Source organism: Erpetoichthys calabaricus, chromosome 1 (assembly GCF_900747795.2).
Source record: "Erpetoichthys calabaricus chromosome 1, fErpCal1.3, whole genome shotgun sequence".
Lineage (NCBI taxonomy): Eukaryota > Metazoa > Chordata > Cladistia > Polypteriformes > Polypteridae > Erpetoichthys > Erpetoichthys calabaricus.
Genome location: NC_041394.2, coordinates 321,988,665 through 322,060,753, shown reverse-complemented (window position 1 = coordinate 322,060,753; position 72,089 = coordinate 321,988,665).

Here is a 72,089-nt window from a genome sequence, read left to right as displayed (position 1 = left end):
ACTTACTGGTATACCTGCAGGAACACGTGCAGCGAGCGAGAGAGAGCGAGCAACACACACACGCATACAGGCGCGGGAGAGAGAGAGCGCTGGACGCATAAGAATAATAATACTTCGTTACATTGATATACCGGTGTTTTCAGTATTCAAAGCGCTATCCACACAGGGAGAAACTGGGAAGCAAACCCAAAATCTTCCACAGTCTCCTTACTGCAAAACAGCAACACTACCACTGCGCTACAAGGCAGTTAAAGAATGCACCGGCCTCGATTTTGTTTTCACTTCTGTTTACAGCAATCGGATCGTAGCGTGCATTGTTGCAATGTTACTTTTCTTGGTGGCTTATTACATTACGGATGTTTCACATGTTAATTTTTTTCCCTGTGCTTAAAAGACATTAAAAAAGTGTTTCTCAACTGTGACTCCGGAACAACTCAGTACGCAAGCTATATTAAGCGTCAACAACGAAGACTCGCTACACCTTAATGAACAAGTGCTGAAACTTATCCCTACCGACGAAGTAACTTTCACCAGCGTGACCTCCATCGTCACAGACGATCCCACTTTCAGTCACGAACAATTGTATGTTGCTCTCTCCAGAGGTCCATCTTTTCATTCACTCACAGTAGTATCCACAAACCCACCCCATTTGGACAACTGTATCGTTCAGCAAGTGTTCACCCATCAATACATAATTATGCTGCGTATGTTACGCTGCGGGTTGGCTAGTATATTATATTAACTGCTAAACTATATATATCATAGTTGTTGCATTGAATCAGTGTTAAATTACTCCAACAACAATTATTACCAACTGAGTCCATGGACAGAGGAAAGGAAAGCATCTGCATAGGTTGGGATTGGGGCTGACAGACATCACTGCAGGTCTCCCTATTTACAGCACTAGTGGCAGTATTCAATAATGTGATAAAGACGACTCAAAGTTGAGTTGTTCAGTTTTGATTTAAAATTGCTACAAATCAAGATACAATATTGACAAATTAACCTAAAATTATTAATGCCTCACCATAAAATGTACTGGAATAAATTGTCTAACATCAAGGAACAGGAAAAGCTATTAACACCATTCTTAGTCATTCTCTTTCTATCATATTCTGAACAGCAATAAAAACTTGAATTTCATTCTGCTTCATCGTAGCTTCTTTCGATTGTAATTAGTAGCCAAATGCAGGTATTCAACAGTGTTGGCTTTTTCAAGCATGAAAGGTTTTGCTTTTGACAAACAAATGTTGTGTTATCAGTTCTTTCTGAGTCATTATCACGTCTGAGGAAATTTGTATGTACACACTTGACCATAACACACCACTGTCCTTGTCTGGATGCACAAACTTCTTGCTGTAGGTTATGTAAGTTGTAACACCACAAAATAATAGGTAGTGATGAGTGAAACAGTCTCCTTTCACAAACAGTTTTCTGAAATTGACTCTAAACTTAAATTGGCATATGATATTGCAACTGCAAAACCCACTGAGAATGGCATTTTGAAGTAAAAAAAATTGGGGAGAGTTAGAAAGAAAGGAATTTTGCTCCTTAAGGGTTTGTCAATGTCATGCACTTCTCTGGACTTGTATGCCTCTCAGAAAAAGGACCAGATGAAAATAAATGCCGAAAAATTGCCTTTTTGAAAATTTAATTATCTGAACACAACCCACGATGAGATGAAGATGTATTCTTATACAAAAGCCGTAATTCAGATAGGCAATAAAATTGTTATCTAACTTATTTGGGAACACAATTCTGCACCTGCAGCCTGATGATATCCCACATTGGCTGGAACAAAATTTTGGGCACACTGATAAATGTGTCCTATAAACAGCACTCTCCTGCTGCCTGATTGGAACTGTAGTGCCAGCATTGGCACTGGTTTTGAGTTTGCTCCTCGCATTACATCCCCTATCCCCAATATTCTATATAGCCTGTATTTTAAGTTGGACCAATAGCAACATACTTGCAAAATTTCATGAAAAATAACCTCCTTCTGGCATGATTGTCAAACAAACAAACAAATAGACAGATAGATTATGATTTAATTTATATAGACTACCTATTTTATTAAGAATTCATTTATTAATACTTATTTTTTGTAAACTAAGGCCTCTGTTTGTTTGTTCATATGTTTTAAAAGCCATATTGCTTAGTATACGTCGCATAGTTGTTTATTTGCTTTATTCATGATCACTGCTTTTAATTGTTTCATCTTTATTAAAACAATTGAAAAAGCATTACCTTTTATTTCTTTGTTGGTCTATAGTAATGGAGTTACTTTTTCCTTAAGGAATTAGTGAAGTAATCCCATTACAATATGAGAGAAGTAATGATTAATTCCTTAAGTGAGCTCTATACATGCCTATAGGCGGAGTGAAATGATATGTCATAATCTGTTATGAATATTCCCCTAACAAATTCTAAAACGGGGAGACAAAACATCAAATAAAGAATTAACGCAACTAAATAAAGCAGTTATAAAGAATAAACAAAAATGAATTAAGCCGAAAAGTGAAAAAAAAAATATTAAACAATCAAAACAAATCAAAGAATAGAAAGATCAAAAACAAAAAAGATGAATGATTCTACTGAATAAAAGGGAAGTAAATAAAAACTAAAGAAAAGCACAAAATAAAATAAAGAGATTAGACAGTAAAGACAAAATCTAAATCATAATTACAAAACCAAAGTCAAAAATACAAAATCTAACCAAACTGAAAGTTTAAAAGACTGCAATGGTAATCTTAAAAGAAAGTTAGGAAAAAATAACAGATAAACCCAACTAATTCCACTGCAAAGATGCAGGGTTAAAAGAACCTTAAATAGACCCTAACTGCTACAGAACAATGGTTCTCAATGTTCAGTTGTCAGGGCCCCTGCAGGTTTTGTCCGAACCCATTTCTAGTCTTAACCTCCTTAGCATTACATTTCTAAATTACTTCTCAAACAAAAAAAAATGTAAAAAGTGTTGCATTTTTGGGCTTGAAAAATGACATTTTTATTAAATCTCATCCTTCTACTGTAAAACATAAAAACACTTAAGGTACAAAGTCAGAAGTGTTAAAAGTATAATAATAATATACATAATAATAATACCGTATATACTGTCAATGTACACCTTTTGTGTGGTATGTCTTTGAATGGGAAAACTCCTTTGGTGTACAGTCATTTACCTGACACTGTTTAGTATAGCAGTTCATCTCAACAATAATTCTTTGGATAACATCATCATCAAAAAATAACTTCAGGTAAGTAAGTGAATCTTGGCTGTCAACGTTCACTTTTGTTCCTGGCTGCCCTACAAAATCAAAACAAGGTGCTGCTGGTTTATGTGAACCAGGGTCAATAGAAACCCAAACGCAATTCATCAGAATCACTTTCGATTTCACTGTCTGTTTCAATTTCACTGCCTGAAGACAGAGTCCCTTCATCATCACTGTCAAGAGCATGCAACACCTGGACTGCTGTAAACCGTTTCTTACGAGATGCCATTTGGAGGTTAGATAGATAGATAGATAGATAGATAGATAGATAGATAGATAGATAGATAGATAGATAGATAGATAGATAGATAGATAGATAGATAGATAGATACTTTATTAATCCCAGGGGGAAATTCACATACTCCAGCAGCAGCATACTGATCCAAAAAACATCCATCCATCCATTGTCCAACCCGCTGAATCCGAACACAGGGTCACGGGGGTCTGCTGGAGCCAATCCCAGCCAACACAGGGCACAAGGCAGGAATCAATCCCGGGCAGGGTGCCAACCCACCGCAGGACACACAAAAACACACCCACACACCAAGCACACACTAGGGCCAATGTAGAATCGCCAATCCACCTAATCAGCATGTCTTTGGATTGTGGGAGGAAACCGGAGCGCCCGGAGGAAACCCACGCAGACACGGGGAGAACATGCAAACTCCACGCAGGGAGGACCCGGGAAGTGAACCCAGGTCCCCAGGTGTCCCAACTGCAAGGCAGCAGCGCTACCCACTGCGCCACCGTGCCGCCCGATCCAAAAAACAATATTAAATTAAAGATTGATAACAATGCAGGTAAAAACAGACAATAACTTTGTATAATATTAATGTTTACCCTCCCGGGTGGAACTGAAGAGTCGTATAATTTGAGGGAGGAACGATCTTCTCAGTCTGTCAGTGGAGCAGGACAGTGACAGCAGTCTGTCGCTGAAGCTGCTCTTCTGTGTGGAGATGACACTGTTTAGTGGATATAGTGGATTCTCCATAATTGATAGGAGCCTGCTGAGAGCCCATCGCTCTGCCACAGATGTCAAGCTGTCCAGCTCCATGCCAACAATAGAGCCTGCCTTCCTCACCAGTTTGTCCAGGTGTGAGGCGTCCTTCTTCTTAATGCTGCCTCCCCAGCACACCACCACGTAGAAGAGGGCCCTCGCCACAACCGTCTGATAGAACATCTGCAGCATCTTATTGCAGATGTTGAAGGACGCCAGCCTTCTCAGGAAGTATAACCGGCTCTGTCCTTTCTTACAAAGAGCATCAGTATTGGCAGTCCAGTCTAATTTATCATCCAGCTGCACTCCCAGGTATTTATAGGTCTGCACCATCTGCACACAGTCACCTCTGATGATCACGGGGTCCATGAGGGGTCTGGGCCTCCTAAAATCCACCACCAGCTCCTTGGTTTTGCTGGTGTTCAGGTGTAGGTGGTTTGAGTCGCACCATTTAACAAAGTCTTTGATTAGGTCCCTATACTCCTCCTCCTGCCCACTCCTGATGCAGCCCACGATAGCAGTGTATTTATAGGTCTGCACCATCTGCACACAGTCACCTCTGATGATCACGGGGTCCATGAGGGGTCTGGGCCTCCTAAAATCCACCACCAGCTCCTTGGTTTTGCTGGTGTTCAGGTGTAGGTGGTTTGAGTCGCACCATTTAACAAAGTCCTTGATTAGGTCCCTATACTCCTCGCCCTGCCCACTCCTGATGCAGCCCACGATAGCAGTGTCGTCAGCGAACTTTTGCACGTGGCAGGACTCCGAGTTGTATTGGAAGTCCGATGTATATAGGCTGAATAGGAACGGAGAAAGTACAGTCCCCTGTGGCACTCCTGTGTTGCTGGCCACAATGTCGGACGTGCAGTTCCCAAGACGCACATACTGAGGTCTGTCTGTAAGATAGTCCATGATCCATGCCACTAGGTATGAATTTACTCCCATTTCTGTCAGCTTGTCCCTAAGGAGCAGAGGTTGGATTGTGTTGAAGGTGCTAGAGAAGTCTAGAAACATAATTCTTACGGCACCACTGCCTCTGTCCAAGTGGGAGAGGGATCGGTGTAGCATATAGATGATGGCATCCTCCGCTCCCACCTACTCCTGATATGTAAACTGCAGAGGGTCGAGGGCGTGTTGAACCTGTGGCCTCAGGTGGTGAAGCAGCAGCCTCTCCATGGTCTTCATCACATGTGATGTCAGAGCAACAGGCCGGAAGTCATTCAGCTTACTAGGACGTGATACCTTCAGGACTGGGGCGATGCAAGATGTTTTCCAACGCCTCAGGACTCTCCCCTGTTCCAGGCTCAGGTTGAAGATGCGCTGTAGAGGACCCCCCAGCTCTGATGCGCAGACCCTCAGCAGTCATGGTGATACTCCATCTGGACCCGCTGCTTTGCTGGCACAAAGTCTCCTCAGCTCTCTGCTCACGTGCGCTGTTGTAATTGTGGGTGGGGATGTCTCTTCTATGCTGGTATCAGCAGAAGGATGGGTGGAGGGTGCAGTACTCCGAGGTGAGAGTGAGAGTGGGTTAGGGTGGTCAAACCTGTTAAAGAATTTGTTCATTTGGTTTGCTCTCTTCACGTCTCTCTCGATGGTGGCACCCCGCTTCAAGCTGCAGCCAGTGATGATCTTCATCCCATCCCACACTTCCTTCATGCTGTTATTCTGCAACTTGTGCTCCAGCTTTCTCCTGTACTGCTCCTTCGCCGCCCTGAGCTGGACTTTAAGTTCCTTCTGCACGCGCTTGAGCTCATGCTGATCACCGCCTTTAAAAGCCCTTTTCTTCTGGTTCAAAAGGCCCTTGATGACACTTGTAATCCATGGCTTGTTGTTAGCATAGCAGCGTACAGTTCTTACTGGAACTACAATGTCCATACAGAAGTTGATGTAGTCAGTAGTGCAGTCAACAACCACCTCAATGTTCTCACTATGTGATCCCTGCAAGATATGCCAGTCTGTAGTTCCAAAACATTCTCTCAGAGCCTTCTCTGCCTCAGGGGACCACTTCCTGAATGAGCTTGTGGTTGTAGGTAGGACCCTCACTCTTGGTTTGTAGTGAGGCTGAAGCAGAACCAGGTTATGATCTGCTTTCCCAAGCGCAGGCAGTGGGGTGGCGCAGGCACGGACAAGAAGCCACGTCTAGACAGTTGCCCGGGAAACACTCAGGCCTGATGCTTATGTAAGAAACACCTATACTGTTGCCCAGGTAACGCTCGGGACTAATGCTGTTAACATTTTTTCAGCCCTAGTAATCCTCAGGTCTAAAGCTAGGGAGGTTAATTGGACTCTTACATTAATAAAGCAATTATTTCCCAGTTTCTATAGTTTTTACAACCGTCCATTTAAACAGAATGCAACAGAAATTTATATGTGTTATATGGGTAAGAATTAATTCTGTTTTCCTTTAAAATAGTTTTTCTATTTTTATTTTTTAATGCTCTGGTGATTTAGACAATTATTTACTAATAAGCACACAAGTGGATAATACCAAAGAAGTTGCTCCTTCCAGAGTCATTTGTGCTGGTGTCTGCTTGCTCAACATTAATTGTGAGTTTTCAGATAAAATTAAGAAAGCAGACTCCACAGAAAAAAATTAAAAAGTAAATATTTAAAGATTAAAAATAAAAAATGTCTTAATTTCCTAATAGTGTAAATCTGACACTACTGCCCTTTTTAAAATGCAAAATAAAGGAAAAAAGGGGTCAGCTAATGAAACAATGAGATCAGTTAAAGGCAAGAATGACTTAATGATTGAAAAACTTGTTGGAACAAAAACCTACAGCCAGAAGTGGCCCTGAGGGCTGAATGCTTAAAACCACAGAGGAACTAAAAAAGCACAAGGAGCTTGAAATACAAACAGGAGTCTCACCTCACCACTGTTAAAACAGTAGTAATATAAGGATAATAATTTACACAACACATATATGAATTAATTATTAAAACAAAAATGAAGTATAAGAATTATCAAGTACAGAAAATTAATTGAAACCAACCTAAAGCAGAATATTTTAAAACAAAAAAATATCAAAATACAAAAACACCATTAAACAAACAGGATGAAACCCACAGCAGACCATGACATAATGAAACAACTCCAAGGGAGCCTCAGCCAAAAAGCACCTTCTCATGGTATTGTGTACTATAGGGGGGTTATTAGAATTTACTAAAGGATGGGTGTGAGCATGTGGGTCCCCTTTGATGAAACAGGACAACATCTTCCTTCAGCCCTGAGCTAAGTAATCAGATTAGTAAATGGGTAAATGGACGCTTATCCTAAAACAGTTTCCACTGGCACTATCTAACTATATAAGACATAAGCATTACAATAATATGGGCACACACAGAGAATATGACTAACACAATGTGCAAGGTGGAGAATGTGAATCTGGTCATGGCAGTCAGAAAGTCTCATATAAAAGCAACAGAACAAAAAGAGAAAGACGCTGATCCTAACTGAAAATCTTTTCTTCACAATTTACTAGGCCATATAATTGCTAATCGTTGATTTTTACCTATTATGTGATTCCTATTGCTAATCAATGCTGTTAACTCACCTCCGCTACAAACAAATTGATTATACTGTATATAGCATGTAAAGTGAGGCTTTGCAAAACTAATGGCTTTTCAGAGTGATTCATCTGATAGTCAACTTCTATTAAAAAACTGATTTAATTTCTTTAGGTGAAACTATACCCTGTTCAAATAAAGTAGACATTTTGGAGCTGGTGACAAAAAATGCACATAATTAATATTGAAATGTAAAATCCAATTATCCTTACTGCTGCCTTGCCACAGTAGAATTTTGAGAGAGTCATTACAGAGGCAAACTAATTTGCTAAAATATATTTATAAATTCATATTCACAATGCTACAATTCATATTTGAAATGTTATATACTTTATTTTTTTTTTATAACTGCCAATAAAAATTATTTTTTTCATTTAGAATTTCAAACTTACCTCTTCATTAAAGCTACAGTACTAATTTGGCATGCTATGACAACAGTTTACTATAACAGTGCCAGTGGTCGTTCACCCAGGACTTTTGTGAATGTGTTTAACACTTTGAATGCGAGGTATGAGTTAAGTTGGAATTCACTTAGTCAGTCAAGGCATGATGTACAAAATAACTCATATGTCAATCTACAACAGGGATCTTATACTTCAGTCCTGGGGCCTAGTGCATAATGCTGTGCGTAGAATTCACACTAAAACATGGCGTACGTACAAAAGTGGAAATGTGTGTACGCACAAAAAAAATCCAGATGCATAAATCTGTGCGAACGTCAACTTCCATGTTCTTCCACTCCTTAAATTCCGGTAAGCGTGAAAAGTAACGCACATACATGCGCCTGCTGCCCCATCCTCTTTGAGTATGCAAATCAATATAAATAGCCCTTAAGCTCAGTGTTCTGTGAAAAGGCAATGACACAAGCATGGGGAAAAATAGAAGAATTTCAGCAAATACCAAGTGGAGGCAAGGAAAAACTTACTATTTGTTGGTTTTAACAGTGGTATAAACAACAAAAGGAAGTTGATCGAGTGACATAGAGTGTTGGAGAAACTCAAAAGCTCAAGTTCACAAAGTTGCACAGTGCCCGAAATAAAAAAGAAGTTGTCAGATATCAAAGTCGCTGTGAAAAGGCGAGTCATAGCCCACTGTCTGAGTGTCATATGAAAGCTTATTAGGATACAGAGAAAAGAAAAAAAATAGGGACACAGTGAGAAAAAACATCAAAATGTTAATTTTAATCTTGAAATGTCCACTTTAGTCACATAGTTTATGTTGTCATTAAAGTAAAACATCATAAACTTCATCTTTACATCCTTTAATTTACTGGTTTTTCAAATACCATCGTAACTAAAGTAGCACGTTAAATGCTTTGTATTGCATTTGTTCTATGTGCTCTATGTATGTGAATCCCTATGTGCTTCTTAAACGAGCTTTCTCTTCCTCCGACAGGACACAGAATCCATTACATTTGTGATATTACAGCTCTCTGAATAATTAAAATACTGAGATGTATACTTAATATCATTTTCATGATGATAGGAGTTAAAGCATGTTATTAAACATGGGAATACAGTGGCACAGTGATAGTGACGAGCCGGCGCCCTGTCCAGAGATTGTTCCTTTCTCCCGCAAGATGCTTGCTGTGCCATGCGCGACCTTCGATGAAATAATTTATTGCAGCAGTACTGTCTCTTTCAAACGTACTAACCTCCAATTCCTGCCCTTCCTTTTCTTTCTCCAAGTAACCAATCGCCACACAATCAGCTCTGTAATAGATGTTAACCCATCTGTCAGCTTAGAATGCCGATTCTTCATAACTTTTAAGGAACATTGAAATATCTTCGTAGTACATATTTAATTATTATAACCATCTATCCTTCCCATGTTGCGCCAGCCCCAGCAAGAATACTGCGTCAGGCAGCAACAATCTCTGAACGGGGCACCAGCTCCTTGCTAGCACTGCGACACAGTGTCCTCACATGTTTAATTATTAACAATATAGATTATTTAAATGATGTTAACATTTTATCTGTATAATGTAATAAACATATTTTGCTGCATTTCATCTTAGAAATGATATCGTCATTATATGTAAATACGCGCTTTATAAAGTGGCTCAGGTTGTTCAATATTATAACTGTAGTGCAAGTTTACAGTGAGGTAATTGTACTAATAAGTGCAAACAATTCTACAAGGAGCACTTGATGGACTGATTGAGTGCGTTTATGAACTGCGATGTCCCTACAGGAAAGGCTCTGAAGCTTTTGTCGTATGGGAGCAGTTCAATAGACAGTGCACATGGCTGATGCAGCGTGTGCTTGATGCAGTATACCAATAATTCTCTTTCCGATCAGCTGCTGTAGAGCTGTGATTCCACACTCAGATACAGTGAGATAAATACTCTGAGTGGTGCATTGAGAGGAACAACACTAAAGCAGCTATGGTATTTGGAATAGTTTGGCTATTCCGTGGACCATTATATTGTTACAGGTTAATTATAATCAGATGCCTTAAACTAATAAACAATATGCGGTTAATTTCAGTGTATTTGATAAAGCTGCGTCAGGTATGTGGATCTAAAAAAGAAAGGGAAACTACACTTGAACAAAAGAACTGTTTTGACACTGGGAGAACTTGCGTATGCCAAGCATTTAGCTGGCGTCAAAATGTGCATGACTTTATGCCAAGTTTAGGTTTTGATACATCACGATTTGAGTGTGGAAACGGGAGTACGCAACATTTTTGAGCGTACGTACTGTTTATACATGAGGCCCCTGGAGAGCCACAGTGGTTGCAAATTTTCATTCTAACCCTTTTCTTAATTAGTGACCTGTTAGTGCTGGTAATTAACTCCTTTTGAATTAATTTTAATTGACTTTCTCTTGAAGACTCAGACCCAATAATTGTTTCTTTTTCCTTAATTACCAGCTAAATAATAATGAGATACAAGATGAAACAAAACATGACCAGCAAACTGTGTCCATCATATAATATCTGAAAATAAAAAGGTGGAGGTCTCAGCAATGTTGATTTGCTCAGGTCCCCAAAACATTTTAATTGTGCTCTTAAAAAGAAAAAATCAACAATTTTGAAAATGTCTGCTATTGCACAATGAAAGCAGCAACATGCCATGGAATTAAGGAACGGGTTTAATTAACGACAAGACTCTGTGCCTGATTAAGAAACTGGCTGAAGTGAAATTGGTTGGAGTTTGAGGACCTGGCTTAGTTGGTCTTCTATTGGCTCACTCACTTCACAATTCATTTCTGTTTATGGGAAGAAATGAAACAATTCAGAGGAACGAGGAAGAAATTCCAGGGCACAAATCTTAAAAAACAAGTCAATTAAAATTAATTTAAAAAAATGTAATTAGTAGCAAAAACAGGTCACTAATTAAGAAAAGGGTTAGAATGAAAACCTTCTGCTACTGCGGCCCTCCAGGACTGGAGTTTGTGATCCCACAGAATGTATTTATTTATTTTTGTAGATGCAACAGTTTGTGGAAAATAGTCTTATAATTAGACAGTCCATTGTTATGTTAATACAAAATAGGAATAAAGCTGTAGATGTTTTGAAACAACTAGACTTGTTGCAAGATTAATATTTTGACGGTAATGACAGTGATTGAGATAGTAACAATCAATTGGATGACATGGAACCTGTATTTTCTGGCACTGATGCAGTTTGGTGCCCTGAAGGTGTTTTTTTTTATCTTGAGACATCCGACTTATCATAGCTGTCAAGGCAGCATTACATGGACATTCTGCCACCCACCGAGTGCAAACAGTTACCAGCTGCCTAATGTGTTGTGTGCAAAAAGTGCAGAAAACACAAAAAAATGGGTTATATTTACAACACCTGTTCTTCCAGGCCTGGGCTCTGCATGGTACCATCCTTCAAGAACACTCATTCAGTTGCAGACTTTCAGCTATGTTGTTCATCAAAATAAAGTAAATAACAGTTTCTTTACATTTTTGACAGAATTACTGTTAATAATAAAACCATTGCTTTCTAATACATTACATTTTTTTTACAAATTTTGGTAGAGTTCACTATTTATCATATATGTATTGACATAATATGCAGCATCCTGATAATAACAGTCTAGTCTTAACATTCAACATGTTAAGAGTACAGTATGCTAATCCAGACATCCAAGTTTTAGATGAAAACACCTAAAAATAATATTTGTGAATGCCAGTTTAGGCTAATAGTTTGATGAAGAATCTTCTTGCTGTGCTGCTTTCTTTTACGACTTTCCATAACATTGTTTATGTTTAGATGATTATTTTTTCTTTTGACTCCTGGAGCTTTAACTATAGCTTGTTCTTATGACTAGATCTTTGCTTGCTTGCTCCTTAAAAGATTTTCACCTGACAGCCATGTACTTTGCTGTCTATGCCTTCAGACACTCATTCTTTCTGAGGAAGTTATTACAGATTATAGAAAACTTGGCATAAAGACAGCTGCTAATAGCATAGTTCTGTCATCACAGGTTTATATCAGGGACATCATGTGTTACTACTGCATACTAACACACTCCCCGATGAATGGTTATTTATCTTGAAGCTATAAATCACACTTTTCAGAGACGAATGGACATTGACCATTTGTGAAAAAGAAATTAATTTTTTATAATTCCTCGATTTCTCTTGAACAATTGGCTGTATGAGGCATATAAGGCATGAGTCTTTGGTTCAGTGTGGTGAAGGCAGGAAAACTGGCATGCTTCTTGATGTGCATAATGAACTTGACAAGCTTTTGCTGAAAATATCCTGCAGCTGGCTAGCAGGATAGCATAAGCATCAAGTTCAAGCAGTATATCAGAGAGTGGTGGTATTTTTTTTAACTTTATCCACTTTTTTTCTTTTAAAAAGTTGATTCATTTTCAACTATGCAGAACATGTTTTCATTATGTCCTTCCACTAGTTACTTAAGGCTTCCACATAAAGTTTACATCTAGTTTTCCCCCTAGCAAGGACTGTTATATGAAAGTGTCCTTTAACTAGCTATATTTTATGTACAGTGGTGTGAAAAACTATTTGCCCCCTTCCTGATTTCTTATTCTTTTGCATGTTTGTCACACAAAATGTTTCTGATCATCAAACACATTTAACCATTAGTCAAATATAACACAAGTAAACACAAAATGCAGTTTTTAAATGATGGTTTTTATTATTTAGGGAGAAAAAAAATCCAAACCTACATGGCCCTGTGTGAAAAAGTAATTGCCCCCTTGTTAAAAAATAACCTAACTGTGGTGTATCACACCTGAGTTCAATTTCCGTAGCCGCCCCCAGGCCTGATTACTGCCACACCTGTTTCAATCAAGAAATCACTTAAATAGGAGCTGCCTGACACAGAGAAGTAGACCAAAAGCACCTCAAAAGCTAGACATCATGCCAAGATCCAAAGAAATTCAGGAACAAATCAGAACAGAAGTAATTGAGATCTATCAGTCTGGTAAAGGTTATAAAGCCATTTCTAAAGCTTTGGGACTCCAGTGAACCACAGTGAGAGCCATTATCCACAAATGGCAAAAACATGGAACAGTGGTGAACCTTCCCAGGAGTGGCCGGCCGACCAAAATTACCCCAAGAGCGCAGAGACGACTCATCCGAGAGGTCACAAAAGACCCCAGGACAACGTCTAAAGAACTGCAGGCCTCACTTGCCTCAATTAAGGTCAGTGTTCACGACTCCACCATAAGAAAGAGACTGGGCAAAAACGGCCTGCATGGCAGATTTCCAAGACGCAAACCACTGTTAAGCAAAAAGAACATTAGGGCTCGTCTCAATTTTGCTAAGAAACATCTCAATGATTGCCAAGACTTTTGGGAAAATACCTTGTGGACTGATGAGTCAAAAGTTGAACTTTTTGGAAGGCAAATGTCCCGTTACATCTGGCGTAAAAGGAACACAGCATTTCAGAAAAGAACATCATACCAACAGTAAAATATGGTGGTGGTAGTGTGATGGTCTGGGGTTGTTTTGTTGCTTCGGGACCTGGAAGGCTTGCTGTGATAGATGGAACCATGAATTCTACTGTCTACCAAAAAATCCTGAAGGAGAATGTCCGGCCATCTGTTCATCAACTCAAGCTGAAGCAATCTTGGGTGCTGCAACAGGACAATGTCCCAAAACACACCAGCAAATCCACCTCTGAATGGCTGAAGAAAAACAAAATGAAGACTTTGGAGTGGCCTAGTCAAAGTCCTGACCTGAATCCAATTGAGATGCTATGGCATGACCTTAAAAAGGCGGTTCATGCTAGAAAACCCTCAAATAAAGCTGAATTACAACAATTTTGCAAAGATGAGTGGGCCAAAATTCCTCCAGAGCGCTGTAAAAGACTCATTGCAAGTTATCGCAAACGCTTGATTGCAGTTATTGCTGCTAAGGGTGGCCCAACCAGTTATTAGGTTCAGGGGGCAATTACTTTTTCACACAGGGCCATGTAGGTTTGGATTTTTTTTTCTCCCTAAATAATAAAAACCACCATTTACAAACTGCATTTTGTGTTTACTTGTGTTATATTTGACTAATGGTTAAATGTGTTTGATGATCAGAAACATTTTGTGTGACAAACATGCAAAAGAATAAGAAATCAGGAAGGGGGCAAATAGTTTTTCACACCACTGTATTTATTTGCTGTTATTGTTTATTCATAAAATTGCCCTTATCCTCTCTTGCCTCTAACTTCAAGTGAAAAATATATGTTTTTATAAAAGCTAAATATTTGTATATACATTGTTTCGGGTGGCCCAGTGGACAAGGGGATATCAGATGGGAAAAGATGACAGAGGGTAGGCACATGGTCTACCAAGGTCTCAGTAGAAATGAGAAACAGACTTGCACTGGACAGTAATCCTTATAATTATACTGGATACCCTTACGTAAAGTGACCTTGTGATAGATAGAGAACCTTAAGCCATAGAGGAAAGGGACAAGCAAACCTTTCTATTGTAAAAGTGTGTCCAGTTCCAAACATGAATGTATATTCAGTGTTTAGCAAGAAATTCCAGGGCTACAAAGTTTAACTCCAGCCACCTCCAGCCAACTGACTCAATGAGTCAAGACATTGGGTAAGAGTTGAATTGGCGGAAGGATAAGAGGCCATAGAGAGAGAGAGACAGAAAGAGAATTTTTTTTTTTTACATGACTGCTTGATGTTACTTGTTTAAAAGCAAGCCTATAAAGAAATTTAAAGCACAAATCAAAATGACAAGCCGTCTGTCCATAAATTGAAGTTCAGCCACAAATTGGTTCTCTAGGGTAATGGTGACTAGAGTATATCAGCTCAAAAAATAAATTATAAAGGGAAAATTCATTGTGAAGAAATGGCCGGTTCAAAGCCCAGATCTCAACCGAACAGAAATATTTTATCAAGGACCAAGACAGGCTGTTCATGTAAGGCAGCCAGCAACTCTGAAACTGCAGTTTTATGTTAAGTATATACTGCATAAAATAGCGACATCTGGTCCTCCAGATTGTTGAGTTTTGTAGTTTTGCGTGATATGTCTAGGAGAAAAGGTTGAAACTGCCTGTCCTCATAGAGTGGATTTAGGCTTTCGTGTGCTTTGTTCTAACTGGGTGTATGCAGACAAATGTGATGTTTATTGCAGACACTGGGTATGAGGGAAGGGGGTAGAAAGAAGGAGAGATGCACCATGATGTTGCTGTGAATGTCTGTAACTTTGTTGATTTTTGCTTGTCTTAACAAATGTTTCTCTTGATCCTTGTATGTATTTTTTAGGGTCTGAATTATGCAAATTCAGTTTCATCTTAGTTTTTAACTTTTGCTTTGAGAATTTTATTTACTTTATTGTTATTTTTTGCCATCTTGTTTTTTAATGATTCTGCCATTTTAAATATGAGTTGCTTTTTATCATGTTATCAGATCACTTATGGCATTCACCTAACACAAAAGGTGCCAGGTAACCCCTTATGGTCTTTCTAGATGTGAGATACGAGCAATATGAACGGCAACTATGTAACTGTTACCTGTCTCACTGTTTATGCTGCACCCCGCATATTTAACACTCAGGACCTCCATGGCATTCTTCTTGCTGACTGGAACTATCTTTACTGTCAAATCCTTATTTTAACCTACCTAACCACCAGCTTGGGACTTCAGTGATGTATCTTCCTTGAGCCCTTAAGGGACCTCAATTGGGCAAGGAATGAACAATCTAACCTCCCGACAATGCTAGGAAAAGTTAGACAGAGACACTGGCTTTAAGTTTTCACACACCATACTGCATTTATTTGCAACAAGACTGATAAAAGCAAGCATAAAGTGATACATAAAATCAGATTCCCTTCTGGGAACAAATAAAATTCTATCTATCTATCTATCTATCTATCTATCTATCTATCTATCTATCTATCTATCTATCTATCTATCTATCTATCTATCTATCTATCTATCTATCAGATCATACAAACTGGGTGGGTTAAACCTTCATGCAGTCCCATGAGCAACAGCGAGACACTCAGTGTTGGTGAACATTCCCAGGTGGCTCAGTCTCTTAGTTGCAAATTAGGCGTCCTCATAATGATGAGGAGGATTTCTTTCTGAGGAACAGAATAGAATCTTTGAAAATGACAGTTTTTTTAAAGACATCATTTGCCCTTGCCTTCTTGCCCAATTAGCACATGAAAAAAACAGCTTGGCTTAGTTGTCAAAGTTGTCTCATGTCTGCTAGTAAGGTATACTGACATATTACAGTTATTGAAAGTATATACAAAAATGAAATGCTACAAACATCATCACTCTAGCTGTTAAGCAGCAAAATCATCTCATACCAAGCTATAGGTTAGTTTACTGGGCCTTGAAGCTCATAAATAACATAAACTATGTAAAGTCTTCTGAATTCCCACTTTGTGTTCCAACTCTCCCAGCATCCCATCAGCACCCTTCTTCAGCCTGACCAAATTAATGAAAAAAGGCCTATCACTAACATCCGTCAGCTGAAATGTTTAAGGTATCTCCTGCACAGTTGCCAAACAGTTTGTTGTTAAGGTTCATTGTCTCAGAATGCCACTGCTTAAAATGGCTGTTGAAACTAATACTTTGTACAAGTTTAAGGACACTAAAGAAAATAATTTTGTGAGCAATTCCTGTTGATTCGACTGTTTTCTGACTAATTTGCTAAGTTATATAGACATTTATTTTTGGGTTTTGATGCACACGCTTTGTCTTTTTACTTCAATTCCTGTCTAGGTTTTGGTTAATAGTTTCATCTCCTGGTCCTTCTCTCTTTGCTTTTGTTGTCTTACTCTATGAATCTGTGCTGGCCCTGTAAGATATGCCACCTACAGTAAGTGTTAGTCTGTGACCGCCTCTTCTGTGGTATCATATGAAAAAAACTAGTGTGTAAATTCTCTAAAGTCTGCATGAACAATGGGGCAATCTTCTCTGCTAGGGAAATCTATTTTTGTTTTTTGCTCACTGGCTCCAATAATTAAGGTTTATCATATAAAATCTGCTCTGCTTTTGAAACTAATAGTAACAACAAATTCAGTACTGAAGAACTAGTGAATAACATTTGATTAATCACTGTACCAAGTCTTATATGTGAAATATGAAGTCTTATGTGAAATGTGAATTGTGAAATGTCAGATGATATTAAAAGATATTAAATCTTGCCACCATAATATGCCCATGAAAACAGAGAGTGCAGGGAAGTGATATGGGGGTAACCGGCTTACGCAGATAAACTGTTATACCAGCAATGATGATGACAATATTACTTGCATTATATGTTCAAATACTAAACTGAAGGCAAGTCTGGAAAAAGGGATGAAGTTGTCTTTGTGACAAATGTAGTATCTAAACACAGAGTTAACTATCGATTGTCTGTGGGAGAATTAACCATTCTGCATTGATATTGCTTTCATATAACATTTGCAAATCAGTTTCCATGTGACAAATTATGTTTTGAAGTACTTTGAGAGTGTGTCTTTCAGAAAAAGGGACAACACCTTGAGGGTGCTTATGGTTAGCGTGAATTTATTGCTTTATAAATGAAGTCAATCAATTTCCTTTACCTACTTATCCAAAGCAGGGAAAACTAGAGCCTATCCCAGCAACCAACAGGCACAAGACACACCTTCAGTAAAGTCCCATCTGAGATTTCATGATCAGAATTTAGATGTTTTCCCAATGTTAACACAATTTTTTTCAAAAAAAGTCTTTTTTCACATTCTGTTATGATGCTTTTAGGTTCACATGCAAATTAAAATTTGGGGATTTTGCATGAACATTCCCTGCAATAAACTGGCATTCTGCCTGTGACTGGCTCTTGAGTTATACCTCTTCCAGCTTGAACAGACTCTATTTTCTTCAACTGTGTTTGATAATATGTGTTCTCTTTCCCTTGTGCAAGGTTTTACGCATGTTGCAGGTCTTCACACCAAGAGAGTGCTTAATAGTAATGTATATCCTAAGCCAATAACCTCCTCACACCTACCAAACTGAATTTTCCTCCGCATTTAATTAACAAAAGTAAAGTCACTGTGTGCCAGTTCAACAGCAACACGTTCAGCTATCAGCAGTGTGTCTGATCATTCCAAAGAAGTCAACAAATAGATATACTGCTACTTTTCATGCCTACATAAAAGCTAGGTTGTTATACTTGTTTAGATTTTTACAGTTTCGGAAAAGTGAATATGTTTGTAAATATGATCAAATTGAAAACAAACATACAAGTTTATAGAATCTGAAAATGAAATTTTAACTTGGTTAATTAATTATCAGCTTTGCCTTGGGCAATACCTGTATTTAATCCAATAATTCGGCAAGGTTCCTACTTTATTTACCTTATCTTTTTCTATTGTAAGCGGCAGGTCTCCAGCCTTTAGATTTATATTAGGGTAACTGAAGCATGATCATTTTAAGAAACAAAATAATACAATTTAGTATAAACACAGGGGTTATTGTAGTATGATTAATGTATATATAGTAAATGCTAACATATAAGACTGGACACAAACACAACTAAATAGACACATAAAATATAGGCTGGCTGTTTACTGGTATTTAGAGTTTTCTTTATCTTGGCACAGATAAATAGTTTGTGATACCATCTCTTTAGGGCGGCATTGTGGCGCAGTGGTACTGCCTCGCAGTAAGGAGACCTGGGTTTGCTTCCTGGGTCCTCCCTGCATGGGGTTTTCATGGTCTCCCCGTGTCTGTGTGGGTATCCTCCCACAGTCCAAAGACATGCAGGTTAGGTGTATTGGTGATCTTAAATTGTCCCGTGTGTGTGTGTGTGTGCCTTGCAGTGTGCGCCCTGTGCTGGCAGGGCTTGGCTCCAGCAGACCCCCGTGACCCTGTCTTAGGATATAGCGGATTGGATAATTACTCACTGACTGAAAATCTCTTTATGGATGATGTCCAATGTTGTGTGAAGTTGTTGCTTCGTTGTTGTTCAGGGTTCAAGTGGAAGATTCATCATTCATTGACGTGAATTCTTTGTCTTTGCTGGTTTTTGTCAGTGCTGTGCTGTTCCTTCCTCAGCTTGCCTTATGCTGTCCTCTTGCCACTTCATAGGGAAAAGGCATTACTCATTCTGGCCCAAGAGTTTAGAACTTTAGTTGAAGTTCCCTTCTTGAAGTAACGGCTTCTCAGCCTCATCAGACTATTGGCACACAGCTCTGGCTTGACAGACTGGGTCTCCGCTCTCAGGGTAGCAAAGTGAAGAGTTTGTCAAACAGGTTTCAGAAGGGCATTTTGCATATCTCCCACTCCCTGAGAGAATCCCAGAGAGGGTGCCTTGAGAGAATCCATGAACTCCTCTTAATTTGACAGTCTGTCCCTCTTTCTTGCTTCTTCCTTTCAGAAATGGGGTGCATGTGGTTGTAAAGGCAAGTTGAACTTTAGCCTGATTGGATTAAAGTAGAAGTGTCCATCATAGTTGTCATTCCTTTGCATTAGAGCTCTTTGTCCTTGCTTGAGTCCATTTCATACCTTCTGGCTCAATAGGAATATAGAGGGGCCTTTGCAGAGGTGTCAGTGCAACTCCTGATTTACACCTTTCTTCAGATGAAGTCCAGGAAAATCCTGGTACAAGATGGAATTCAGTCACTTAGTTTGGAATGCAAGTGGGGGGAGGCACAGCTGAATGCCTCTTAAACTCTTAACAGACTTGGTGTGCCACTAAAGCCTAACAGAATGAGCAATGCCCACTTTATCTTACAAAATAACTGAAACTTGATTGATTTTACATATATATTGTGGCCTGCAGGGGGCACACCAACCACCCAAACCTGACACAAACAGACAACCCTACACAAGTTTTTCCACACAGCACACATTTATTTGGTGGGGAAGCACTTTTCTTTTGCTCCCCACAGCAACACAGTACAATAAAGCACTTAAACACAATTCTTTCTCTTTGTCTCTTCTTCCTTTCTCTCTCTTTTCTCTTTCTCTCTCTTGTCCTTCACTTCCACTCCTCCTCCATCAAACTTCGTCCACCTTCTCCCGACTCTGGCTCCCAAAGTAGCGGCAGCTGGCTCTTTTTAAGCTGCACCTGGGAGCACTCTAGGTGGTCCATTAGTATGTTCTGGAAGTACTCCTATGAGTGGTAGAAGCCCAATGTCATAGGGCTCTGTAGTCTCCCCAGCTCCCCCTGGCAGCATCCACGGAACCCAATAGGGCTACAGCGAACTCCCATGAAGCCCAGCAGGAATCCGTGGCACTGCAGCAACTCAGGGGGGCTGCCAACTTGCGACCCGGACCAGTTAATACCCTGACTACTCTCTTTTCCCCAGTCCTTTCACAATATATTGCCCGGCTGTCCATGACTATATTTAGTATGTTCTTTTCCTTGTCAGATGTGCTCTGAAGATGGCTGAATTGTAACAGACGGAGATTACATAGCGTATAATCGAGTTTTGCTTTACTGCCTCCTCTGTAGTCATTATAACAGTAATAGACTAGAAAGAGAAGCTGAATGATTTATTTCCTATAAGTAAAAACACACAATTACCACTCAAGACATTGTCTTTTGCTAGAGGGAAAATGTTTCCCCAAATAAACAGTTTCATTGACATATCTATTTTTTGAGCCTCTTTTTTCTTATTATGGGTCATGGGTTTGAAGTTTTGACCTATTGAATTGCCTGGGTGTGTGTGTCAAATTTAAAGTATTTTTCTATTAATCTTTGTTCTCTCTAGTGCACAAAATATCCCCATTGATATCTCCATGCAAGTCCATTCACATGCAACACTGGATGTGATGCCATAAATTGGTGCTGGTCCTGCATACATTTACAGTCCTAACAGAGTGATTGAATCCTAAATGCACTGCAAGGAACCTTTTTACTTCAAATAATGGTTTCCTAACTTGCTTACATGTGTGCTTTGTTTTTTCCACTTGTTTTTGGGAATAAAAGTGTATTTTCAGTTCTAATAAAATGAAGACAAATAAATGTATTCATTTTCTGAGCTCACTTATTCCGATACATAGTCAAATTATAAATAAACATATAAAACACTAATTTCCTTAGCATTACATTTTTCCTTGACAAAATATGTAACATGTTTATTTTTTTGCTTGAAAAATTACATACTTATTAAATCGCATCCTTCTACTGTAAAACGTGCAAAACACTTAAAGTACAAAGTCAGAAGTGTAAAAAGTATAATAATAATAAAAATGCTAATACTGTATGTACTGTCAAAATATGTTGTTTGTGTGGTATATCTTGATGCACGGTGAAATACACAATCCAGCGTCATAGTTGGGACAATAGTAGTGTGATTTCTTGTAGATTTTCTTTCCAGACTGATCAGCTTTTGAACTGCACATGTGCGATTGACTCGAGCATCATTTTGGATTCATCAAAATCACTTTCGGCTTCACTTTCCGTTTCATTTTCACTTCCTGAAGACAGAGTCACTTCATCATCACTACTCGTATCACTGTCAAGACCATGCAACATCTGTGCTGCTGAAAAACATTCTTACGAGACACCATTATAAGGCAAGGAGAAGATGTGTCTTCACTGCCTGACACTTAAGACATGCCAATACTATTGCCCAAGTAACACTTGGGACTAATGCCGTTAACACTTTTACAGCCCGAGTAATCCTCGGGTCTAACGCTTACATGAGACGTGTCTATACAGTTTCCCGAGTGACGCTCAGGACTAATGATTTCAGCACTGAGTGATGCTAAGGAGGTTAATAATAATAATAATTTTTTTCATTTATATAGCACATTTTTCACTATTCAAAGTGCTTTACATAGTAAGTGGGGAGCAACTTCATCTACTATTTATGTGTAGCTCCACATGGATGATGCATCAGCAGCCATTCTGTGCCAGTATTCTTTCCACACTGTTAGGTGGTCAAGTGGTGAGAAAGATAGTTAGCCAATCAGAGACAGGGGATGATTAGAAGGCCAGGAAGAATAGGCCAAGAAGGGCCATTTAGCCTGGACATCAGGATACACCCTGCTCTTTATGAAGGATGCCCAGGGATCTTTTATGACCACAGAGTGTCAGGACCTTTACAACTCATCTGAAGAATGGCACCATTTTTACAGCACAGTGTCCCTGTCACTGCACTGGGGCATTGGGATCCACACTCAGATCACAAGGTCATTGCCCCCTGCAGGCCTCACCAACGTTTCTTCCAGCAGCAACCCAAGCTTTTCCCAGGTGACATCCCATCCAAGTACTGACTGGACCCGAACATGCTTAGCTTCAGGTTGATGACTTCTTCTGAAGGTCATGTGGTATGGCTGCTGACCTAAGTTAAGGTAATGCCAACAAACTATACAGACTAGTGTGAAATTTCCATTTGGAAGTAATACAATTTCTATAGATATTTGCTCATTATAAAACTATTCAAATTATTCTAAAACTACAGAGCGATATTTCTGTCACATAGATCTACTATCCTAGATTTGAATTCCATGCCTGGTTGTTACTCATGTTCATTTTCCTCTAGGTACTCTAGTTTTTTTCTCCCATCCACAAACATATCCAGGTTAGGTTATTTGGTTATTTCAAAATGACCTGTATTAGTGTGGAAAATGGACATAATTTGACTCTCCAGTAAGCTGGTGTCCTGTCTTAGACTGGTTTGTGGTTTACAACTTAGGATGCAGAGACATGACAAAGCTCCTTACACTGCTAAATTGGTTAATGTGGGTTTGAGAATGTTATGCAACTAAATAAAATAATACAACTTTTTTCATATTATATTTTATTGAAAAGGACTACTATAAATAGTATACTATTCTCAAGCGTTAGAATCACTTTAGCCCATAAAATTCTTCATATTTTTGCATATTTCCTCATGCTTAATGAACTTCTGTACCTCAGAAGCGATTGTGATTATTAGCCTTTATAATCAGTGTTATGTTTGACACGGATCATTGGCTTTGCTATTTTCATCAATACCAAAATGTCACCCTAATAACAATTACGTTTTCTAAGGATTGCTAATGATGCCTACTTGTGTGGGTTAAAGTGCATCCTGAATCCATCAGATTAAGAAAGACCATAACATGTACATATTTAAATATCTTTACTGTACTGTAGAATAACATTTTTTCAAAGAAAAGTTCTAAAATATTAGGTAATTACCCTCTTTTTTTTGTTTGCTTGTTTGTTTATTTTTTGTTTCAAACCATATTCCACAATTTGTAAAAGAATGGCTTTTTATCATTGACCATCTCTTTAAGTATGGTGTTCATGCTTGTACTTCACCCAGCATGAACATATCTCTTGACCAAGGGGCTGTTTTATACCTACAATATGTAATGCACCTGGATTCCACTTATTCATCACTTATTTAGAAGTTAAACTTTAAACACACAGAAAGTGGCTTGACTCTTGTTATATATTGCAGAATCAGAATACTCTTTCTTTTTAAATTCCACTGAGAAAGATGGAGATAATGGGATATGCTGTCAGGATGTGAAATCAAATGAGAAAGAGTTAAGCTGAAGATCCTTCAGGAAGTTGTTTAGCTTATTTTTGTTAATGTTCCCCTATTAAGAACTAGTCACCCTTTGATATATTTTACAAATAATGAATTGGTGCCATCTGCAGGCTGGCTCCTGAATTGCTGTGATACTTCGGTGACACTGAATAGAAAAGAGAAAATAGGTTACACATTGATGTACTGTATACCAAAGTAGGTTTTAATTTTCCATTTTACATATTACTTTAAATGAAAAATACAGATCACATTTATTGAAATTAAGTTGACTGGGAGCTAAAAGCAAAGGGGTAATAATAAACTAAGCTATAATTCCTGCATATATGTACACTACACTTACCAAAATGTTTGTATTCTTTCTGAAATGATTGCTATAGGTTTGTCTAAACTGGAGATATTCTTTAATGATGAGTTAGGCCACAGTGAGGGTGCAAGAGTTATCTTGAGGGAGGTCTGACACAAAAGAAGTGCATGGGGTTTGGGTGTTTTCTTAACCAACAGAGATATCTTTTATACCTTATATAATATAGTGATTAAAAGAGAGCCAGTACAGGCTGAAGTGTTGGAATAGCACTGATTTGAAAGCAAAAATAATTAAAAAAAAAAAAGATTAACAGCAAACGTTCATTAGTGGCAGTATTACCAATGCTGCAGCAGACAGTCCGGCTCCAGCAGTTAGGGTCCTTGTAATGAGCACAAGCTTCCGGTTGTGTTATTTCTTTTATAGTAGAGTGACCAGAAGGGACTTCCATAGCAAAGTGGAAGGGACATCACTCATTTTGGTGGGGTTCTCCTCCACTCTACGGCTGAAAGAGGAAGAGAGTCTAGAAGCTGTTTCTCATTCTCATCTGTCCATCATTTACCAAATGAACTGAGCCTTCTAAATGTAGTGTATGTAGATGGCAGTAGATTTATACATACAAATATGTATATATACATATATATGTACACATATATATTCACTGTAAAAAATGCCGATGCAAAAACTCGACAAACAAACAGGGGGTGTTTTGCTTGTATTTAGAAAAAAAATCTGGCAAAGGGATAAGCAAAATTTACTTAATAAGATTTCTTAAAGTAAGCTAATTAATCATAACTACAAATTCTTGGATAAGTCAATTCTTAAAATAAGAAAAATTATATTTAATATCATGATTTAAATACTTTTCGCTTGCATTAAATTTAATTTTTTGCATTGTGAGGAGTGTGATCAGGTATGTTTATGGAGAACAAGTTGAAAGGAATACAGGGAGGGGATTTAACATACTTATCTGCACTCTCAATAGTCCAGAAGTTGTCGACAAGTTGTTGACCTGGAAGAAGAACTGTGACCCTAAAGTGACTGCACCCACTCACATACCATATAAAACACTGCCAGAATTCTCCTTGGTCTGTTTTCCAACTGGATGAAAGTAATCTATATTTCCTTATTATTGTCTGTTGTTAGTATTAGTAGTAGTAGCAGTAACATTTCATTGTCATTTCAACCATATGCAGTTAGTACAGTGAAACAAAACAATATTCCTAAAACCACAGTGCTACATATATCACGGGGCTACAGAAAAAAACTATACATTTTAACATAAAGTGCATGTGTGCAAGCATGTGCAAACATTGCAGGACAGTGCAAAGACAGACAGTGGTACAAACAAGGACAATGCAGCAACGACCAGTACACATTTATGAAATCTACATGTACATAACTTAGCAAATTGTGCCAAAATGTGACAATATCTTAATAGAAGGAAAAGATGCTAACATGACACTGGAAGTAGGAAGATAGTAACAGTCTTCTTCTTCTTTTGGCTGCTCCTGTTAGGGGTTGCCATAGCGGATCATCTTCTTCCATATCTTTCTGTCCTCTGCATCTTGTTCTGTTACACCCACCACTTGCATGTCCTCTCTCACCACATCCATAAACCTTCTCTTAGGCCTTCCTCTTTTCCTCTTCTCTAGCAGCTCTATCCTTAGAATCCTTCTCCCAATATACTCAGCATCTCTCCTCTACACATGTCCAAACCAACGCAATCTCACCTCTCTGACTTTGTTTCCCAACCGTCCAACTTGAGCTGACCCTCTGATGTACGAATTTCTCATCCTATCCATCCTTGTCTCACCCAATGCAAATCTTAGCATCTTTAACTCTGCTACCTCCAGCTCTGTCTCCTGTTTTCTGGTCAGTGCCACCGTCTCCAACCCATATAATATAGCTGGTCTCACTACTGTCCTTCCCTTTCACTCTTGCTGATATCCGTCTGTCACAAATCACTCCTGACTCTCTTCTCCACCCATTCCACCCTGCCTGCACTCTCTTTTTCACCTCTCTTCCACAATCCCCATCACTCTGTACTGTTGATCCCAAGTATTTAAACTCATCCACCTTTGCCAACTCCTCACCATTCCACTGACCTCCCTCTCATTTACACACATGTATTCTGTCTTGTTCCTACTGAGCTTCATTCCTCGCCTCTCTAGAGTATATCTCCACCTCTCCAGGTTTTCCTCAACCTGCTCCCTACTATCGCTACAGATCACAATGTCATCAGCAAACATCATAGTCCACGGGGACTCCTATCTAATCTCATCTGTCAACCTGTCCATCACCATTGCAAATAAGAAAGGGCTCAGAGTCGATCCCTGATGTAATCCCACCTCCACCTTGAATACATCCGTCACTCCTATCGCAGACCTCATCATGGTCATACTTCCCTCGTACATATCCTGTACAACTATTACATACTTCTGTGCCACTCCAGACTTCCTCATACAATACCACAGCTCCTCTCGAGGCACCCTGTCATATGCTTTCTCCAGGTCCACAAAAACGCAATGCAACTCCTTCTGACCTTCTCTATACTTCTCCATCAACATCCTCAGAGCAAACATTGCATCTGTGGTGCTCTATCTTGGCATGAAACCATACTGCTGCTCACTAATCATCACCTCACTTCTTAACCTAGCTTCCACTACTCTTTCCCATAACTTCATGCTGCGGCTCATCAATTTTATCCCTCTGTCGTTACTACAGTTCTGCACATCCCCTTTATTCTCACCAGTACACTTCTTCTCCACTCCTCAGGCATCCTCTCACACATCCTCTTCCATTAAACAATCTGGTTAAAAACTCCACTGCCATCTCTCCTAAACACCTCCATGCTTCCACAGGTATGCCATCTGGACCAACGGCTTTTCCATTCTTGGAAGACAGTAACAGTATGATAATAAATATAATAATAAATATGACATGATCTAGTTGAGTGTATAGGTGTGTGTGTGTTATCCATCTAGTCCCTGAGTGTTTAGGAGTCTTATGGCTTGAGGGAAGAAACTATTACACATTCTGGTAGTGAAGGCCTGAATGCTTCGGCAGGAGAGTAAATAGTTTATGTGAGAGGGGTGCGTTGGGTCCTCCACAATGCTGGTAGCTTAGTGGATGCAGCGTGTAGTGTGCATGTCCATGATGGAGGGACGAGAGATTCCAATGATCTTCTCAGCTATCCTCACTATCCTCTCCAGATTCTTGTGATCCATGACAGTACAATTCCCAAACAAGACAGTGATGCAGCTGCGCAGGATACTCTTAATAGTCCCTCTGTCGAAGATGGTGAGCGTGTGTGATGGAAGATAAGCTTTCTTCAGCCTTTGCAGGAAGTAAAGACACTACAGGCTTCTTGGCTATGGAGCTGGTGCTGAGGGACCTGGTGTCATAGCCACCACCCTCTGCCAGGAGAACACCAAGAAATTTGATGCTCCTGACAATCTCCACGCTTGAGTCGTCAATGTACAGTGTAGAGTGCTCATCTTCTGAAGTCAACAGCCATCTTCTTTGTTTTGTCTACATTCATAGACAGGTTGTTGCCTTTGCACCAGTCCATTAACCTCTGTACCTCCCTTGGTATGCTGACTCGTCATTCTTGCTGCTGAGGCCAACCACAGTCATGTCGTAAGCAGATTTGATGATGTGGTTTGAACTGTGCATTGCTGCACAGTCGTGAGTCAGTAAAGTGAATAGCAGTGGAATAAGCACACAGCCCCATGGAGCACCAGTGCTTAGTGTCTTGGTGCTGGAGATCTTGTTTCCAATCCTGACTGACTGAGTTCTCTCAGTCAGGAAGTGTAGGATACAATTACAAAATGAGGTATTCAGGCCCAATCAGGTGCCAAGGAATGAATTTGTTGAATGCTGAACTAAAGTCTATGGACAACATTCACACGTATGTATCCTTCTTGTCCAAGTGAGAGCGGTCCAAATGGAGGGTGGTGGCTATGACATCATCCGTTGAACAGTTTTGGCGGTATGCAAACTGCATGTGGTCCAGTGAGGGGGGCAGCAGGGCCTTGATGTGCTTCATGACAAGCTTCTCGAAACACTTCATGATGATGGGTGTGAGTGCAAACAGGATGATGGTCATTGAGGCGGGACACTGAGGACTTCTTCAGCACAGGAACAATGGTAGTAGTCTGGAAGCACATTGGAACAGTGGCATTGGTCAGGGAAATCTTGAAGATGTCTGTGAGAACATCCACCAACTAGTCTGCACAATCTCTGAGTGCCCTGCCAGGGATATTGTCTGGTCCAGCAGCCTTCTGTGGGTTGATTCTGTGTAGAGTTTCCCTCACATCAGCTGTGGTCAGATGCAATACTTGATCATTGGGAGGAGAGATGGTTTTTCTTGCCGCCATATTGTTCTGCACCTCAAACTGTGTATAGAAAATGTTCAGCACATCTGGGAGAGAGGCATCACTATCACAGGCCAGTGGTGTTATCCTGTAGTTAGTGATAGCCTGGATGCTCTGCCACATGCACTGTGTGTCATCACTGCATTGGAATTGATTTGTTAGTAATTTACGATCATGTTCCAGAGACCCATCATTGAAAGTGTTTTGAATTTTGTGGTTAACAGGAAATACAGCTGAGCCATTTCTGAGCCCAGAATAAAAAGTAAGGAGGAAATTATATGAATTAAGGTATTTTGTGATTAAAATAATAATATTGAGGAAATGAAAAAGGAAACACAAAGTAAACTAAGTATATATATATATATATATATATATATATATATATATACTAGCTGTCACCCGTGGGCAGGGTTGGCAAACTCCAGTCCTGGAGTGCCGCAGTGGCTGCAGGTTTTCATTCTAACCCTTTTCCTAATCAGTGACCAGTTTTCACTGCTAATTAACTTCTTTTCCCTTCAGATTAATAGCCGTGTTTTTAAGGATTCAGTCCTCTGAATTGATTCTTTTCATCATTAAATGGTAGCCGAACAGAAATGAGACCTGAAATGAGCGGACAGATGACCAGTTAAATTGGGGCTTCAAACTAAAAACTAATTTCAGACTCCAACCAGTTTCTTACTGAGAAGCCAATTCTTGCTGTTAATTAAACTCGTTATTTAATTCTATGGCTTGTTGTTGCTCTCATTCTGACACAGCAGACATTACCATAACTGTTGATTTTCTGTTTTTTCTAAGAACATTGTCAAAATGTTTTGGGGACCTGAGAGATCAACCTTACTGAGACCTTTCTTTATTTTCAGATATTGTGTGATAGGCATGGGTGAGCTGGTCATGTGGCACCTTGTTTTGTGTCTCATTATTGTTTGGCAGCTAATTAAAGAAAAAGAAACAACTAAGGGGCCTGAATCAAGTTACCCTAAGTTCTTGTCAATAAGCCGCGGCTTATCTAAGGAAAAAAGTTGTGAAAATGAAAAAATAGAATATCGGCTTATACATAAGTCCGGCTTATACATCCATCGCGGGGGTTGCATTCCAGAGCCACCCGCGAAATAAGAATATCCGCGAAGTAGAAACCATATGTTTATATGGTTATTTTTATATTGTCATGCTTGGGTCACAGATTTGCGCAGAAACACAGGAGGTTGTAGAGAGACAGGAACGTTATTCAAACACTGCAAACAAACATTTGTCTCTTTTTCAAAAGTTTAAACTGTGCTTCATGACAAGACAGAGATGACAGTTCTGTCTCACAATTAAAAGAATGCAAACATATCTTCCTTTTCAAAGGAGTGCAAAGCAAGCAGTCAAAAAAAAAATCAATAGGGTTTTTTGGCTTTTAAGTATGCGAAGCACCGCCGGTACAAAGCTGTTGAAGGCGGCAGCTCACACCCCCTCTGTCAGGAGCAGGAAGAGAGAGGAAGAGAGAGAGAGAGAGAGATAGAGAGAGACAGATAAAAAAAATCAATACGTGCCCTTTGAGCTTTTAAGTATGCGAAGCTCCGTGCAGCATTTCTTTCAGGAAGCAGCTGCACACAGCCCCCCTGCTCACACCCCCCTACGTCAGCGCAAGAGAGAGAGAGAGAGAGAGAGAGAGAAAGTAAGTTGGGTAGCTTCTCAGCCATCTGCCAATAGCGTCCCTTGTATGAAATCAACTGGGCAAACCAACTGAGGAAGCATGTACCAGAAATTAAAAGACCCATTGTCCGCAGAAATCCGCGATATATATTTAAATATGCTTACATATAAAATCACAATTTAAATGACCGCTACGCGCTCGTGTTGACTCGGCGACGCCCAGAGCAGAAAGAACGCGCTCCGGCCGCTCCAACCGCGCCATGCGGGGAGTGAGAGAGACGGCAATATCTCACACTCTCTCCCCCCTTAAAGAAATTAAATGGGCGCGAGTGAGACCACTGACCTCCCTCCCTTCTATTAGTTATAGGTTATAGTACGTTCGGCTTATCCATGAGTCCGGCTTATCTATGATACGATTTTATTTTAAAAATTCGTATGATTTTTGGTCTCCGGCTAATACATGAGTCCGGCTTATAGACAAGAACTTAGGGTAATTAAAATTAAGGCAAAAGAAGTTAATTAGCAGCAAAAACTAATGAAGGAGATGGTTAGAATGAAAACCTCCAGCCACTGCGACACTCCAGGACTGCAGTCTGCCACCCCTTCCCATGGCGAAACAGGACAAACTTTAGTAATCAATAAAAAAATTTAAAAAAAATGTAATAATTTGTATTGAGAAGAATTTATATAGATAGCTTTTGTATCCTAGGGCCCTTGATATACAATATTTTTGGTTTTGGCAAGAATGTAGCTGTGATCTCTTTGCTAAATATGTAAAAAGTTGACAAGGTATCTCTAGCCAAGCGGAAGGTAGGTATGCTCAAATGTCAAATGTTGCCACTGTATCTGATCATGTTCAGCTCTGATGGGAGAGTGTCTCCCATGTGGGGAGAAGAGCACGTGGCCATGATATCTCTGCCAATGAGCAGGTAACCTCTAAAACACACTAGCTGTGATCTCTTCCTCTCTGAAAAATGTCAAACGTTACTCTTTAACAATCTCTAGATGATAATGTCTGGTGAACAAACAGGTATGGCTAGCTAAGCATAGGCAAGGTGTGCTCCAGCACGTGGTGAGAGGAAGAGTGACTCAAACGGAGGCTGGCACGTGAGTGAGGATGGCCCCACCCGGCTCCCTACTCCTGAGGTCCCGCCTCCCCCTCCCCTTGGCCCGCAGCCTGTCTCTCTATGATTCGCGCAAATAAATCTGTGCCACAACTGAACTGTAATATTGTGAGAGAATTCACAAAATCAACTGGAATGTTCAAGCAAATTATAGAAAAAAAACATTATAAATCCGTTAAGTAGTTGTGAAAAGCGGACAGACAGATAGACAGACAAGCGTTAGATTTTATATATATAGATATATACTGTATATCTCTCTATATATCAGCAAAATGAAACCACTGAGGAAAGTAAAACTTGCTTAGCCGCTGATGCACAAGCGAGATAAACATATCGACAAAATGAAATAGCCGAACAGCTCCATTTGCGACCTGACAGAAATATGCTTTCAGCCTTATTTCAAGAAAATGAAGAACGATTAGCTGAGCATTATTGTGGATTAATACATGATCGTTGCAAATTTTGCCATTCAAAAAATTTTCTAATTGAAAAACCTGCCTGATGGTAAATATACCCAGAAAGGGTAAGTTCGACTAAAATAACAAGACTTTCCTTCTCTTCTTAAAAATTTGATGTCAATGAAAGAGGAAGATAGCAAAGAATTTATGCATAACATAAGAGCAATTAATAGCTCATTTGCATTTGCCTCAATGGGTGCAGACATTTCACCCCCTCCAGGGTATGGGCCGTACTTCTTTCATATTCATGGTCAAATTTACCATTAGACTGGGACTTTGCACCCACGTGAAGGAGAGGAGAGAAAATTTGCTCAATTATACATTCTTGATACTCCTGACACAACAAAGGAATGATTGTCCTTTCCAAAAAAATCAGAACTGCTTATAACGCTTATTTAATTAAATAGGAACCTTGATATGTGAAATAAATTAATTTGCTAGATGTTATAAGATGCTTCATGAAGTTGAAAAGGAAGCACAAAGTGAAGCTGAAAGAAATGGCATACAAATGCCCGAAATCTTAATGGCAATTAAGCAAGGTGAAGGTGAAAGCAAAACGAAAAGGATTAACATCCTTGATAATAATCTTGATGCCCTGATTTATCCGTTGTTCTTTCCGCATGCAGAACAGGGATGGGCACAAAATATATTCCTCTTTGGATGTAAGCAAAGAACAAGAAAGACACCAATACAATATTACAGTTACCAGTTGTTGATCAGAGACAGCTTTAATCCACTCTTCAATGGAGGAAAGCTAACACAACAATACTTTGTTGATGCATACATCAAGCTGGAAGCCAATAGACTGAATATATGTTCTGATGAATAAAAAGTGACTTAGAGTCGAAAAATACTATGGTGTTATGGACCACATAAATTCTTGAATAGAAACGGTATATTGCCACCCGGAAGAATGATTATTCTACCATTTTCATTTGAAGGAAGTCCAAGAAATATGCAGCAACAATATCAAGATGCGATGTCCATTGTTACAAAGTATGGGAAACCAGATTTGTTTGTTACGATGACTTGCAATTCAAAATGGAAAGAAATCTCAGAGAATCTGGAAACATGGCAAAAAGCCAAACATAGGCCAGATTTGGGAGCAAGAGTATTTATATTAAAATTGAAAAGTCTGCTTAGGGAAATCAATAATGGATTATTTGGAATACTCAAAGCAATGGTACAAGTAATAGAATTCCAGAAAAGAGGTCTCCTGCATGCACATATTTAATTAATCCTTTCAGAGGAATCAAAACTCTGCTTATCTGATTATGATATTTATGGAAAATTATCAGCTGAAATTCCTGACAAGGAGAACTTTCCACGCCTCTATGAAACTGTGACAAACACCATTATACATGGACCATGTGGAAATATTAACCTGAAATCTCTGTGCATGGAAAATGGGGAATGCGCAAAGCATTTTCCTAAAGTGTTGCAACAGGAAACATTGATGGTTACCCCAAATATAGGAGATGAGAGAGAACTCCTGAGAATAAAAAAGACAGATTAGTTGATAATTCATGCGTCGTGCCATACAATCCATATTTACCATTGAAGTACAATTTCCACATAAACATGGAAGTATGTGCTTCAATACAAAGTGTACAATATTTATTTAAATATGTTTACAAAGGACACAACTGTGCCAATGTTGAAATAAAAGAAAACAGTACCATGAATTATGATGAACCAGTGAAATATCTTGAGTCAAGATATGTGAGTGGATTCAGAAGCTGCATGGTGACTATTTGTGTTTCGAATGCATAAGCAGTCACATGTAATTATCAGATTAGCTGTTTATCTCCCAGATGAGCAGACCATTTATTTCAATCCTGACAAGGAGGACTATGAGGAAAGGGTAAATACATTTTCCACTTTAATGGCATGGTTCGAATTAAACCAGAAAGATGAAGAAGCTCGATATTATTATAACAAGCTCGATATTATTATAGAGAAATCCCTGAACATTACATTTTCTATAATAAAGGTTTTTGGACTAAACATCAAAGAGGAGGGCATAAAGTTATTGGACGAATGTATTTTGTCAGCCTGAGTGAACACAAGAGTTACTATTTAAGAATGATATTATTGAATCTAAAAGGTGCTACAAGTTTTGACTATCTTAGATCCGTGAATTGGGTTTCATGTGATACTTTTCAAGATGCAGCAAAACTAAGAGGATTGTTAAGAGATGATTCTGTTTGGAAATCAACTTTAGAAGATGCTGTGGTATTACAAATGCCAAAGCAATTACGAAATCTTTTTGCTTACATTTTGGTTTTTGGAATTCCTGCAAAAACCATTTGACCTCTGGAACAAATTCAAATTACAAATGATAGAGGACTACTGTTACAGACTTCACAGTTCTGATGAACCATGCGACCATGGTTTATGTGAGGAATATTCCTTGCAAGTCATACAAGGAATTTTAATAACACATGGAGTTAGATGCATTGACTTTGGTTTTCCTACACCCCCACCACATTCCTGAAATTGTGCTTGATCAATTTGATCGAGATAATGAAATACATGAGACTCATGTAATGATGGACATGCTAAGTTCAGAATAGCAACTGGCCTTTGATACCATTATTGAAGCTACAAATGACACCTCTAATAGGCCAAAATGTTATTTTGTAGATGGTCCAGGAGGAAGTGGAAAGACATATCTATATACCAATTTGATGCGATATTTTAGAAGAAACAGAAAATCGGTCCTTCCTGCTGCTTCGACTGAAATAGCAGCAAATCTTTTAATTGGAGGAAGGACATTTTATTCATTCTATGGACTTCCGATTCCTTTAAATGAAACTTCGATATCCAGAATTTGTATGAATTCAGAGGTGGCAAAACAAATCAAAGATCCAACCCTCTTGATTATTGATGAGTGCACCATGGTATCTAATCATGCCTTAAATACAATTGATAGAATTTTAAGAGAGCTCATGCAGACACATTCTCCTTTTGGTGGAAAAGTAATACTGCTTGGAAGAGACTTTACGCAATGCTTTACAATAATTTCACATGCAATGAGAGTAGTGTAAAGTTTGCAGATTCTTGGAGACATTTTACAGCACTCTCGTTAACAAATAACATGAGATCAGAAGATCCATCGTATAGTGAATGGTTACTTAAGCTTGGTGATGGAACACTTAAAAATGACTATGATCTTGAACATTTGATTGACGTGCCGGAATCCATGATATGCCATGGTTCCATTGTTAATGAAGTATTTGGAGAGAGAATCTCTAAGGACATGGCACAGTCCTTTGCCAAGTGAGCCATTCTGTGCCCAAAAAAATGATGTTGTTGAATGACTTAACAATCAAGTAATTGACATAATTGATGGTGAATATGTTACTTATCTAAGTGATGACTCCGTTGTAAATGATGACGACCAGGAAAGAGACAACTTTCCTGTGGAGTTTTTGAACACCATTACACCATCTGGAATGCCAAATCATAGTCTTAGGTTGAAAACAGGAAGTATTATCATGCTCCTTCAAAATCTAAATACAAAGCGTGGACTGTGTAACAGAACTCACTTGGTTGTTACAGATTTGAAACAAAATGTAATTCAAGAGGAAGTTCTTACTGGATCAGCTGAAGGTCATACAGTATTGATCCCTCTAATCGATTTATGTCCATCTTAAACTGGATTGGTTTTCAGATTGAAACGGTGACAGTTTCTCTTAAAGTCAGCCTTTGCAATGACTATTAATGAGTTGCAAGGACAAACATTGGATCGCGTTGGAATTTAATTACCAGAACCAATTTTTGGTCATGGACAGTAATATGTGGCATTCTCCAGAGTGAGAGAAATGCAAAATGTCAAAGTAAAAGTAGAAGAATCCTCAATTCAGGGCAAGTTGATTAAAGATTGCGACAAGGTTTTTATAACGGAATGTCATTTACCGTGAAGTTTTTTAAGGTGTATGATATCAAATGTAAAGCCTGCGGGTACTATGAAAATAATATCATGAGTGCCTACTTAACTGGGCCTGTGGGACAACATCACAGATGGGTCCTTATCCCTTGCTCAGAGTAGTTCCTTTCAATTACCTGACATCTCTGCATTTCAATTTTTTTTCTGATGAGTTCAATAGTTTCTAGGAGCCCGGGCTTTTTACAGCATGGGCTTACACAGCTAGTATATATATATTCTTTGATGCTATACTGGGCATAGCTATTGCAGTGTTTACACAGGGGTATACCTGGTCGGGATGCTTATGCAGTTTCTCAACAAAACACAATAAGAACCTTTGTTAATCCACCCTGTAAGTGTCTAACACAAATCTGGGGTATCTTATTCGCTCTGATTGAACCCTTGCTTTGCTAATTGTTCTTTCAGTAGAAAACTGAAAAGGGACTAAAATTTCAATTTTTGTTAGTTATTGATAATGATCTGTAATAAAAGTCATATTGTAATGGCTGCAAAAGGTAGCAAGATGGTTTCTTCAACAGGTTATATAAATCAACATTCTATACTAAGGTGGACATGTATGGAAAAATTGAGAAAAGGCTAAAGAGTCTGTCTTTCGGCTGAACTGCAGAAAAGGAACTTTGAGTCTTAAACTGTATGACACTGGCTGTCTCCCCAAGCTGCTAATGAAATTGGAGTAGCAGCTGAAAAGTGTGTCATTTTAAGTGCACTCATGGTTAGGCATTCTAAAGTGCTGTATCTGAACTGCATTTTACGATAGTACTGTAAAAAAGAAAAATATAAATGCACAGTAACTTACCAGAAGTCATCTTACAAGTTTTCAGGGATCTCCATTGTTGGTGGGCTGGTGCCCTTCACGCACGTACTTGTGGGACTTTAAATGTGTCACACATGTGTGAGTAGAGTGCAGTCTCAGTATATCGAATGTAATACCACTCCAGCTGGTGCCCCAGCTCTTCATCTGTGTTGTGCCTTATCTTTTACACATTTAATTTAATCATGGCACTTCGGTCCTTTACAAATGTAACCGAAATGAAGCTCATAAAGACATGCCAGAGAAAGTGCAATCTGTTGTACAGTTAGTTTCAGTTTAATGTTCAGTGTAGGATTGTGTTTAAAATGTTGCCTGATTAATTATAATGAGCTTGCTTGCTCTTTATATAATTTAGTTGTTTTTGTTGCATGTTTGTTGTCAGTTTGTCCCACCATTTCCCCGCCTGGTTTAGATTTAGTATCAGCCTTGCAGAATTAGCAGGGAACGAGATAGCTCTGTCTTCAAAAGTCTGGAAGACACATCAGGGATGGGACGGTTAATCAGACTATGGAGCAGTGGTGGTGAGTTAAAGAGAGTGAATTGAAAGAATGCTTTCAGTGGAAGGAATGGCTCAGCAGCTAACTGCTTTTGATAGCCTTTTACACTCCTGTTAGCCAGAGAGAGATCCTACATTTTGATTGTTATTGGATATCTGAGTTTGGTGGCTGAACAACAGCCCAATATTTTGCAAAACATTTCTGAAGGTTTCAAATTGCCTTTGAACTGTTGTTAAATAGGTTAATAGCCTTAGTTTTTCTGTATTAATTTCTATTTTTCTTTATTTTTGATCTTGAGGTGGCTGCAGGTTTTCATTTCATCCAGTTTCATAATTGGAAACCAGACCTAGCAGATAATGAACCTTGCTTATTACTTATATGACTATGTTCATTCTTGCAAGACAAAAGTTTTATACTTTTTGTTTTCTGAGAACATTTTATTAACATTGATATTTCATGATGTATGTGCACAGGTTTAAATGGAAGCATATTAGCTGGAGAGCTTGTGGTTCCTTTGTCATTTACACCTCATTACTATCTGATGACTGCTAAAGAAAGAAGGCCACAATTTAAACCTTAATGCAACAGTTTAAAAGTAAAGTAGGCAATTAAGGGTTCCGAATGGTAAAAAGGAAGTCAACTAAAACTTAAGCCCCCAAAAATATGGTTTTATTAGCAAATAAACAGTGTAAGAGGTATCCCGGCCACAGACAGACACAACAACGCAGTGTCCACAACACACATGTTTATTTCCAACACTATTTACAAACACTAGTCCTTGGTTCTTCTGGCCGCCTCCAATCCTGCCATGCAAGCTCCATCCTTCTTCCAACCGACTGCTCTGGTTGGAGTGATGCGGCCCCTTTTATCCCATCCCAGATGTGCTCCAGGTGCCTGCCGATGAACTTCCGGCAGCACTCCCCAGTGTGGCGGAAGTGCTGCCCTTGCACCCAGAAGCACTCCAGGCATAAACCATCCCTGGTCTGTCAGCATTTCCTGGTGTCCCAGAAGTGCTGTCCCCCAGGGATCAAGGACTGGCCGGGTGCCCAGGGAAAAGAAGTGCCGCTTTCCTGGTTCCTCCTTCCTCCAGTTGTCCTGGTGGGGCAGGGTTTCTGGCCGTCTATCACAACAGATTCTAATTAATTAACTAGTTAAAACAAAAATCTTGCAGGACAATAATTGAGTACTCCTGATCTAAAGATTTCATCTTGAGTTTAGAATTAGTATATTTTTGGAACACTTTTATTCACTGTATATATTGTTGCACCAGAGCTGAACTGTTTTAAGGATTACTGTAAATAAAACAGCAACTTCTTTTATACTTCATCTGCTATCTTTATTTGTAGCTGAATGAAGCCTAGTGAAGGTTTTGAAGCTTCTTTCTTATTTACCAGAAAAAGATCAGATGCTTCAAAAATAGTGACAACTGCTGGGTTACAGAAAACATAGCAGCCAGGAGCTCGATACATCCCTAGGACCCCTCTCACCCTTGTTGAATCAGACAAGGGCACCAAAACACTAAAAGCCCAGGAGCACTCTGTGTTTATTTTGATCTTATTATAACATGTTAATATTAGTCCTAATGATGTAATTTGCTGCTACTATGAATATTGTACTTGCAGCCCCACACCAGTGCTCACCTGCCAATGGCTTCTCCCTCTTCACATGGCTCTTTTAGGTAGCTTACTATTCTTAGAAGGACCACTTGCTGCTGCCGCACTAATTGGAATTATTTTGAGATATTGGCAGACTTGCAGTTTTTATCATCTTCACTGCAGCTGGACTAAACTGCTTGTTTGTATGATGGAATGGCAACTAATACTGCTGGTGACTCATGCCCAGGATGATGCAGCTTGACAGGGACATTACTGTTGCAATATAAACAACAAGAACGCATCAGTGCTCAGATCTGTTGAGCATCGGTGAGACACCACCATACATTATAAGCTACCAATGATATATATCTACTCTCTCTATATATATATAAAATCCTAAGCCTAAAAGTGCAACAAATTTGTGCAACAATTTTGTGATGTTTTTATGTCACATTTTTTGTCACGCTTTAAATCGGGCTTATTTTAAAAACTACATATATATGTTTGGTATCATTCTTTTCAGAATTTATCGAACTTTAATGTGATGTTAGATTTTCAAATTCTTATTCCGTTTTTAAATTATAAACTAAAAAATATCAAGAACTCATGTCTTTGTGCCAAGAGATTTAACCACGCCCGGGGCTGGAAATAAAAGGCAAAGAGTAGGACAGCTGCTCTACAGGCTTTTATATGTTTGAAGTGCTGCGCGAGATGCAGATCACACGGCACGGCAGCAGCAGCAGAAGCAAGGCAGCAGCTGATCGAGCAAAGAGGAAGTAAAAAAAGCTGTATTTGTTTCTCATTGTATCACCGTTTAAGAGAGTATTTTGGAGGAGCGACTGAGTCTCCTTGGGTTGCGTTCAGCTCCCCTCTTCAAAACCCAAGCAGCAGAGACACAAATTGGCTGGCGTGTAGCTCAGACCATGGAGGTTGGCAAGCAAAGCGAGCCGGGGGCGAACCCCTTATAAATAATCATTTTTCTTTTGTACATTTACAGATTTTACTAACATTCTGGCCACGACTGGAGGTTGGTTGTCAAAGGTGCCAGGGGGGCTTCCCCCCAAGTATATATGCAGTGGTAGTGCTGCTGCTTTGCAGTAAGGAGACTGTGGAAGATTGTGGGTTCGCTTCCCGGTTCCTCCCTGTGTGGATAGCGCTTTGAGTACTGAGAAAAGCGCTATATAAATGTAATGAATTATTATTAATATTATTATTATATATATATATATATATATATATATATATAATTAAAAAAAATCTTGGGTCGAGACGTGATTATCTCGGAGAGACACTTTGACATCACACTAGACATTACAACCTTAGGAAGCAAGAACCCTGAGACGGTGACTTTTGCACGTCACGCCCTACTCACAAACAATTTAAAACAAGTTAACGGACATCTAACCTCACAGTTGTTGGAATGCTTTTGGCAGACACACTTCATGTGCTCCCAGCTCTTAAAAATGTTATATGTTCTAGATGGTACGTGAACGACTAAGCGGAGAAGAAAGAGCAGCGTGTCGAAAAGAGACACAAAAGCGTTGGAGAGAAAAGAAGGCAAAAAAGGATGCACAAGAGAACAATAGCAATCTATCTGCAAATTCAGAAAATAAGGAAATCCAAATCATATTATGTGATATCATCTACTGTTAATTCTGCTCTGTACTTGTAAAATTTTTATTTTTATATTGTATTTAGGATTTCTTCTGTTCTGTGTATTGTATTGACCCCCTTCTTTTTGACACCCACTGCACGCCCAACCTACCTGGAAAGGGGTCTATTTCTGAACTGTCTTTCCCAAGGTTTCATTTTTTCACTACAAGGGTTTTTTTGGGAACTTTTCCTTGTCTTCTGAGAGAGTCAAGGCTGGGGGGCTGTCAAGAGGCAGGGCCTGTTAAAGCCCATTGCGGTACTTTTTGTGTGATTTTGGGCTATACAAAAATAAATTGTATTGTATTTTATTGTAATAATCAGTCAGACCAAGTGGAATTGTAAAGCTTGTAGGTCAGATATGTGTCAGAAATAAAAGACTTCATAATGACATTCAAAAATGTTGGCACGATACTCATACAGAGCAGGTTAGAGATAAGGAAAGTAGTGGAAATCGAAAGGCTCAAAAAAAATGCTGGTGCGATACACATGCAGAGCAAGTTAAAGAATATGAAAGTAGGAGAATTCGAAAGTATCAAATAAAAGATAATAAAGATCGCATTAGCACAAACAAACGGAAATTATTACTCGGTGAAATAACAGAACAGCAAAAAGAGATTGAATATATGGACATAGGTGATATGTCAGAAGAATGTAGATATTGTAAGGCTTTAAAGTTTAAGTTGGAGACTTGTAGATCGGCTGATTCGTGTTGCCATCAGTGAAAAGTAGTGTTGCCTCTCAATGAAGAGTCGTATCCGCGAGAATTAAAAGATTTGTTGTTTGGTGAAAGTGAAATCCATAAACACTACAGGCAAAATATCCGAGTCTACAACAATCTTTTCGCGTTTGCATCATTCAATGCTCAAAACGTAGATTTACACGATTCAGGACCATACGAGAAACGATGAAGTCAAAAGAATTAACATGAAAATTGTAGAACGATTACACGGCAAATTGGTTAAATGCGTATCAATAGACTATGCTGAAGCAGTTGGTGCTGATAGTGCGAAAGATGAAAACATAAACTTACAATAGTCTGTAGAATATCTACAAGCGTTAACACCATCCAGACTCCCACCAGCTGAATTACTGTTAAAAGAAGGATGGACCATACGCTATGAAAATCTGTGGTCCCACAACAAGTAAAACTATGACAAGTTTAATTTTGAAGAAACCACAATTCGGTCAATGTGTATTTATGAACACGGAGAAGTGATGCAACATAAGATCGAAATGGTGTTCGGTCAAATCAGAGCGTGCATTTACACGATCAAATTTCAAAAACGGGGTTTACCTCACATGCATTTATTGGCTACTTTGCAAAATAAATTATTAACTGCAGATGATGTAGATCGGTTTGTCTGTGCTGAAATTCCAAACAGAGAAACCTATACTGAATTATGGTACAAAGTCATTAAACACATGTCTCACGGACCACATTTAAAAGATTCATTATGTTGGGACTCAAAAGAGAAAAAGTGTTTAAAGAAATTTCTAAAATTGTTCGTTCAATCAACACATATGACTAAGACTGGCTTTCCTGATTATCGCCGAAGAGATAATCATCACAAACAGCACACTTATCATGGAAAGAAAGATGGTAAAATTGTGATGATCGATAATTTAATGATTGTACCATATAATCCGTATTTGCTCAAACGATTTGATTGTTGTATTAATGTTGAGTATTGTGCATCGGTTTTGAGTATTAAGTACATCTACAAGTACATTCATAAAGGGCACGGTCGAGCATGCATAACTTTTTTTTTTTTAATTTTTATTGATTTTATTGAAATCACACAACATTCTATACAAATAGATCAATTTTACAAGAATAGGATTGAAGACAAATCAACCCCCACCCCTGAGAAAGACAGCATGGGCAGCAGAATAAAACTTAAACCTAGTAAAAATAAGCAAATAGGCAGATTAATAAGTGAATATAGATATATAGAGAAGTAAAAGAAAAAAAAAAAGAGAATAGGGAGAGAATCTGCTTCCTTGGTGCTTTAAAAGCATATTCTAAAATGTTTTTGATTAGATCCTGCCAGGTTTGGACAAATTTCTGCACAGATCCTCTAAGTGAGAATTTTATTTTTTCCAATTTCAAATAATATATAACATCAGTTACCCACTGACTTAAAAGGGGAGAGTCAGGATTCTTCCAGTTGAGCAAGATAAGTCTGCGTGCCAATAGTGTAGTAAAGGCAATTACAGTTTGTTTGTCCTTCTCCACTTTAAGCCCATTTGGAAATACACCAAACACAGCTGTTAGTGGATTAGGAGGGATTGTGACACCAAGGCTGTCTGAGAGGCATTTAAAAATCTTGGTCCAAAATGACGTTAATTTGGTGCAGGCCCAAAATATGTGACCCAGTGAGGCTGGTACTTGATTGCAGCGTTCACAGGTTGGATCTTGCTCTGGAAACATTTTGCACAATTTTAAGTGAGACAGATGTGTTCGATATATAATTTTTAGTTCAATAATTGTATGCTTTGCACATATGGAGCTCGAGTGAATTCTCTGCATTGCTACTTTCCACTCCTTTTCTGATATGTTGAGGGAGAGATCCTTTTCCCATTGTCCTCTTGGATCTTTGAAAGGGAGGGACTGTAATATAATTTTATATATTGCAGAAATGCTGTCTGAGTCCTCGAAACTGAGCAATATTTTTTCCAGCATAGAGGGCGGTGGGAGATGAGGAAAATTGGGCAGGTTCTGTTTAACAAACTTTCTAATTTGAAGATAGTGAAAGAAATGTGTTGCTGGAAAGTTAAATTTAGAATGCAATTGTTCGTAGGATGCAAAAATGTTGTCTATGTACAGATCTCTAAGTGATTTAATCCCAAATGTTTTCCAGACATTAAAAACTGCATATGTTTGCGAGGGTTAAAAAAGGTGGTTCTTGTGCAGAGGTGCCACCGATAAAAGATTCTCTATCTTAAGATGCTTCCTACATTGGTTCCATATTCTGAGTGAGTGAAGCACAATTAGTTTGTTAGTATATTGACGATAACTTTTATTTATTGGGGCGCAAAGCAAGGAATATAAGGATGAACTGCAGGATTCTATTTCTATTGTAGACCAAGCCTACATATGTTCATCTATTTGTGTCTATGTCCAGGTTTTAATATGTTGTATGTTTACTGCCCAGTAGTAAAACTGAAAGTTAGGTAGGGCCATGCCACCTTCTGCCTTTGCCTTTGTAGGGTCACTTTTTGGATACATGGATGTTTTGAATTCCAAATAAATGAGGTTATGGTTGAGTCTAATTTCTTAAAGAACGATTTATTGATGTATATTGGAATATTTTAAAATAAAAAGAGAAGCTTAGGGAAGATATTCATCTTAACAATGTTAATTCTTCGAGCTAAAGTGAAATGAAGGGTTGACCATCTATGCAAGTCTTACTTGATTTTTTCCATACAGACAGCGAAATTTTGTTGATAAAGAGCTTTATGTTTACTTGTGATGTTTACCCCTAGATATTTGAACTGATCTGCGATGATAAAAGGGAAGGTGTCCAATCTAATGTTGTGTGCTTGAGAATTCACTGGAAAGAGCACACTTTTAGTCAAGTTAATTCTGAGACCAGAAATCTTTTGTAATTCTGCTAGTGCTGTTAGGACTGCAGGCACAGTATTTTGTGGGTCTGATATATACAGTACCATATCATCTGCATATAGAGAAATTTTCTGTTCAAGTCCTTCTCTGATAATCCACTTCTCTGATAATCCCCTTTATCTCATAAGCATTTTGAAAGTGAACTGCCAGTGGCTCAATGGTAATTGCAAAAAGTAGTGGTGACAAGGGGCATCCTTGTCTGGTACCACGTTCTAGTTTAAAGTACTCTGAATTAATGTTGTTAATACAAACTGAAGCTTCTGGATTGGTATACAGTAGTTTGATCCATGCACAAATGTTCCCGCCAAACCAAAAATTCTTCAATGTAGTGAAAAGGTAGTTCCATTCAATCATATCAAATACCTTTTCTGCATTCATGCATAACTTTATATCGAAAGAACAGTCTCAGGACGAAGTTCAAGCATATTTAGATACTCTGTAAATCAGTGGAATGGAAAGCGGGTGGCATTTAATGGAATTACCAGTGCATGGTCAAAGTTATTCTGTTGAATTATTAACAATTCATTTACCAGGTCAGAATATGATTCAATTTAAAGAGGGTGAAGAAGCAGAAGCTTTAAAGGTAGCGAAAAATAGAAATAAAAAATGAATGGCTTATTTTGAACTTAATAAAACAGATGTAAATGCAAAAGCATATACGTATGTGTAAATACCTCAACATTACATATGGCAGAAACAAAAAGGAGTGTGTTTGTGTATATATGTATGTATGTATGTGTATATACACCAAATTGGTTGGATTGGCTCATTAAGCCTTGAACTTCATAGACAGGTGTGTCCAATCATGAGAAAAGGTATCTAAGGTGGTCAATTGCAACTCTGCAACAATTTGACTGTCCTCTGAAGAGTGACAGCATGGGATCCTCAAAGCAACTCTCAAAAGATCTGAAAACAAAGATTGTTCAGTCTAATGGTTTAAGGCAAAGCTACAAAAAGCTCTCAGAGGTTTAAACTGTCAGTTTCAACTGTAATCAATGGAATCAGGAAATGGAAGGCCACGGACACAGTTGCTGTTAAACCCAGCAGGTCTGGCAGGCCAAGAAAAATACAGGAGCTGCATATGCGCAGGATTGTGAGAATGGTTACAGACAACCTACAGATCATCTCCAAAGACCTGCAAGAACATCTCACTGCAGATGGTGTATCTGTAAATCATTCTACATTTCAGTGCAATTTGCACAAAGAGCACCTGTATGGCAGGGTGATGAGAAAGAAGCCCTTTCTGCACTCACACCATAAACAGAGTCACTTGTTGTATGCAAATACTCATTTAGAAAAGCCAGATTAATTTTGGAACAAAGTGCTTTGGACTAATGAGAGAAAAATTGAGTTATTTGGTCATAACAAAAAGCACTTTGCATGGCAGAAGAAGAACACTGCATTGTAAGAAAAACACCTGCTACCTACTGTCAAATTTGGTGGAGGTTCCATCATGCTGTGGGGCTGTGTGGCTAATTCAGGGACTGGGGCCCTTGTTAAAGTCGAGAGTCTGATGAATTCTACCCAATATCAACAAATTCTCCGGGATAATGTTCAAGCATCAGTCACAAAGTTGAAGTTACGCAGGGGTTTGGTATTCCAACAAGACAATGACCCAAAACACAGTTTGAAATCTACAAAGGCATTCATACAGAGCGAGAAGTGCAATTTTCTAGAATGGCCATCACAGTCCCCTGACTTGAATTTCATCCAAAATCTATGGGATGATTTGAAGCAGGGTGTCCATGCTCGGCAGCCATCAAGTTTAACTGAACTGGAGAGATTTTGTATGGAAGAATGGTCACTTGACTAAGTCAGTATGATCAAGGGGGGGGGGGGGTTGTACAGTTTAATTATTGTGTACATGTCCTTCTTAAGTTGGCATATGCTGGATTTATGTCCAAGTGTCTATTGATGGCGTTTTCATCTGATAGCCAAGACTCGGCCAACTCTCTGGCACTTTTTGTACTGGCCTTAAATTTTACTTTTACGTTGTCCCAGTTGAATGTGTGTCCTGTCGATTTAGTATGTGCATATATCAAAGATAGTGCGTCCTTTCTTCTGACGGCGTTGCAATGTTCCTGTACACGTGTTGAAATTCTTTTTGACGTTTGTCCTATGTATACCGCTGAGCAAGAATTGCATGGAATACTATAAACTGCGTTTCGTGTTTCGGCTGTCGATTTCTTGTTTTTAGCATTAAACAGGACCATGCGCAGATTGTTCGTGGGTTTATGTGCTATTCTGATGCCCCATTTGGTCAGGGTGCGTGCCATGCTTTCTGACACATTATGGTGATACGGGAGTGAATGCCAGGTGGGGTGGGGGTTCTGATTTAAGTCGATTGTATGCTGATTCCTTTGGCGTCTGCTGTGTAGACTCCGATTAATGAATGTTTTTGAGTATCCGTTCGAGGTGAAAAGTTGGACGAGATAGCGTCTCTCATTAATTTTTGTTTCCTTGGTATTACAATGCGTGTGGACTCGTTTAAATAGGGTTTTCACGCAGCTCTGTTTATGAGATACTGGGTGGTTGCTGGCGAAGTGTAGAATCTTGTCTGCGTAGCATTGTTTGCGGTAAACACTTGTGGTCAGGGTGGCGTCACTATTTCTTTTGATGTAAATGTCCAGGAAGTTGATGTGTCGATTGATTTCTTTTTCCATTGTGAACTGGATTGCAGGGAATATTGTGTTAATATGATTGTAGAACTCATTCAGCTGGTTCTTTCTTAATATGACGAATGTGTCGTCTACATAGCGTATCCAAATTTTGGGTGTAATCTGGGATAAAGCTATGTTTTCAAATCGTTGCATTACCAGTTAAGCTAGGAGTCCAGATAACGGTGATCCCATTGGCATGCCTTCTTTCTGTGTGTAATACTTGCCGTTGAAATCGACAGGACACACATTCAACTGGGACAATGTAAAAGTAAAATTTAAGGCCAGTACAAAAAGTGCCAGAGAGTTGGCCGAGTCTTGGCTATCAGATGAAAACGCCATCAATAGACACTTGGACATAAATACAGCATATGCCAACTTAAGAAGGACATGTACACAATAATTAAACTGTACAACGCCCCCCCCCCCCCCTTGATCATACTGACTTAGTCACCTCCACCCACCCAAACCCCCCCCACCACTGAATGTGTTGCTATATATTGCCTTTGATTCTTGTAAGTCTAAGCATTATCCTCTGATGAAGACCCCTGATAGGGGTTGAAAGCTCAGGAATAAAACTATTTTATGATACGTGATTCATTTTTTCTCCCTTCATGGATCTCCAACTGCAAATATGCAAACCGTATCACAGACCTTCTCTTCCATTCATATATAGATATATATATATATATATATATATATATATATATATATATATATATATATATATATATATATATACACATATACACATCCACATATATATACATATATCTATACATATGTCAACATATATATACACATACATACACACACACATATACATATATACATATACACATACATATATATATACACACATACATATTTACACACACAGATACATATATATATACATATCTACATATATATATACACATATATATATCTACATATATATATACATATATATCTACATATCTACATATATATATATATATATATATACATATACATATCTACATATATATATATATATATATATATATATACACATATTTACATACATATATATATATATATATATATATATATATATATATATATATATGTATATATATATACAGTATATATATCAAAATACCCGCGAAGTACTGCATTAAATTTTTTATTAAGAAGAAAAGTAAACCTTTTTAAACCGAGGGAAAATGTATCAATAATTATTTGTTAACGATCTCTTTGTATAGCACGTTGTCAGTTCGCCCCTCTGCTTGTAATATGACCAAGCTGTGTGGTAGCTTACTGTTGAGCATGCAACGTACAGTTGGCCATGTGAAAAGCAGTCCTGCCTCAAATCAATGCCAACCTTTTGTAGGGTCTGTCCCTGAGACTTATTAATTGTCATTGCGAAGCAGAGCCTTAGTGGAAATTGGAGGCGTTTGAATTGAAATGGGAGATCAGAGGGTATAACGGGGATGCGAGGAATAAAAACTCTCTCCCCTGAGCCACCGCCAGTAAAAATAGTTGCCTCAATGAGGTTGTTTTGCAGACACGTGACCTGAAGTCTCGTGCCGTCACAAAGTTTCAGTGGCTGTACGCAAATCCACAATCGGTTTCATATTCTGTTCGTACCTTATCAGTTGTGTTATTTGTTTTTTGAACAGGTTTGATTCATCGAAGTGATCACTCCTGCTGCATTCAGTCACTTCACGTGATCCACTCTCTTGTGTGATGTTGCGATGTCCACGGGTTTATTTAATGTTAGCTAAGACCCGGCAGTTAAAAGTGTCTTCTCATTAAACTTGTATCTCGCGAATATGGCATTGCAAATGGCAGTGGGTCAGTTCACGTGCTTATGTGGGAGGCGTGATGATGCGATATATTTTGATATATATCAAAATACCCGCGCTTCGCAGCGGCGAAGTACTGCTTTAAAATTTTTATTAAGAAGAAAAGTAAACCTTTTTAAACTGAGGGAAAATGAATCAATAATTATTTGTTAAGGATCTCTTTGTATATCACGTTGTCAGGTCGCCCCTCTGGTTGTAATATGACCAAGCTGTGTGCTGAGCTTACTCTTGAGCATGCAACGTACAGTTTGCTATGTGAAAATCAGCCTTGCCTCAAATCAATGCCAACCTTTTGTACGGTCTGTCCCTGAGACTTATTAATTGTCATTGCGAAGCAGAGCCTTAGTGGAAATTGGAGGCGTTTGAATTGAAATGGGAGATCAGAGGGTATAACGGGGATGCGAGGAATAAAAACTCTCTCCCCTGAGCCACCGCCAGTAAAAATAGTTGCCTCAATGACATTCTTTTGCAGACACGTGACCTGAAGTCTCGTGCCGTCACAAAGTTTCAGTGGCTGTACGCAAATCCACAATCGGTTTCATATTGTTTTCGTACCTTATCAATTGTGTAATGTGTTTTTTGAACAGGTTTGATTCATCGAAGTGATCACTCCTGCTGCGTTCAGTCACTTCACGTGAGCCGCTGTCTTGTGTGATGTTGCGATGTCCACGGGTTTATTTAATGACGCGGCAGTTAAAAGTTTCTTGCTACAGCAATTTTAACTCTGTTACGAAGTGATCCAAACTGTCGTTTATACCTCGTGTCTTCTCATTAAACTTGTATCTCGCAAATATGGCATTGCAAACGGCAGCGGGTCATTTCACGTGCTTACGTGGGAGGCGTGATGATGCAATATATTTTGATATATATCAAAATACCCGTGCTTTGCAGCGGCGAAGTACTGCTTTAAAAATTTTATTAAGAAGAAAAGTAAAGCTTTTTAAACTGAGGAAAATTAACCGGTTGTAATATGACCAAGCTGTGTGCTGAGTTTACTCTTGAGCATGAAATCTAACGTGGTTTGTGCCCTTCAGAATGAAAACAGTTTGCATTTACCTCTTTAATAAAAGGCGAGCTTTTAAGCCTGAGAAATCACCCCATAAATGCACACGTTTAATTGCACATGTGTTAATATGTATGCTTACACAGCATTAAAAGACACTCAAATATTAACGTTATTTACCTTTCTTCCCACGTTTGATAAAAGGCGAGCTTTTAAGCCTGAGAAATCACCCCGTAAATGCACACGTTTAATTGCACATGTGTTAATATGTATGCTTACACAGCATTAAAAGACACTCAAATATTAACGTCATTTACCTTCGTTCCCGCGTTTGACTCGTGCTGTAAATCTCTTCCTTGTTTTTAGTTCACGTGATTATGTAGGAGGCGTGATGACACGATACGTGACTCCGCCTCCTCCATTAGAGTATATGGACAAAAAACAGGTTCCAGTTATGACCATTACGCGTAGAATTTCAAAATGAAACCTGCCTAATTTTGTAAGTAAGCTGTAAGGAATGAGCCTGCCAAATTTCAGCCTTCTACCTACACAGGAAGTTGGAGAATTAGTGATGAGTGAGTGAGTGAGTGAGTCAGTCAGTCAGTCAGTCAGTGAGTCAGTCAGTGAGGGCTTTGCCTTTTATTAGTATAGATATATATATATATATATATATATATATATATATATATATATATATATATATATATATATATATATATGACAACTTTATCACGTCAGGCAAATATTAATACATTTCCATCAGTACTTGGGGAATAGTTGCCCTAAGGGGCAAAGAGAAAGTTTGGAATATGTTTGTGGAAATGGGCACACATAAGAAAGTTTAGAGAATGTGCCTGCAGTGGGCTAGAGTATTAATGACACATAGTTCTAGTATAGAAGAATAGTACAGCATAGTATTTACTTTATTTTCAAATAACAAATTCTACACTTCTGGACTCCAAATTTAATTCAATATCTTCTGTGTATAAACTTTGGATGTCATTAGTCATGTGGTTATAAAGCTTTAATGCACTGCTTCAGAGCAGTGAGATTCATTAAACTGATGCAAGCTTTGACATCTCAGTGCCTAATGTTCTGCTTCCCAGTTGCTATCTTTGTGAACTCTTTTCCTTGGTCACTGGTCCTTACTACTAGCAGGGCCTCTGCTCCTGCAGGAGATCTGTGACAATATGTAGGTAGTACAGAAAATGCACAGATGAATATCGTATTTTACAGTATAAGTTAACTTTCAATGAGAACACATTTTTCTTGGCTATTAAGCGGCATATTAAGAATTGTGGGAGTCTACAATAAATTAGAAGTACATATCACTTATTGCAGACGTTTTCAGGGTTATTACAGTGCTCATCCAATTATCAATGCTTAAGATTCAAGACTAGTTCTAACAATAAATAAATTAGACATTTAAATATTGATGCCTAAATACAGTAGATGCATCCTACTATATTCCTAAATGTTTTATTGCCACCTTGTGGCAGACTACTGTAATGTCACAATGAAAACAGGACAAAAGTATTATAAAATGCTTAAATGTTATTTGTACATAATCTTTGTTAGTTGTTCCTTATTGTTGTGGAACATGTCAAATGGCCAAAACAAAAATAAATGAGCAGTTGGCCTTTCTGTGTTACTGCCATAATAAAGTTATTCATCAGGATGATACCTTTAAACATCTTCTGAAAATGTTAATCATTATGGGGTCATTATAAGTTTATAGGGTCCTTATGGTCACATGTACAGATTATAGTGAAATTCTACTTGTGCTGTATGTGCTAATCAACATTTATAATGTTGCCACTCTCAAGCACCATGATTAGTTGTAAGCTCGAAATTTACATCTTACCTATCTGAAATATCTTGAAATAAAGCTTACAGCTAAGGCCAAATCAAGATTACTGAATATGTTTCTTTTCACAGCAAGCACTATTACAATGCAGAAAGAATTCTATACAAATCAGCATCAGGATTTTCAACTAATCAGGTGAACTCTCACTGAGCTTTGTGTTGTGCAGCATACTGTTATTATTACTAGGCTGATGCCTTTATCCAACATGGCTTACAACATTGAAACACAGGCAGGTGATGTGACTTGCTCAGAGTCACATGGTGTCAGTAGTGGGATTTGAAGCCACAGCCTCGGGGTCTGATATCCAAAGTCTTAACCATTACACCACATTGCTTGTTGATCCTTGGCATTATAACACTTACTATATCACAATATGGCTCTTCATTCTGCATCACTGTGATTAAAAAACAAATATCTGCTTTTATAACAAAAGGGCATTTTTGTGTTTAATATCTAAAAGCACATAGAGGTATTGAATATTATCCAAAAATGCATTTTACATTATACTGTGTGACACATTTGGAAACTGCTTTAATGTAATCTACTTTTATATTAAGATATTTACAGTTTCCATATAAAAAAGACTCAGTGGAATACAATGCTTTGTGCAAAATGTTTAATGCACAAAACTTAAAATATTGTATTTCAAAATTAATTCATAAACATGTCAGGTTTTTGATTCAGTCTATCCATGGAGCATTGGCACACAAGGCAGGAAACCAAGTCTTGGTGGGATGCCAGTCCATTGCACATATTCAAAATATAAAATTTAACAAAAAATTACCATATTTGCTCCAGGGAAATTAGACATTGTTTTTACCCTATTTTATTTTAGTCTGTTGTATTTTTAAATGTATTGTGGAAAGTTCTGTAAGATCATTGTTAGATGAGTATTTCTATTACATGGTAGGAAAAGAGAAATCAAAAATATCACTGTCTTTTCAAGTGACATTTAATAAAATTGAAAATATAAAACAAATGGAGTGATGTCTGTGGGTACTTGACAAGTTTCATTTATTTTGATCACAGTTTTTGCAAATTGTTTGAATAAGCATAATTTTTATTGTAATTATGTGTGTTTATGTTTCAGATAATCAGAAGATATACTCTAATTGCAGGTTTAGCTGCAAATGTCAGTGTGAAGTGGTACGTAGTGATGAAGGAAACACAATTCACAAGCTGTTCCAAGTGACACTAAAAAATGTTTTTGTAAGACACACTAAAAAAGGTGTGTTGTTGGGGGTTTTAAACGTTTTTTGTGATGGAAAACAAGAAACTGGCCATTTTTGTTTTTGTGTTTGTTTCCAGAGCTGAGCAATGCAGATAATCCTTAGAACACCAGTAAAATAAATTCTAAATATGCCTCTTGCTCACATCACCACAGACAGGCTCAGTGTGTGTTAAAAAAATATGATGTGTAAAAGCTGCATATTTTCCACACAAAAGATACAACAGAATGCCCTATTATGCATAGGAAACAGTCACCCCACAGTTGAGGGGATTGGGATTGGGATTTCGTTGTAGGGAAGTACAGTATATACAGGCAACAACATACAATTAGTTGATGAATGCCACTTTTCCCCTGCCACTACCTAGCAACTGCCCAGTCCTGTTTCTTGAGCATTGTAGAAGAGGGTCAGGATATGTACTGTATGTTCTATGCCCAACAGACCTCAGAGTTTCTGTCTCTGATGTGTTTCTCGGATTGTATTCACAAAAAATGTCATTAGTATTTGTCAAAGTGGGCCCTGCACTACCAGAACAATCACATTACAGCTTAACCCAACGTCTACAACTACAAGGAATGTGATTTTTTTTTTGTTTGACTTTTTTATTAACTAGACATTTATATTTACTAAATGATAGACAAACAAATGCAGAATTAACACTAGATGGACTAGATTAAAACTCCTTAATCAGGAAAAGATTCCAGTTGTCCCATGGGAGAAAGATTTTCCGAGACTAAGGTCATAAAGCTTATGGCGCTGTTTCTAGACAAAGACAGAGCCATAACAAGAGTTGTGTAAAGTGTGACAGAAGCTTCCACCTGCAGGTAAAGTCAGTATTATACATGTATTTTGTCAGCATGCCCATGTCGATCAAACACAGGAAGCTCTGCTGTGACTTTATGCTGTAGGAAGATAAGTAAATAGCTAAATAACATTCGATGTGGCTTTTATATAAGTAACATATAAATGTTTTTTATATAAAGACCATCACAAAACATAATCACAAACAGAACTTTGCACTATACCTTGGCAAGCTCTGTAAGCACTGCTGAAGGACAAGCATGTGGCAAATTGACTGGCAGAATGACGCCCAACCTATTGCTGCATCCAAATGGTGCCATCTTTCGCTTTTACGCCTGCTGCAGCTGTATTGTTCTTATGTGTGAGTGGACGTTTCTTGTGGGGAGGACTTCTGTTCTCTTTCTCCGATGTAGAACCCCCATTCTCATCTGAGACCACCTCTGTTATAGCACGTCTTTATTTAAAAACAACAGTGTCAGATCGGGGGCAGCATTAAAGTAACTAAGAGAAAAAACTGAATAAAAAAAAATGCTAACCTTTACAATTACCATAAATTTACACCGGCCATTATAGACTCAAATCAAATGTATGTTTTTATTATATAATAGTAACAATAAGAGCAGCTCATTACACAAAATGGTAATTCTAGGAAGTGCCTGAAATTGAACTGGCAACCTCTTGATTATGAGTCAGCAGTTCTTGACTAAAAGTGCACTTGTTTTGTTATACGTGTACCTTTTGTGAAAGTATTTATTTGATATTTGGACTTCAGTCTTGCCTCTTGCCTCTCATTTCCTCATTTTTCTCACATCCTATTGTACATTTACACAGATCGTTGTAGACATGGAACACACATGAAATGCATGTGTTCCAAATAATGATACAACTCCAGGCACCTCACACCAAGACTGGGAACTGGGAGAACATTTTTTCCGAGTTGAGCTGCGGTGATGGGGGGATGGGATACCAAGCTCCTTGCTGCTTGTTGCTTGTGTTGATCGACACATTTGCAAAACAAAAGACGCTAATGGAGAGGTGCGAAGAAGTTTAAGGTGGCCTGGGATTATGAGTTTTTTCGTAGGCTTCAGGGATTCTAGTGTTAAACAGCAGCAAAAAAGGACATGTTGAGGTGAATGAGGTGTTTTAGTGTTGTGGCATCTTGAAGGTGAACCCTGTATATTTTGGATAAGAAAAGATCACAAAACAATTAAGACATCTTTTCAGGTGCAAGTGAACAGATTGGACTTTCTCAAGATGTCATTGGAACCCCTTAAGAGGAAGACAGACTGGAGGGGATGAATCCAAGGAACTGTGGCCCTGAACTGGCATCACTAGTGCTGCTGGTCTGCAAGGGAGAGAGGAGGAGAACCATAAGGCAACAGTGCCAACCTTCGACTCAGGGTGTAATTACCATTAGACAAACCCTCAAGTTGTCCCCCAAGCTCATGTGTGTGACTATATATATACATATGCAGTATATGAAGCACACAATTTACATGAATAGGAAAATTACTGGTGTATTTCTCAGATCTGGTCAGGTTGGGGAGTATGCAATGGTACAGTGTGTTGATGTACCCACCACACAACAAAACAGCTCGGGATCCTGGTTGGCAACCCCCAGGCAGACATGCGGTCCAGCCTCACCCTCTGGAAATGACCCTCTAACTGTCGCAGTCATGTGTTAAATGAGTGTCCCCTTGCCCTGGTCCGATCCTGCGAGCCTGATCACCCTCTGGGAACCGCCCCACATGGACATAGTGCCTTAACTGACGCTCCCTCACAATGCAGGTAATGTGCCTCATTCGGGACTCTGTGAGCAACCGCTCATACGACACAAAGTCAAACCAGTGGTACCCAATGATTCTCCGAAGATACCCAGTACCAAATGAGTCCAGTCTTTGTCTCAGGTCACTGGATAGATTTCGCAGATGAATGAAAAAAATTAATTCAGCTTTCTTGCTAAAGTAATTACTAAAAGAAATTGAAAAACAATAATTTTAATATGCTATTTTTCAGTTTTAATCCATTACTACATTATGATTAAAAACCGTAGTACAATTTGTTAAATGCAGGATTATTTAATATTTCTTTATGGAGCACTTGCAAGGACATTTCAGCATGATTTTGAGGATCTGGTTTCATCCCTTTAAGATTCATATGCCAAAGTTTTTATTCATATCCTACAAAGGAAAACTGGCTTGTATTGGATTGTATGGATGCCTGATATTATTATACTATAATCACTTGTTATAGCTGAAGTATCAGCCAATATGTGTTTTTGCATGTCTGCCTATTTTTCAGATTAAAAAAACTTTTTTTGTGTGAAGACAGTGACGGAGCTCTCAGGATCAGATGATAATCTTTGAGATTCTGATGAGACCCTAGAGTCGATAAGCAGAAGTTGTTCAGCTTTCAAACCCTGTTCTATATTCTGCCATATTTTCTTATCTCGCTACAACCTATATTGACTGATGCCTATCGTGTCATTGACTTAGGCTACAAGCTCTTGCTGATGTTGTTGGTGACACAAGTGACCAGTGAACGAATGCTTCTCCACACTGAAGCTTGTGTAGAACAGGTGAGGCTCTTGAGGCCTTTATGCTCATGTCAGTAGAGAGGGAGAGCCTTGCTGAACTTGACAGAATAATTGACAAGGTTGTAGAGAAAAGTGAACTCTTGTATCACCTGCTGATTTTCTAGATGAGGGTAAAACTGTCTTTGATATGGCATGGCTTTTTTTTTTCCTGTATGTCTATGGTGTGGCCTTGATGTGTGTGAAATTCCTGGTCAGAATTTTAATCTCAGTCCAGCCATGAGGTAGGGATAGCTGATGGGTTGCTATGAGTGCCTGTTGGTTACCTTTCTGGTAATTAATCTTTTGGTTTGTCTATGCTAAGGCTCCTTTGCAATCAGGGCTCTGTGGTACACACCCGTTACTGCGATGGTAGATTCAGCAAAGGGAGTTTTGGCTCCACGAATTGACTAGGTCTGGTACAATTTTTCTCCCTAGCTTTGCTTATAAATGGAATGCATTACTACCCTTCTCCGCTAATGACCCATGAGGTAGCCAAGACACTCCACTTGAGAGAAACGAAACAGAGAAAGAAAAATTCTTCAATACTGTGGTTTTTCACCATATCAGCAATTAGTTTCGTTTCTGGTCATAAATAACCAACTCTGTTACTGAACTTAGTCCAGCTGCCAATTTTATTCTTGTGGTCCGCAGTGACGGCAAGTTTTTGATCCAACACAATTGTTTTAATTAGAAGACAATTACTGCTGCCGAAGCCATGACTGCTCAAGCAATATTTTGTGGCTCATTTTTCATTAATTCCCTTGTTAAGATGCCAAAACCTTAATTTCCTCTTTTATTTTTAACAGTGCCATTTGCTGTTTTTAATTATTTCTTGTAGGCCCATTTACACCTGTGTGTCTTCACCATGAAGTATCTGTTTGAATAAAATATTTGAAAAGAAAGGAAGAGGAAAAAAATGACTGATTGAGAATAACTAATCTTGTTCAAGTCATAAATCATTTGTGTAATATTCTCTGAAAAGAAAATATAAAATATCAGAATGACTTTACATGGCAGAATGAAAGCACTAATAAGCCAGAAAGTTAAATAACTTTTGATAATGGCAGGGATTGGCTTCTTATTAGGAAACTGGATTGCAGCAAAAAGCCAAACTGGAGGGCCCCTAGTCTTTTCTTGTGCAAATATCCTGGACCATAACTCTTAAAATCAGCTCTTTCAAAAGGAAGGAGGTTGTTTTGTTTCATGTATTACCGTAGCCGCGTTTCTGGCATTTTGGAATGACTGTTAGAGCTTTTCAAAAAGGTTTCCACTAATAGCTGCTTAAGAGTGCATTAAATAAGAAGATCTGAGCTTTTCGATAAGCTTAGAAATAACTTATGAAATTAACTGCTACTCCTGAATAATTAAAGCAATTACCAAATGAATACTAATTTCATCTAAACAGTTAAAAACATTGATTTGGACATGTTCTTATTCTTACAAGTTCTTTGATGATTTAGAAATTGGGAACCATGTGCATAAGAACTGGGAATTTTATTACAGATGCTGTTTTTTGGCTTTTCTTCAACCTCTTTTAATTGTTATATCTGTCTTGAGGTTTGAAGAATAAAAAAAAAAAACTTCAAAATTTGCATATCATTCATGCAAATAGGGATCTACTAAAATTATAGATGTCAAGGTTGCCTGCCAATTACAAAGCCTATTGGAATTTCTTTTTTTAAGAAACCTCACATTGAATGAGGCATCCTCAGTTATTACTTGGTTTTTATATGACAACTCACTTTTATAAATGTAAAATTGGTTTACCTTGCCTATGCTTGTAAATCCCTTGTGCCAAGAGAAATATTCAGTTTATCTCCATGGAAGGCGTTTCTGATGCTCAAAATAAAGGCAGAAACTTTTAACTGAACCTGTGCAAGCATTTTTATGACAAATTATGTTTAAACCTGACTACAATGATTTTTAAATCCTTCTCAAAAGGTGTACTTTCATGTTTCAGTCCTTCCATTGTGTATTTAATCTAGAATTTTTACTTCCTACCTGTAATACTTTACATTTACTGATATTAAATTCCAGCTGCCACAAAGCCTGCATGCTGCCCAAGGCCCTCTGTAATAATTCAATTAGATTATCTGCCAGTCCACCTAGTTTTGAATAATCTGCAAATTTAACCAGCTTGGTGGATGAAATTTAATGTAAGTGAATGTAGGAAGTAAAAATGTTATGGGATGGGATGTCTGAAAATCAAAAGTACAATTTATGAGTAGGTTTAAGGAGTCGTAGTGGATGCTACCAACTGCCAGGCAGTGTTCAGAAGCCATTAAGAGGGCGAACAAAATGTCAGGTTATATAGCGTCCTGATGTGGGAGTACAAGTCCAAGGAGGTTCTCCTCAAGATTTATAACACACTGGTTAGGCCTCATCTTGAATCCTGTCTACAGTTTTGGTCTCCAGGCTACAAAAAGGACATAGAAGCACTAGAAAAGGCCCAGAGAAGAGCGACTAGGCTGATTCCAGGGCTACAGGGGGTGAATTATAAGGAAAGATTAAAAAAGCTGAGCCTTTACAGTTTAAGCAAAAGAAGACTAAGAGGAGACCTGATTGAATTTTTTTAATTTGAATTTTTAAAATTATGAAAAGAATTAGTCCAGTGGATTGAGACTGCTACTTTAAAATTAGTTCATTAAGAGCATCAGGACATGGTTGGAAACTTGTTAAGTGTAAATTTCACACAAACATTAGGAAGATTTTCTTTACACAGAGAACCATAGACACATGAAATAAGCTACCAAGCAGACAGTAGGACTTTAGGAACTTTCAAAAATTGACTTGATGTTATTTTTGAAGAATTAAGTGGATAGGACTGGCAATCTTTGTTGGGCTGAATGGCCTGTTCTCATTTTGATTGTTGTAATGTTCTGATGTGTCATGAAAGTTGCTCCAAATAAACAGTTGTCTGGAGTCTAATATAAAAATATTTGTACCTTGTTCTGCTTCTGCATTGACTTTATTTATACCTGTGACAAGCCAGCCTGCTTTTAATAAATACGTTTGGCCTAATTTTTACATTGAAATTTTCTTTGAATTTGTCTAACGTGCAGGCAACCTGTATACTGCCTCTAAAAAAATTAATGTGATCTAGCAACTTTTAAAGGAAGATTATTATTTACATTTTTTTTTCTGTCTACAAAGACATCACACTCTGCTAAAGTCTAAGCTGTAGCTGATTGGCCTGTTCAGACCTCTTTGAAACAGATAAAGAGGGATATTGGCTTTTCCAGCCACTGCTATTGCTTCATTAATAACTTCACTTCCATTACTGCACTCATAATTGAACCTAGTAAGTCAAGTTAAAAAAAAAAAAAACATTCTGTGAACCCCATCGTCTCGAGATGTCTTTTTAGTCTTAAAATATTGACTTCTTTCTCTACTCTGTAACATTTAGACATGTGGGAGCTTTCTTCTAGTAGCTTCCTGCTACCAGTTGTTTGAATCCCAGGGCGTTATTTTACCTTAAAACAAATCTACTAAGTGAGCAAAAGAGAAATACTGACTACAAACTTGGAGTAAAAAACAGTGTTACTGGCTAGAAGGTGCTGACCAATCATATTGTTTTACAGATCATAAGAACTTGCCCTATCTGAAAATTATTTAAAACATTAAACAGTAAGAAAGGCCCACTTGATATTGCCTTAAGCCGCTTTTATTTCAGTAATAATGATAATAATAATATTGGCCAGGAGGAAAAAATCTTTAGGCATTGTCACGCACTGCACATGGGAGCAGCTTAAAGGCTTAGGTGGTGGTAATTCTCTGCTGAGACTGGAGATGGCGCTGTATGATAACAATCTCTCTTCTCTTCCATCTGCAGAAAGGAAGACTGACAAAGTTCCCTCTCTGACTTCAGTTCCGTTTTCCGCCCACATGGACCTACCTCTTCCTCACAGAATGCCTGAAGTTTGGAGGGATTGCCATCTCAGACAGTCTACCTAAGACGAAAGTTGTGATGACTCAGTTTTGTGCTGTTTCTTTTTTCCATTTTCTTCTTAAAATTATTCGGGGTTGGCCACAAGGTGTCCAAAAACTGGGATTCTGTTCTGTTTATCCTGGCAATATAATGATAACACAATTGAGAAATCAATCTCCTATTATGCTCCTCTCCACCAAAAACTGATTTTTTTTTTCCACTGAAGCAGTTTTTAGTTCAAATTTGTTTACTGAATTTTCAGATGATGAAGCATTTTAATAAAAAGTAAAGTTTATTCCCCTTCATGAAATGTAAGTAAGGTAAGAGAGACAACATTTCACCTGTGTAGCCTTCCTCGGGTGTGAAATGCAGTAATATCATACTACATCATTAACATTAACATGACATAAAACATTATTTTAAACCTGTTAGATGCTGTATATCCAACACAGTCTCTTTCCCATTCCCTTTCTTCTATAGGAATTGAATCGGTGTTCGGTTACAGCCTATGATCCGTTCACAGGTTCTGATTATGCGTGACAGATTGGCCTGAGCCTGAGCAAAGGCAGCACCAAACCAGACAGTTACAGATGAGGTCAGAATGGACTCAATGAAGGCTGTGTAGAATTGGACCAATATTCCTTGAGGGAGATTGAATTTCCACAGCTAATGCACAAAGAACATTCTCTGATCGGTTTTCTTAACAATGCATGGGTTGCTGTTGTCCCACTTAAGGTTAGTCATAGCGCAGTGCCCAGAAACTTAAATGATTCAGTTATCCCAATGGCTTAGCCATTTATAGCTAGTGATAGGTAAGCAGGTGACTGTTTTCTTAAATCTATCAGTTTTTTTGAATGTTAAGGTCCAAATTGGGTCTTGACAAGGAAGCATGGATTAACTTTTACTAAATCCCGAGCGGCCTTAAGAAATGACTAGGTATTTTTTCATTATTTTCTGTTCTTGAGATGCTGACTTCCAACAAAGTAGCTTAAGTAAAACATTTGCATTTCAAACTGCAATAAATTGCAATAAGCATTGAGACTTAAATAGCTTGAAATCTTGAGACCGAACTGTTTCAAGCTCCATTGAATCCACAATTGCTCATAATGTACAAGCAAGTGTGCTTGTCAGAGCTTTGAGAGTGCAAGAAGAGAGTATACTTCATTTGTGGTAAAATGCAAATGGAGAGAACAAAAATAAAATTAGGAAAAAGAAACCTGGGGATGTGAATAAAAGAACTGATGAAGCAGAGAGCAAGACGCTTGTATTGGAAACAGATACAATAAAAAATCTTAAGCTTAGAAAGAAAAAGAAAAATATGTTTTGAAAAATATCAAAAGCAACAATGGTATCTTAGTTAAACCAATAAATACATTTTAGAATATTTTTCCTTCAAGGATTTTACAAATGTTTTTTACATTCAAAAACTAGTGATGCTTTGTGTAAACAGGAGGACCACCCATTCCTCTGATCAGTATCTGTGCAGTGACTGTCATCGCCATTCACGTAATATATGAACCACTCAACAAGTCTCACCATGTGTAGGGTGAACATTAAAAATAAAGACAACAGTTTGCATCTTTACTGTTCTCCTTTCATAGTTTCCCTATTACAGTAGATGCATCCCCTTTCTCTACTAATGTCATTCCCCCTTTTCTAGTAATTTATAGTATGACTATCTACACTTTTAAAATCCAAAATAAGGAAAAAGATCATTTGGATATTGATGAAGTTAAGTTAACACATTGACTGCTGGACTATTTATTACCAGGACACTGCAGTATAGATCTGTAATAACTAAAGAACTCGACAAAATGTTAAGGAATGTACTATAAAGCTATTAAACTATAAAGCATCTATAAAGCTGATCAAAGGTTACTTTGTCAAAAAATGTAAAGAAACTGTTAATTAGTTTATTTTTACCAGTAACAAGACTAAAAGTCTCCATTTGAATCAGAGTATAGCACCATGCAGAGTGCAGATCAAGGGTCCACAATCACGGTCCTGGAGGGCCGCAGTGGTTTTCATTCCAGCCAGTTTCTTAATTAGAACTGATAATAAAACTTGGTATTTTAACTGTTTGTCTTGTTAGTGCTTTCATTCATCAAAGACAAATTTTAGTTAAGTTGTTCATCAGAGGTCTTCAGTTACAGTCCTGGAGGTCCACAGTGGCTACAGGTTTTCACTTCAACCAATTTCTTAATTAAAACTAATTTATTTATTACTGAAGCAATACGTTTTTTGGGCTTAATATTACTTGTCTTACCTGTTACAACTGAGAACCCTTAATTGCCCTTTTTAGTTTTTAGCAGCTGCATTTTAGTTTAAATGGTTGCCCATTTTCTTAAGCAGACATCAGTTAATAATGAAATGCAGATAACCAATAAACCAGCAACTCTCCAGTGAACACACTTCCTTTTAAACCTGTGCATATGCACCATGGAGTTTCGGTGTTAAAAAAAGTTTAGAAATAAATGAGAGGAGAATTGTAAGGGCCGTTAAGTTTAAATCTGTTCTGGTCCACAAAACACATGGATGACGTTCTCAGAGAAGGAAACTGTACATTGCAATTAAAATTTCTCTTGGATGAATGAAAGCACTAACAAGCCAAATAGTTGAATACCAAGATTCACTATCGGCACTATTAGGAAACTAGTTGAAAGGAAAACCTGCAGCCACTGTTGCCCTCCAGGACTGTTATTGAGGACTTCTGGTGTAGACTTAGTAGCACATGTGCCACAAATATAACATATTTCTTTTATCTGTATACACTTGTTGCACAAAATGAATCTACTAGTTGGTGACTGTTTGCACTCGGTGGGCAGCAGAATGTACATGACAGTTGTGACAAGTCCGATGACTTGTGATGAAGAAACGCCTACGGGGAAAATATCCGCATCAGTAGCAGAACCTACAGGTTCCGCATCATCCAATTAATTGTCGCTATCTTGATCAAAGCCATCAAAATATTCATCTTACAACAGGTCTCGTTGTTTCAAAACATCAGCAGCTTTATACCTTTTTTGTGGTGACATAACTACAGACTATTTATAACAATATATTCTGTAAACTGTTGCCACCAAAAAAAGATATTCTATAGCAATTCATTAGATGGCAGCACTGTAGTAGATAATAGTAGCAGCAGCAAAGCTCATCAGCGAGCTGGCTGTGCCAATAGTGGTTATATACTGTAGTACAAGTTCTAGCATATGTCACATCTTGAAAGGCTCAATGACATATGATTTAACTCGTACCTCACATTCAAAGTATTAAAGTGCCTGAAAAGAGTGTGTTCGAAATGAAAGGAGTTGTATGGCGGATGCCTTAACTTTTTCAGCTGACAGATATCTGGTAACACATTCAGTCTTGTCATGCTGAAAAGAAATTAAGTGTATTCTGGGAAAGCTAAAAGGCAACACAGAATTTAAAGGATTTAACATAGTAAGTGAAGCAGGACCTTGAATATTTTGCACAGCCAGTCTGTTTGAAGCTTCAAGTAGCTTTTGATTCCCATGGAAAATGACTTTGAGCTCTGGTGATAATGAATTAGTACTGTTTGTTCTGCTATTGGAAAGAAAGCCTGGTGTGTGTGCTAAATATGGGCAAGAAGGGCTGAGGTAGAGTAACTGCCTTTTATTAGACTTTTTCAAAAAGAGTTCTCTCAGTTCAATTTAGTTCAGTTCGTGTTTGTTGCAAAAATGGAGCTTTAGGTTCAGCTACTTTTCTGACATGTCTGTAAAGAGATCAGCTCAATTATAAATGTGGACCTTTAAATGAAGTTTCCTAAGTCCTCAGCTGCTGAATTCTTAGAAAAGGAGCTCTGTGTTGAGCTATAAATATTTCTTTTTATTTTTCGATTAAGAATATAAAATCTGTAACTAAGGAAATGAACCATCTGGGAAATGTCATCTTTGACTGAATAATAGACTACATAACCCCACCGAGCTGGAATAATTGTTCGTATTGCTTATATTTGCTGATATTGGTTGGTTTGCAAATAAATATGATTTTTAAATAAATGCTTATATTCAATGTCTCTGTTTGAATTGCTGTTAACAAACCAAGAAGTTAAGATTGATCATTTCTTGTCTAACTGCAGACCCTTATATAGTGAAAAGAAAACATTAGTCCGTTAGTGGTTAGTAGAGTAGCGGTTAGTAAAGGAGTGAAAATAAAGACAATCCCAGTCAGCGAGCAGTCTGCACTTAGTGGTTCCCTAGAGTCAAATACATGGGGTACAATACTGACAGTGAAGCAGGGAGGAGGTTACAGATAACAATTACATGGCTGGTTTTGACATTTCTTCGTGTCAACATTAACAAAATAAACTAAGAGGTTAGTTAGTAGCATTCATGGCAGGAACTGTGATATGATAAAACAATAAAACAGCAAGGTGGATATCTGTGTCATTTAGTGTAAACAGTATGATGAGATGAAAAAATATTTATTTTAATCTCCCACTGCTATTATTAAAACATGTTGCATTAAAATGTGAGCTAAGTAAAGGAAGACAAAGCTTTCTGATCTGTGATAATATGCTGCAGTTTAATGCAACAGGTCAGATTTTAGTGACCCTTAGTACAGTAAATTATCCATTTTTCTTAATGTGTCTACTTTGGGATTGAATAGCTAAATTCTATCTCAAGGGTTTAGCAAAGGGCTAAATTAGCATGTATTTGTGAAAATGGCTGAAAGTTAATTTCACACTGAAAAATAAAAAGGACTTTAACATCATATGGTTTAGCTGTTGAGCCTTTTATCAGGTGTTTGTCTGAGGTAGAAGAGGAAAAATACAGGAATGTGAAAGTGTCAAAAGGGAAGGGTGATTGATTAGTTAGTCTTTGGATATTGGGGGGCGGGGTGCCTAAACCAAGTTCTCACTACTTAGGACACTGACAGATCAGAGTGTAGAGATTAGGAGAAGAGACATGAGCCTCTGAGGCATTTGATCTCATTGGATCTGATATGCTATCTCAAATGTTCTGAAAGTCTTTTAAAGCATTGTCAGTTTTTGGACGCAAAAAGTAATGTAAACAAATTTATCAGAGGAACAGATGGCAGGCAGTATAATTTTTAAATGTCTAACAGATATGACTGTATTATTAAACACATTGTTCCATATCAGGCAGTGTGGCTTTCTTTACAATGGAAAATCCCCGTTGTAGACAGAGACTTTCAGCCGTGAAGAGAACTGCAGAAAAGAAATGTGTGCTGGTTCATTGATTGACCCTGCAAAAAATTCTGTAACACATGGAAGTATTAAAGCTTGTGGAAAAAAATTAATTACAATGGAAGTAGAGAAAACTTGAATTGACCTAGGGTTCAGAGCTCAGCTAACGGAACAAGAAAACAGATTCTATATTTCAAATTTGTACAGTATCTCCTGTTCAATTTATTGTCAAACACTTCAATATACACTATATGGACAAAACTATTGGGATGCCTGACCATTACACTAACAGCGACTTTAATGACACTGCATTCAAATACATAGACACTTTAATATGGAGTTGGACCAACCTCAACAGCAGAAGGCCGCCTCACCACTTCTTTTAAGTTTAGCTCTTGGAATTCTAAGCAGACACTCATTTGAGGATCTAAGGTTACGATTTGGAATATAAAATGTCAGACATTCCGATATATAAAATGGAGCGAGATTATTTAAGGCTTCATAAACCATAAGCAGAATTTTAAAGTCAATTCTGAATGACACAGGTAACCAGTGTAGTGACCTCAAAACTGGAGAAATGTGCTCAGATTTTCTTTTCCTAGTTAGGATTCTAGCAGCTGCATTCTGCACTAGTTGCAAACGATTTGTCTTTTTTGGGTAGTCCTGAGAGGAGTGCGTTACAGTAATCTAGTCGACTGAAAACAAAAGCGTGAACTAATTTCTCAGCATCTTTCAATGAAATAAGAGGTCTAACTTTTGCTATGTTTACATTTACAGTTGCTCAGACATGGAAACCCCTTCCATGAAGCTCCCGCAGCACAGCTTTTGTGCTTATATCAATGCCAGCAGAAGTTTGGAACTCTTCAGCTATGGAATCAGCAGAATGTTGGTGACTTTTACGCACCATGCACCTTAACAGTCATTGACCCCACTCTGTGACTTTATGTGGTCTTCTACTTCTACTTGAAGTGCTTCCACTTTCCAAAAATACCACTTACAGTTGACTGTGGAATATCCAGCAGGGATGAAATGTCATGATCCATCTTTTTGCAAAGGTACAATCCTATCACAGTACCACTCTTGAAGTCACTGAACTCTTCAGAACAATCCATTTTGTTTCACAAATCTTGGTAAATGGAGACTCCATGGCTAGGTGCCTGATTTTATACTCATGTGGCAATGGGTCTGCATAAAACACCCAAATTCAAAAATTAAGAGGTGTGTCCCAATATATTTGTCCATATACTGTATTTTATATCCAAGGGTCATATCAAAAGGAATGAATATCTTGGAATTAACAAAAAATATTAGACAATACTTAAATTTGCAGTATTGTAACTGATAGTTTAATCTATTGTCTGAGACCAGTATAAGTTATATATTCATGGTTCAGATAGAGAAAATGGTTGGCAAGAATGTACTGTTATGGTAATTCAAACTTATTGCATTTCTTGTGGAAAAGGAAATCACTGTCTGACATTAACACAACTTCAGCATGCATTGGAAGGTGTTAGCGTGAGTACTAGTGGTGTCACTGGATGAGTTACACACTTTAAAAATTGAAATACAGGCACCTCTCTCGAACAGCAAAGAAAAAATCAATTAACTCATGGGAGAAAATGTAATAATGAGAGAAATGGAAGCAGAGACTGGAAATACCGTAAGATGTACTGAAAAAATTAACTCACAAGGATGTTTACTTTATTCATTTAATTTAAATTAATATAACTAAAACTTTATTTATTATGTAGCTTCTCTGACACAAATTTCTTATATATCACAATAACACAATTAACTGACGTTAAAATAAAGCAATCATTTTTTTTAAAAAAAGAGGCATTGTCTGTCACGGGGACTGTTGTTATTATTTACCTATTGTACTGTATGTTAATCTTACTTAAAAATGAATATCTTTTTATACTCAAAAAATGATATGCCCATATTCACAATAAACAGTTGCATTAAGTTGATGTATATTGAGTTAATTCTAGGATTCCATTATAAGTACAATCAATAAAAATAAAATGTGTTCACACAGTAACATATAAAACACAATCTTAAATAAAGACGAGTGCATGTTTTTAGTACTTGTTTTGTTTGTCACACATGTGCCATGAAACTTGCCTTCTGAAGTAAGTGCTAGCACTCTGGGCTGCAAGGGGTCTGGTCACTGACGGTAACTCCTCCCTCTCTCCCACAACCCTGATAAACCAGACTCCACCCCATGCAGTCCCTCCATTATAAAAGAGAGACACTCCTGGAATGACACATCTCATTCAGGAGAGAGCAGACTAATCACTGGAGCTCCTACCTGAAATTGAATTACCACCAAAAAAGATCAACAAAGCCTCTTATTTAATTTTGGTTCATTTTGTTTTGTTTTTGCTTTATTGAACTTGCCATTGACCACCTGCTCTGGTTAAAGACTGGGTAAATATTAAAAGGGGAAACCTGGCTGGCACCCTAACATTTCCTCTGTAACTAGTGTATTCCCTCTGTTGACATGATGTAGTATAAATGGTGGGTTTGAATACAAAATGTGTTGACTATGAATTACACCCAGTGTTACTGGATTTTTAAAATTTTTTTGAACTTTTAATAAGCTAAATGAACTGCATTAGAGATTACATTTTTCTAAATTACTAAGTCATTTATGAGGGTGACCTCAAGCCGCCACTTTATCGTGGTGGAGGGGTTTGTTTGTCCCAATGATCCTAGGAACTCTGTTGTCAGGGGCTTTATGCCCCTGGTAGGGTTACCCAAGGCATACTGGTCCTAGGCGAGGAACGTGACAAAGAGCGGTTCAGAAAACCTCCTATGATGCATACAAACATTGGATGGCGTTTTCCCTCGCCCGGATGCAGGTCACTGGGGCCCCCCTCTGGAACCAGGCCTGGAGGTCGGGCTCGATTGCGAACTCCTGGTGGCCAGGCCTGCACCCATGGAGCTCGGCTGGGCACAGCCCAAAAAGGCAACGTGGGTAACCTCTTCCCATGGGTTCATCACCTGTAGGAGGGACAAAGGAGGTTGGGTGTAGTGTGAATCGGGTGGTGGCCGAAGGCGGGGACCTCGGCTACAGAAGCTGGCTCTTGGGACGTGGAATGTCACCTCTCTGAAGGGAAAGGAGCCTGAGCTATTACGCGAGGTTGAGAGGTTCCGACTAGATATAGTCGGGCACACCTCGACGCAAAGTGTGAACTTTGGAACCAGTTTCCTTGAGAGGGGCTGGACTCTCTACCATTCTGGAGTTACCCATGGTGAGAGGCACCGAGTGGGTGTGGGCATAATTATTGCCCCCGACTTGGAGCCTGTCCATTGGGGTTCACCCCGGTAGACAAGAAGGTAGCCTCCCTCCACCTTCGGGTGGGAGGATGGGTCTTAACTGTTGTTTGTGTGTATGTGCCGAATAGCAGTCTGGAGTACCCACCCTTTTTGGAGTCCGTGGAGGGGGTGCTAGAGGGCGCACCTGTTGGGGACTCCCTCGTTCTGCTGGGAGACTTCAATGCTCAAGTGGGCAATGACAGTGAGACCTGGAAGGGCGTGAATGGGAGGAATGGCCCCCCCCAATCAGAACCCGAGTGGTGTTTTGTTATTGGACTTCTGTGCTCTTCACGGATTGTCCATAACAAACACCATGTTCAGGCATAGGGGTGTCCATATGTGTATCTGGCTCCAGGACACCCTAGGCCTCAGTTCGATGATTGACTTCGTGGTCGTGTCATCGGACTTGCGGCCACATGTCCTGGACACTCGGGCGAAGAGAGGGGCGGAGCTGTCAACTGATCACCACCTGGTGATGAGTTGGCTTCATTGGTGGGAGAGGATGCCGGTCAGGCCTGGTAGGCCCAAACGTATTGTGAGGGTTTGCTGGGAACGTCTGGCAGAGTCCCCTGTCAGAAGTATCTTCAACTCCCACCTCCAGCAGAACTTCGACCACATCCCGAGGGAGGTGGGGGACATTGAGTCTAAATGGGCTACGTTCCTTGCCTCTATTGTTGAGGCAGCTAACCGGAACTGTGGCTGTAAGGTGGTCGGTGCCTATCGTGGCGGCAATCCCCGAACTCGTTGGTGGACACCGGTGGTGAAGTAGGAGTCTTACAGGACCCTTTTGTCCTGTGGGACTCCAGAGGTGGCTAACAGATACCAGCAGGTCAAGTGGAATGTGGCTTCGGTGGTTGCTGAGGCAAAAACTTTAATATGGAGTTGGAGTTTGTCCAACCAGCCTACATGTGTTTTGTGGACTTGGAAAAGGCGTTCGACTGTGTACCTCGGTGAATCCTCTGGTGTATGGGGTACCAGACCCCCTGATAAGGGCTGTTCAGTCCCTGTCATCGATTCTGTTCATAACTTTTATGGACAGAATTTCTAGGCACAGCCAGGGCATTGAGGGGGTATGGTTTAGTGGGCTCAGGACTGGGTCACTGCTTTTTGCAGATGATGTTGTCCTGTTTGCTTCGTCAGGCCATGATCTTCAGCTCTCTCTAGATCGGTTTGCAACCGAGTGTGAAGCGGCTGGGATGGGAATCAGCACCTCCAAATCCGAGACCATGGTTCTCAGCCGGAAAAGGGTGGAGTGCCCTCTTAGGATTGGGAGTGAGATCCTGCCCCAAGTGGAGGAGTTCAAGTATCTCGGGGTCTTGTTCACAAGTGAGGGAAGAATAGAGCGGGAGACTGACAGGCGGATCGGTGCAGCATCCACAGTGATGTGGGCTCTGCATCGGTCTGTCGAGGTGAAAAAAGGAGCTGAGCCAAAAGGCAAAGCTCTCAATTTACCAATCGATCTACATTCCTACCCTCACCTATGGTCATGAGCTATGGGTAGTGACCGAAAGATCAAGATCGCGAATACAAGCGGCTGAAATGAGTTTCCTCTCCAGGGTGACTGGGCTTTCCCTTACAGATAGGATGAGAAGCTTGGTCATCCGGGAAGACCTCAGAGTAGAGCCACTTCTCCTCCATATCGAGAGGAGTCAGATGAGGTGGCTCGGGCATCTGATCAGGATGACTCCTGGACGCCTCCCTGGTGAGGTGTTCCGGGCACGTCTAACCAGGAGGAGGCCCTGGAGAAGACCCAGGACATGCTGGAGGAACTATGTCTCTTGGCTGGCCTGAGAACGCCTCGGAATTCCCCCAGAAGAGCTAGTAGAAGTGGCCAGGGAGTGGGAAGTCTGGGTATCTCTCCTCAAGCTGGTGCCCCCACGACCCAATCTCGGATAAGTAGGAAGAAAATGGATGGATGGATGGATGTATGGATTATGAGGGTGATGTGGGGGCCCAATATCCCTCTAGTGGTTGCTGTGCTCACAGCCCATCACCATGCAACTCGATTGGCATTCACCAGAGAATACACTATTGGCAGCTCTGCCATTGGCACCCTGTTCTCTTCACAGATGATATTAGGTTCACACTGAGCACATGTGACAGACGTGAAACAGTCTGGAGATGCCATAGTGAACTAATGCAGCCTGCAACATCATCCAGCATGACCGATTTGGCAATGGGTCAGTGATGCTAAGGGGAGGTATATTCTTGGAGGGTCGCACAGACCTCCATGTGCTAGGCTACGGTACCCTGACTGCTGTTAGGTACGGGGATGAAATCCTCAGAGCCCTTGTCCGACCTTATGCTGGTATAATGTGCCCTAGGTTCCTCCTGGTGCAGGACAATGACCGCCCTTGTCTTGCCAGATTTTGTAGGCAGTTCAGGGATGACAAAGGCATTGATGTCATTGACTGGCCTGTATGTTCCCCGACCTGAATCCAACTGAGAACCTCTGGAACGTTAGTTCAACTGCAGGACCTGTGCAAGAGACAAGCGAGTGTTATACTTCTGGGTACATGACAGAGGCAACAACAGCTGAGAAGGATAAAGAAAGAGATACTTGGGCAAATGGGAGGAATATAGAGAAGGCTATTACAAGCTGTGATAATTTTGCACATCCCAATTCCAAAGATCTTGATCTGCTTTTCTGTTATCATCTCCAACATTCCTTAAGACAGAATGTATTGCTGATTTTGGTAAAAGTGCTTGGAAAGCGTGGCCTTAGTCATCGAGGATACAAAGTTGAAGCTACATATAGATAGATAGATAGATAGATAGATAGATAGATAGATAGATAGATAGATAGATAGATAGATAGATAGATAGATAGATAGATACTTATTAATCCCAAGGGGAAATTCACATACTCCAGCATCACCTTACTGATACAAAAAACAATATTAAATTAAAGATTGATAATAATGCAGGTAAAAACAGACAATAACTTTATATAATGTTAACGTTTACCCCCCCCAGGGTGGAATTGAAGAATCACATAGTTTGGGGGAGGAACGATTTCCTCAGTCTGTCACTGAAGCTGCTCCTCTGTCTAGAGATGACACTGTTTAGTGGATGCAGTGGATTTTCCATAATTGATAGGAGCCTGCTGAGCGCCCGTCGCTCTGCCACAGATGTCAAACTGTCTAGCTCCATGCCAACAATAGATCCTGCCTTCCTCACCAGTTTGTCCAGGCGTGAGGCGTATTTCTTCTTAATGCTGTCTCCCCAGAACACCACCGCGTAGAAGAGGGTGCTCGCCACAACCGTCTGATAGAAAATCTGCAGAATCTTATTGCAGATGTTAAAGGACGCCAGCCTTCTAAGGAAGTATAACCGGCTCTGTCCTTTCTTACATAGAGCATCAGTATTGGCAGTCCAGTCTAATTTATCATCCAGCTGCACTCCCAGGTATTTATAGGTCTGCACCATCTGCACACAGTCACCTCTGATGATCACGGGGTCCATGAGGGGTCTGGGCCTCCTAAAATCCACCACCAGCTCCTTGGTTTTGCTGGTGTTCAGGTGTAGGTGGTTTGAGTCGCACCATTTAACAAAGTCATTGATTTGGTCCTTATACTCCTCCTCCTGCCCATTCCTGATGCAGCCCACGATAGCAGTGTCATCAGCGAACTTTTGCATGTGGCAGGACTCTGAGTTGTGTTTGAAGTCCGATGTATATAGGCTGAACAGGACCGGAGAAAGTACAGTCCCTTGTGGCGCTCCTGTGTTGCTGACCACAATGTCAGACATACAGTTCCCAAGACGCACATACTGAGGTCTGTCTTTAAGATAGTCTACGATCCATGCCACCAGGTATGAATCTAATCCCATCTCTGTCAGCTTGTCCCTAAGGAGCAGAGGTTGGATTGTGTTGAAGGCGCTAGAGAAGTCTAGAAACATAATTTTTACAGCACCACTGCCTCTGTCCAAGTGAGAGA